This window comes from Suillus plorans, assembly GCF_016647745.1.
Source record: "Suillus plorans strain S12 chromosome Unknown HD556scaffold_67, whole genome shotgun sequence".
Lineage (NCBI taxonomy): Eukaryota > Fungi > Basidiomycota > Agaricomycetes > Boletales > Suillaceae > Suillus > Suillus plorans.
In genome coordinates this window covers 13,365-78,667 of record NW_024537451.1, presented here as the reverse complement: position 1 = coordinate 78,667, position 65,303 = coordinate 13,365, and the positions used below count along the sequence as shown (strand labels likewise).

At 46.9% G+C, this 65,303-nt stretch overlaps 18 protein-coding genes across 18 annotated transcripts; 10 read left to right on the top strand and 8 right to left on the bottom strand.

Moving 5' to 3' along the window:
• Positions 1-1,255: 1,255 nt before the first annotated feature.
• Positions 1,256-1,844, top strand: HD556DRAFT_1447751 (uncharacterized protein; the record flags this gene model as incomplete). Its single annotated transcript, XM_041307327.1, has 5 exons — positions 1,256-1,285; positions 1,354-1,398; positions 1,431-1,509; positions 1,559-1,762; positions 1,819-1,844. The coding sequence occupies 5 exons, from the start codon at positions 1,256-1,258 to the stop codon at positions 1,842-1,844; spliced, it is 384 nt and encodes a 127-aa protein (XP_041155742.1).
• Positions 1,845-2,320: 476 nt separating this feature from the next.
• HD556DRAFT_1402835 (uncharacterized protein) lies at positions 2,321-3,054 on the bottom strand. Its single transcript, XM_041303866.1, has 3 exons — positions 2,851-3,054; positions 2,578-2,798; positions 2,321-2,516 (listed from the first exon to the last, which is right to left on the bottom strand). The coding sequence occupies exons 1-2, from the start codon at positions 3,044-3,046 to the stop codon at positions 2,716-2,718; spliced, it is 279 nt and encodes a 92-aa protein (XP_041155741.1). The 5' UTR covers positions 3,047-3,054; the 3' UTR covers positions 2,321-2,516; positions 2,578-2,715.
• Positions 3,055-6,014: 2,960 nt separating this feature from the next.
• On the top strand, positions 6,015-7,481 carry HD556DRAFT_852960 (uncharacterized protein). The gene is made up of 8 exons (XM_041311837.1): positions 6,015-6,330; positions 6,380-6,412; positions 6,466-6,638; positions 6,685-6,767; positions 6,825-7,034; positions 7,092-7,227; positions 7,277-7,373; positions 7,442-7,481. Exons 1-8 carry the CDS (start codon positions 6,172-6,174, stop codon positions 7,445-7,447), a joined length of 897 nt encoding a protein of 298 aa, XP_041155740.1. The 5' UTR covers positions 6,015-6,171; the 3' UTR covers positions 7,448-7,481.
• Positions 7,482-11,175: 3,694 nt separating this feature from the next.
• On the top strand, positions 11,176-12,429 carry HD556DRAFT_1402793 (uncharacterized protein). Its single transcript, XM_041303865.1, is given in 7 exon segments — positions 11,176-11,273; positions 11,326-11,424; positions 11,485-11,497; positions 11,555-11,770; positions 11,817-11,876; positions 11,930-12,377; positions 12,390-12,429. The coding sequence occupies 6 exon segments, from the start codon at positions 11,263-11,265 to the stop codon at positions 12,188-12,190; spliced, it is 660 nt and encodes a 219-aa protein (XP_041155739.1). The 5' UTR covers positions 11,176-11,262; the 3' UTR covers positions 12,191-12,377; positions 12,390-12,429.
• Positions 12,430-15,282: 2,853 nt separating this feature from the next.
• HD556DRAFT_1447747 (uncharacterized protein) lies at positions 15,283-17,605 on the bottom strand (the record flags this gene model as incomplete). Its single annotated transcript, XM_041307326.1, has 9 exons — positions 15,283-15,955; positions 16,007-16,152; positions 16,202-16,336; positions 16,392-16,545; positions 16,603-16,817; positions 16,864-16,990; positions 17,043-17,222; positions 17,278-17,294; positions 17,354-17,605. 9 exons carry the CDS (start codon positions 17,603-17,605, stop codon positions 15,283-15,285), a joined length of 1,899 nt encoding a protein of 632 aa, XP_041155738.1.
• A 268-nt stretch (positions 17,606-17,873) lies between these two features.
• HD556DRAFT_1496842 (uncharacterized protein) lies at positions 17,874-18,599 on the bottom strand (the record flags this gene model as incomplete). Its single annotated transcript, XM_041308900.1, has 4 exons — positions 18,419-18,599; positions 18,278-18,366; positions 18,158-18,223; positions 17,874-18,099 (listed from the first exon to the last, which is right to left on the bottom strand). The coding sequence occupies exons 1-4, from the start codon at positions 18,566-18,568 to the stop codon at positions 17,874-17,876; spliced, it is 531 nt and encodes a 176-aa protein (XP_041155737.1). The 5' UTR covers positions 18,569-18,599.
• Positions 18,600-19,046: 447 nt separating this feature from the next.
• HD556DRAFT_1402766 (uncharacterized protein) lies at positions 19,047-19,539 on the top strand. The gene is made up of 3 exons (XM_041303864.1): positions 19,047-19,146; positions 19,205-19,268; positions 19,321-19,539. Exons 1-3 carry the CDS (start codon positions 19,133-19,135, stop codon positions 19,417-19,419), a joined length of 177 nt encoding a protein of 58 aa, XP_041155736.1. The 5' UTR covers positions 19,047-19,132; the 3' UTR covers positions 19,420-19,539.
• Positions 19,540-25,072: 5,533 nt separating this feature from the next.
• Positions 25,073-26,386, bottom strand: HD556DRAFT_1402761 (uncharacterized protein). The gene is made up of 8 exons (XM_041303863.1): positions 26,331-26,386; positions 26,197-26,262; positions 25,889-26,135; positions 25,734-25,838; positions 25,596-25,669; positions 25,475-25,535; positions 25,354-25,416; positions 25,073-25,301 (listed from the first exon to the last, which is right to left on the bottom strand). The coding sequence occupies exons 3-7, from the start codon at positions 26,024-26,026 to the stop codon at positions 25,354-25,356; spliced, it is 441 nt and encodes a 146-aa protein (XP_041155735.1). The 5' UTR covers positions 26,027-26,135; positions 26,197-26,262; positions 26,331-26,386; the 3' UTR covers positions 25,073-25,301.
• Positions 26,387-27,009: 623 nt separating this feature from the next.
• On the top strand, positions 27,010-28,923 carry HD556DRAFT_1496827 (uncharacterized protein; the record flags this gene model as incomplete). Its single annotated transcript, XM_041308899.1, has 13 exons — positions 27,010-27,024; positions 27,074-27,106; positions 27,170-27,266; positions 27,324-27,352; positions 27,409-27,439; positions 27,501-27,533; positions 27,586-27,649; positions 27,693-27,769; positions 27,822-27,920; positions 27,971-28,081; positions 28,139-28,182; positions 28,242-28,267; positions 28,318-28,923. The coding sequence occupies 13 exons, from the start codon at positions 27,010-27,012 to the stop codon at positions 28,463-28,465; spliced, it is 807 nt and encodes a 268-aa protein (XP_041155734.1). The 3' UTR covers positions 28,466-28,923.
• A 101-nt stretch (positions 28,924-29,024) lies between these two features.
• On the top strand, positions 29,025-31,962 carry HD556DRAFT_1496821 (alpha beta-hydrolase). Its single transcript, XM_041308898.1, has 13 exons — positions 29,025-29,697; positions 29,749-29,897; positions 29,951-30,015; positions 30,065-30,105; positions 30,163-30,237; positions 30,338-30,408; positions 30,457-30,526; positions 30,583-30,850; positions 30,908-31,013; positions 31,064-31,115; positions 31,172-31,422; positions 31,476-31,513; positions 31,567-31,962. Exons 1-13 carry the CDS (start codon positions 29,510-29,512, stop codon positions 31,819-31,821), a joined length of 1,629 nt encoding a protein of 542 aa, XP_041155733.1. The 5' UTR covers positions 29,025-29,509; the 3' UTR covers positions 31,822-31,962.
• A 998-nt stretch (positions 31,963-32,960) lies between these two features.
• On the top strand, positions 32,961-35,024 carry HD556DRAFT_851851 (WD40-repeat-containing domain protein). Its single transcript, XM_041311836.1, has 7 exons — positions 32,961-33,409; positions 33,466-33,932; positions 33,993-34,010; positions 34,066-34,092; positions 34,149-34,235; positions 34,292-34,501; positions 34,577-35,024. Exons 1-7 carry the CDS (start codon positions 33,229-33,231, stop codon positions 34,826-34,828), a joined length of 1,242 nt encoding a protein of 413 aa, XP_041155732.1. The 5' UTR covers positions 32,961-33,228; the 3' UTR covers positions 34,829-35,024.
• Positions 35,025-35,246: 222 nt separating this feature from the next.
• HD556DRAFT_1245040 (uncharacterized protein) lies at positions 35,247-36,301 on the bottom strand (the record flags this gene model as incomplete). Its single annotated transcript, XM_041298502.1, has 2 exons — positions 35,247-35,512; positions 35,581-36,301. 2 exons carry the CDS (start codon positions 36,299-36,301, stop codon positions 35,247-35,249), a joined length of 987 nt encoding a protein of 328 aa, XP_041155731.1.
• A 1,935-nt stretch (positions 36,302-38,236) lies between these two features.
• HD556DRAFT_1529889 (Zn-dependent exopeptidase) lies at positions 38,237-41,544 on the top strand. The gene is made up of 11 exons (XM_041309436.1): positions 38,237-38,626; positions 38,688-39,234; positions 39,288-39,654; positions 39,705-39,797; positions 39,848-39,984; positions 40,037-40,118; positions 40,172-40,431; positions 40,487-40,606; positions 40,658-40,767; positions 40,819-41,288; positions 41,337-41,544. The coding sequence occupies exons 1-11, from the start codon at positions 38,313-38,315 to the stop codon at positions 41,465-41,467; spliced, it is 2,631 nt and encodes an 876-aa protein (XP_041155730.1). The 5' UTR covers positions 38,237-38,312; the 3' UTR covers positions 41,468-41,544.
• A 1,251-nt stretch (positions 41,545-42,795) lies between these two features.
• On the bottom strand, positions 42,796-44,918 carry HD556DRAFT_1402707 (uncharacterized protein). Its single transcript, XM_041303862.1, has 15 exons — positions 44,434-44,918; positions 44,374-44,383; positions 44,301-44,320; positions 44,211-44,243; positions 44,066-44,162; positions 43,974-44,008; positions 43,901-43,928; positions 43,815-43,847; positions 43,693-43,766; positions 43,559-43,637; positions 43,426-43,503; positions 43,266-43,376; positions 43,170-43,210; positions 43,092-43,117; positions 42,796-43,034 (listed from the first exon to the last, which is right to left on the bottom strand). Exons 1-15 carry the CDS (start codon positions 44,485-44,487, stop codon positions 42,884-42,886), a joined length of 870 nt encoding a protein of 289 aa, XP_041155729.1. The 5' UTR covers positions 44,488-44,918; the 3' UTR covers positions 42,796-42,883.
• A 7,266-nt stretch (positions 44,919-52,184) lies between these two features.
• On the bottom strand, positions 52,185-53,712 carry HD556DRAFT_1496793 (uncharacterized protein; the record flags this gene model as incomplete). Its single annotated transcript, XM_041308897.1, has 10 exons — positions 52,185-52,325; positions 52,377-52,526; positions 52,584-52,645; positions 52,704-52,776; positions 52,823-52,887; positions 52,941-53,111; positions 53,275-53,328; positions 53,360-53,484; positions 53,583-53,633; positions 53,685-53,712. 10 exons carry the CDS (start codon positions 53,710-53,712, stop codon positions 52,193-52,195), a joined length of 912 nt encoding a protein of 303 aa, XP_041155728.1. The 3' UTR covers positions 52,185-52,192.
• A 3,694-nt stretch (positions 53,713-57,406) lies between these two features.
• Positions 57,407-58,132, top strand: HD556DRAFT_1311948 (uncharacterized protein; the record flags this gene model as incomplete). The annotated part of the gene is made up of 1 exon (XM_041300596.1): positions 57,407-58,132. The coding sequence occupies one exon, from the start codon at positions 57,407-57,409 to the stop codon at positions 58,130-58,132; it is 726 nt and encodes a 241-aa protein (XP_041155727.1).
• Positions 58,133-59,332: 1,200 nt separating this feature from the next.
• HD556DRAFT_1311947 (uncharacterized protein) lies at positions 59,333-59,862 on the top strand (the record flags this gene model as incomplete). Its single annotated transcript, XM_041300595.1, has 4 exons — positions 59,333-59,368; positions 59,421-59,456; positions 59,531-59,587; positions 59,647-59,862. 4 exons carry the CDS (start codon positions 59,333-59,335, stop codon positions 59,860-59,862), a joined length of 345 nt encoding a protein of 114 aa, XP_041155726.1.
• A 265-nt stretch (positions 59,863-60,127) lies between these two features.
• HD556DRAFT_1311946 (uncharacterized protein) lies at positions 60,128-62,311 on the bottom strand (the record flags this gene model as incomplete). Its single annotated transcript, XM_041300594.1, has 11 exons — positions 60,128-60,170; positions 60,219-60,406; positions 60,456-60,632; positions 60,682-60,861; positions 60,908-60,960; positions 61,013-61,664; positions 61,714-61,800; positions 61,850-61,954; positions 62,001-62,024; positions 62,076-62,156; positions 62,213-62,311. The coding sequence occupies 11 exons, from the start codon at positions 62,309-62,311 to the stop codon at positions 60,128-60,130; spliced, it is 1,689 nt and encodes a 562-aa protein (XP_041155725.1).
• Between the last annotated feature and the right edge of the window lie 2,992 nt (positions 62,312-65,303).

Here is a 65,303-nt window from a genome sequence, read left to right as displayed (position 1 = left end):
ACCAGTGAGGTATTGTGCCTGTTAAGCTTCATGAAGCTTCATGTTGGTGACTCCGAGACAAACTTACAAAATGTACTGTGTATAGTTAGACATGGTTAAGTATCACCCTGCCATGAACAGGTGCCTAGCTTGCGCTCGAGGGGGAGTGTCGAGATGCAAGAGTTCCGAGGTGTCGAAGGCCGATGAAACCGACGTATGAGGAACGAGCGCATGCCAAAGCGGAAACGGACGAGCGCGCATTGACAGTGGCTCGTGCCCTCCCTTATTTTTCCAGTCTCTGATTAATATATGATCCTACTCGTTTTACCTTATAGTTCGAGTCAGATAGATAGACGCATCTCAGTCTTGTCCCAAGTACTGAGATGTGAGTACCATTAGTTGCACGACACGACGAACACGTAGCTAACGTTTCTCGTAGCGTTTTCGTTATTAGGTACATATACCAAATATACAACGAGTCTTGTCCCAAGTACTGAGATCGTTTTCGTTATTAGCTCCCTCCGACTCGTCCGCTCGCCTCTAAGTTTTACATTCTCACCACTCGCGAAATACTTGATTGTGTTGGTTTTTCGAGACGGACCTTCCTTCGAATCTGCAAGCTCTATCGTGAAACGGGTGACGTCGTCAAGCTACGTAGTGAATACATCGGCCGGCCGAGGCAACAACTTGTCAACAAGTCAAATCAAGCCAAAATCGAGCTGAATTTTCTAAGTCCATTATCTTGATAAGTACTGAAATTCTCACACAGGGCTGCGCCATTACTTATGCAAACCGCTGTAATCACAATGTGTAGTTCGTTGAGTATCCCTTCTTGATAACTTATTTTCCATATTTACTCATCTTGGATACTCTCCTGTCCTGTGCAGAATGTGAGTCATTTGACCCTCATCATGTGAATTATTAAATAGATTAATCATTTTCACTCACTCTTTCACTCTATAGAATGTGAGTACTGTGTTTCAATCGTTAAGGATTCTAGCTACGCGATCCCCTGTATTCATCATGTGTTCGCAGAATGTGTGTTGATCATATCCTGTCTAATATGATGGTACTCCGCTCACAAATAATCTTGTTTAGCTTGTACGTCCATCGATGCCAAATCTTCACCATTACATAGTAGTAATGGTCATCTGGTTCCGACCCCTGACAGTTTGTAAGTTACCTCAACACAGCAGTCATTGTCTACAATCTAGTGGTTAATCACTTGCAACTGTAACGTCAACCAAATAGAAGGTGTGTCTCTGTTATTAATCAAATGTTAATTTGCCACCTTCATTCATCGTCTGTAGGAGGCAAGTACTTTGCTCTGTGGTGATGATTTTGATACCCACACCTTGTTGAACCTGTGGCTAGACCACAATCAAGCGAAGTGATATCATCCGCGTCCTTCAGCCTTTGGTAGGTTCCTTTTCATTCACATTGATCTTCAGCACTGTAAGAGTGCGCAACAGGCTGCGAAGTTTTCACTTTTCACTTCTGCTGCGAACAGAATTGTTCATACTGGCATCGGTTAGTTTCTCACTGCATGATCAGTTGTCGTCTTAATGACAACAAGCAGCTACTATTATTGTCCTCGAGTACTCTGCCTTTCTCCCGAACAACAAGAAGGACTTTGAGCGCATCGGGTCTGCCATGGACTACTACCTGAACTCTCCAACAGCTGTCGCAGTGGAGAAAGGAGCAGAAGAGATTTCTCGTCAAGGCTACAACAGAGAGGAATTGGGGGAGAAGATTTTGGAATTCATCCTTGACAATCGCTTGTGTACGTCCCTGACCTTGTCGTGAACTTGGAAGTCGAAGCTTACTGACAGCCTGCAGCAAAGGACTTGATAGAAAAGAAGTAGATGATGCCCGAGCCAAGTTTCCTGTTTTTAGATGCGTTTTTCCCATGCCGTGTCCGTCTTGTACGATACCAAACATGTCGGCTTCAATTGTGAGTACCCAGCGGTGTAGACCGTGATATTTCCTTGCTTCCGATGCTCTTTCCCATGCCATGTACTATACTCAGCACTCTAGTTTCAACTACTGGGCGCTGCAGATTGTGTAGGGTTTCAACACCCGTTTTTCAGATTTTATGATATCGCGTTCTGTTTTGTGCATGTAGTTGCGCCCGTCAATGATCGCTGTTCATTCTTATCTTCAACCATGAGAATTCGAGAACCGGTTCGGTATGTTTCAATGCTGAAGCGGACGGGCATGACAACTGACAACATTATCGATGCTGGTCAAGACAGTGAGCAACCGGGGGAAGTCATGCGCATGAAAATCTGGGACACCACGGTAGATTTAGAACAGACGAATCGTTCAGAAAGCAATCAAAGCATTGTATTATTGTCTCGTAGTTGAATATAACTTTATCGTCTGGACGAGGGGGAAGATATCGGACAGAAAGCCAAGATGACAGGAAATGAAGCAGACATATCGAGGTATTGACAGCATCGTGAAGCGTAGGTATGCTGTAGACACAACAGGGTAGCGTCTAAATAAAGTCAGATGGGAAAAGCAATCAATAGAGGCTAGATAATGCGAGCAAATGTGAATACCATATGAGAAACATTCTCGTGACAAGGGACGCACCATCAAGTATCATACTACGATCGGCGCAGTCCTTATCTAGTACATTTTTCCGTACGTCATAAGTGAGAGTGTTCCATGATATTTTTGTCTATCGAGGATGTTTTGAAATGGCTGGCAGTGTGCACTACGTTCAAACTATCACACCTGAGCATGAACCTGTCGAGTACTGGGTATGGCGTAATTTGAGGTAGGGGAAAGCCCATGTGCAGTGCATTGAAGATCTGATTTGGTAATAAGGTTACCACAATAAAAGAGTATGACTAGAGAGCATACCAATGACAGCAGGTATATCGCCTTGGGAATTCAAATCAAGCATTCGGGTCCAGCGAAGGAAGGTATGAGCCCAAGCGGGTTCAAGATCACGCACTATAGACATCAAATAACACAATTGGCACGCAGTCAAAACAACATTATTGGGGAAAACCAGCGATCTTCCACTCAACACGGCCAACCGCAGATCTGCAGGCATCCAATCAGTAAAAAAAGTCACGGGGAAGTGGCGATCGCACGTACTTGTGGTGATCAAAATCTGCTACTGCATCTGCAGACCATCTATAGAGGATCGTCGTCTTCTCCTTTGACGTTAGGTTCTTCCTCCGCAGGCTAGACTTGCCATATCCTAACATGTCCATCACGACTTCTAGTAGCTATAAGGTGATATGATAGCCTACCCGAAGGTACCGACGTGATCACAAATGATGTTGGAGCATCTCCATCGCCTGCCGGTGATAGGCCTGACTCAGCGGGCAACCCCGTCGGGTCTAAAGTGAGGAGAGTGGTAGGCTGATGAGAGGCAGACAATTGTATAATGTGTGATTCAGAGTGAGCGATACCACAAAAATACAGCGTGACAATACTTTGATGGCGCCAGATATCCCACAGCTAGCCGCGATGATTTCCCCTAAATATCTATCATATGCACCAGCACCACCCTCCATCTGCTTCTCGATTCCCTATTCCGGGCCATCCCTGGGTGGTGTGGTTTTGCGATTGTTGCAGGGATCGAGCGACCAGGGTTGGATTGAAAGCGCCCAAAGAGTTGCACTTGTTTGTGTTTGTGCCGCCAACGCCAGGGAGTACGAGGACAGCGATACAGATCGGAACGTTGAGACATCGACTTCTTTAGAGAGCTGCCATGTGGCTAGCGATGATTCTTGCAAGAACTCATAGACGCAAACGCGATTATCGGAAGAGACAGTTGCCTTGCAGAAGCTCTGATAAATCTGCAATTGGGACGAACGACTTGACGTACTAACTTCAACCCAAAATGATGAGAGGCGAATTCGACTACGCGGACAGCGCTACTCGCATCAACCAATACAGCCCTTTCCGCCCATCTTGAAGAACCAGATGAAGTAGCCTAAGGAGACCCGGAACCAGCACCATTTGTGTGAGAATCAGCTGTTGATGCAAAGCTAGTTTACTCCCTGATCTTGACCGTAGGGTGAGCCCAGCACTAATTGGTTGATAAGCCCAAATACGTTCCAACATGCTCGCTTTCCAGTCATTTCGACGTTCCAATTTTCATGACTCTCGTCTACTTGCTAAACTGATTATTCGACATCAGCGTACTAATTCGACTTGTAGAAATACGTGTATGGTAGCAAGGGAATAACGTACTTCTGATCAGGACTGCAAGTAGCCAAGCGAAGCCCATAAAAATCACAAGCTACATTTGTCAGAAGATGATCGGGCGCGCTCCGGATGAGAGCACTTTGTATCAATCTTTCTTCTAAGCTTGGTCGTAAAAACGGAGTGGGTCACACAATTTTGAATTGCGCGTTGAGGCAGTAGTGATTGTATATGGTCGTTCCTGTTCACTGTTTCAGCAGGAAGGTTTGCGCAAAGTCTTTAGAATTAAATAACAACAAACAAACGTAAGTTCACTTGTCAGTGTTAACTTGAAGGACCGATTGAAGATTCTTCTGTATACGAGCGATTAATTGTGCAAAGTCTCAGTGCAAATACCACGTCTCGATTCTGGAACATACTATGGTGTCCATCGTCATAGTAATTGTGAGGTGATGCAGCCTATAGCTAATCGGCAGAGGAACGTCATGGCATATTCAGCGTCTTATTCCTCTCCAGGTTCGACGTCCGAGTCATCGATATCTGGCAAATGACCATCTAGACATGCGTACGGTACTTATCTCTATTTCAATCCACCACTCACAATTTCTTCCTTTTAAGATGCTGCAGCGAAGTCACTGTCTACTGCTCGCAGAAGGCCATCATATACAGACACAACAGTTGATTCGCCCGGTTTATTGACCATGTCGGTGTATGTGATATAGGCCACCATGAGGATTTTTATGTCGCCCATACCATGCACCCAGCATTCAGCGCCATGTCCCCCGGTTCTGTTGACGTTTCCGAAATGGCTGGATCTAAGGCATACAGTCAATGTCTTGCAAACTATGTAGTGAGTCTTGGCATGCATTGCGAGTCCTCATCGTACTCACTGTATTCTTGCCAAAGCATGCTATTTTGTATGTTCCAGGCGCAGGGTCACGTATTTCATTACTTACACCACGACAGTTGACGCTATATATGATCTCAATGTGATCTCAATACCGTCGAAAGATGCCAGATAGCTTGCTATGAACCGAGAGAGAGCCAGCTTGAACAATATTACTAATCACAGTAGGCACCAGGGCGGGAAGAGTCGAACGAGGGCCCAGTCAGACGGTAGTGCACAGAACTGGATGCCACTGCGACTCTTGAGGCTACAAGAAGTTTGTCCATTCTGCTCATGAGTCAGTATTAAAGTATTCTTGGGGCGCATTTTGTCGTAATCCAGCAAGACACGCCAGCCCTCCGAATTCACGCGGATGTTGACCGGTACGTCTTCTTTGATACTTGACCATATATGCGTCAATTTATAAACTATGATGGACAGTCGGACTCATCCGCGGACGTGTACCAAACCTCCCCCAAGCTATCTATGAATATACAAGCTACACGGCTGGCCTTTCCTTCAGTTCCAACCATGGTGGTCGACGCTCGAGTTTCAGCCACCTACTGCTCCGTCGCCCCTTAGTTCGTACCACCATCTTCCGAGGGAACTCCAAACGTCCAGACCCTGTCGAGCACCACGGGATGTCACCCACTCCAGAGGGTGTCTTACATCCCGACATACTCTTGTTTGCTCTCAGACGTTGCAAGGATCAATCATCTGGAAGACCTCAGAAAATTGAGCTCACTTTCATCCACAGAGATGTCTGACATGACTGTTTTTCAACTAGAAGGGTAGGGAAGAGCAAAATTCTGTTATTTCCGTCGTATTCTGATTATTCGCTATAGCTCATATATCTATCAACGTTCACATTATCCGCCATTTGTTGTGCAATCCTTCTGCTTTATCGTACGAAAGATTGAACAGTTGCAACTTCTTGTCTGCGAGGGTATAATCAGTTGCTTGATGCACGGATAGAGGAGAGATAGATGCCGTGTGTAGTTGTTGTGTCGAAGCCATATATATAAGAGGTATTTGTGCGCTATCATATCTTGCCACGATCTCTTTCTGTACCACAGTACAGCTTTCACGATAAACCAAATCACCTCTACCCCCAGGACGCACATCAAGACTTTCCAATGGCGACCATCGATGCCCAGGAGATCAGAGAAAGCATCGGGCGCTTTCGGGTTCTGATCATAGGGAGAGCAAACGCAGGAAAAACAACCATTCTTCAGAAGGTCTGCAACACCACAAACGAACCAGAAATTTACGATGCCGAAGGAAACAAGGTGCAGGTGATGATCTATGCCATGCACGAGTCTATCGTTGATCAAGTGTGAGTAGACCGATGCTGCCGTCGTGACTGCCACGATCAAGGTGCGCGCATCATCTGCCATGCGGGCATAGTACATGCGCTGACGGATGCTCAGCGTGGGAATAATGACATCACGAACGAGATGGTGTTCAAGAGTAATCCCGGTTTCCTTTTTCACGACTCATGCGGTTTCGAAGCGGGTTCCGAAGAAGAATTTGAGGACATGAAGAAATTTATCTCACAGCGTGTGCACGCGACGAAATTGGAAGAGCGGATACATGCTATCTGGTAGGTAACTCCCTTTCGACGTTCTGCGCTTGTTGATTGCCATCAGGTATTGTATTCCAATGGACGAATCCTGTCGGACATTCCAGCGGTCGGAGGAGAAATTCTTCTTTGAGTGCGACACTGGGCACGGTGAGCTTGTCACTTCGTTGTCACCTGTCGTGCTAGGACTAAATGATCGATCTTCAGTTCCCGTGATTGCGGTGTTCACCAAGTTCGAAGCTCTGCGTCCAGTGGCGTATGGAGAAATCAAGAAGGAAATACAAGGTGTATCTGGAGAAGAACGCTCAAAAAGGATCGCCCAACGTGTCGAAGAACTGTTTACTAAGACAGGCGTCTGTGATCGGTTGTGCGACCCTGAAAATCGTACACGTCCCAAGTTTCATGTGCGCTTGGAGAGTAAGTGGTTTGGATTGAGTTATCTTTTGTCAAAGTTGATATTAATGACTGTACTAGATATGAACAAGCCGAATACAAACTGTGACACTCTACTGGAACGCACGACTTTCGCACTGGACAACGACGAGTTGCGGTTGTGCTTGGTGTCGACACAACAATCAAATCTGGACCTTTGTATCAAGTGTGCCGTCGCGTGAGCCGCAAATTTTCAAGTCACATATTTGTGTTCCAACATCATCTAGAACAATCGTTGATCGCGCACATCAGCAATCCGGGCTACGTCGGGTCGATCATGAAGTCTACCAGTATTACATTGCTAAGTGGTTTCCGCATCTCAAAGTAAGACGAAGATTCATTCTGTATGACAATACCCCTGCAATGGTGCTCATAAATGGTAAACATTGAAGTGCTGAAAATGAAGACATTCTGATATATGTTTCCTTGATTGTAATTGCCCGTCGATAACAGCTGGTAAGATTGTGGGTCACGAATATCGAACAGTATGGACAACGCTAATGCCTTATGGCCGCTCGCCTGTTGAAAGTTGGTAAGTGTCTTGATTGTTTCTAGTCCTCGACCCGTGCTGATGATCCCCAACCCTCGCTGCTGCTCCCCTGTTGACAGCGTGTAAGTGCTTTGATTGTTTCTAGTCCTCGACCTGTACTCATGATCCTCATCCCTCGCTGCTGCTCGCCTGTTGACAGTATGTAAGTGCCTTGATTGTTTCTAGTCCTCGACCTGTGCTCATGATCCCCATCTCTCGCTGCTGCTCGCCTGTGGACAGGATGTCAGTGGCTTGATTTTTTTCTTGTCCTCAACCCATGCTCATGATCCCCATCTTTCGCTGCTGCTCGCCTGTTGACAGTATGTAAGTGCCTTTATTTTTTCTAGTCCTCAACCGTGCTGATGATCCCCATCCCTCGCTGCTGCTCGCCTGTTGACAGTCTGTAAGTGCTTTGATTGTTTCTAGTCCTCGACCTGGGCTTATGATCCCCATCTCTCGCTGGTGCTCATCTGTTGACAGAATGTAAGTACCTTGATTATTTTTTCTAGTCCTCGACCTGCGCTGATGATCCCCATGCCTCGCTGGTGCTCGCCTGTTGACAGTGGGTAAGTGCCTTTATTGTTTCTAGTCCTCGACCCGTGCTGATGATCTCCATCTCTTGCTGCTGCTCGCCTGTTGACAGAATGTAAGTGCCTTGATTGTTTCTAGTCCTCGATCCGTGTTGATGATTTCCATCTCTCGTTGCTGCTCGCCTGTTGACAGTCTGTAAGCGCCTTGATTGTTTCTGGTCCCCTGCATATGCTCATGATTCCCATCTCCCGTTGCTGCTCGCCTGTTGACAGCGGGTAAGTGCCTTGATTGTTTCTAGTCCTTGACCCGTGCTCACGGTTCCCATTCCTCGCTGCTGCTCGCCTGTCGACAGGCGGTAAGTGCCTTGATTATCTCTAGTTCCTATTATCCTGATGCCTTGTTGCTGCCCATCTATTGACAGAAAGTATGTACCTTTCGTTGTCTGTCATCCTTAACCCGTGCTGACAATCAACTGTTGATAGGAGGTAAGTGCCGGATGGTTTTCTCCCTGCAACCCATGTGAACAGCTCTCACATCCTTCTGTTGTTTTTTGGCAGTTGGTAGGTGTCTTGATCATATCCTGTATTCAAATGATACTGAATAATATCATTATGGTGACTCGTTTTCATAGCCTGATGTAAGCATTTTGTATTCTAGTCAGATCATCATTACTCATATAATCCATAGTTTGTTGAGCATCCCTCCTTGATAATTTATTTGCCATGTTCGCTCATCCTGCATATTTTATTGCCCTGTGCAGAACGTGAGTTACCTGACTCTCATAATGTGAACCGTGTCAATCATTTCGACTGACCGTTTCACTCTATAGGATGTGAGTGTGTTTCAATCGCTAAGGATTCTAGCCACATCATTCCTCGTGTGTATTGTGTTCGCAGAATGTGTGTTAATCATATCCTTTCTGATATGATAGTACTCTGCTGATATGCAATCTTATTTAGCTCGTACGTCCATGCATGCCAGATCTTCACCATTACATAGTGACACTCATCTGGTTTCAACTCCTGACAGTTTGTAAGTTACCTGAACGCAGCAGTCATTGTCTACAATTTGGTGGTTAATGATTCGCAACCGTCACGTCAATCAAATAGAACGTGCGTCTTTGTATATTAATTTGGCACCTCATAATTCTGTCATTCCTTTCCTGTAGAAGGCACGTACTTTGCTCTGTGGAGTTGATGCATATACCGACACTTTCAACCTGTGGCTAGGCCGAAATCAGGCTACATGATATTCTCATCGTTCTTCAGCCTTTGGTAGGTTGGTTTTCCTTTGCATTGATTCTCGGCACTTAAGAGTGTGCCACAGGTCGCGAAGGGATCGATGTTCACTTCTGGTGCGAACATAATTGTCCAGACTGGCATCGGTTAGTTTCTCACTGCATGACCATTTGTGGTCTTAATGACAACGAGTAGCTACTATTATTGTCCTCGAGTACTCCGCCTTTCTCGCGAACGACTCGGAGGACTTGGAGTTCATAGAGTCTGCTGTGGACTACTACCTGAAATCTCCGACAGCTGTCGTAGTGGAGCAAGGAGCGAAAGAGATTTCTGGTCAAGGCTACGACGGAGAGGAACTAGAGAAGAAGATTCTTGACTTCATCCTTGAAAATCGCTTGTGTACGTCCCTCACCTTGCTGTGAACCTGAAATTCGAAGCTTACTGATGACCTGCAGCAAAGGACTTGATAGCAAAGGAGTGAGTAGATGATGCCCGAGCCAGCTGGGCACTGCAGAATACATCGGGTTTCAACACCCGTTTTCCGGAACTTATCATACCGCGTTCTGTTTTGTGCTATGTAGTCGCGCCCATCAAATGATCGCTATTCATTCTTATTTTCAATCTTGAGAGCTTGAGAATTCGAGACCTGGTTCGGTATGCTCCAATGCTGAAGGGGACGGACTGTCACGGACATGATGACTGACAACATCGTCGATGCTCGTCAGGACCGCACGCAGCCCGGGGGAGTAAGTCATGAACATAAAAATCTGCGAGAGCGTGGTAGATTTAGAACTGCTAAAAATCATCCAGAAGGCAATCAAAGCATTGTATTATTGTCTCGACGATATCGGACAAAAAACCAAGATGACGGAAAATGACATGGATGTATCGAGGTATGGACAGCATCGTGAAGCGTAGGTATAAGACATGATGTGGCGCCCGAGTGAGTAGGCAATAGAGGCTAGATTTGGGCTAGATACGAGCGATTGTCAATATGAGAAATATTGTCATGACAAGGGACGCACCATCAAGTATATGTACTACGACTGCTCTGCGCGGTTCTTATCGAATCCATTCTTCCGCACGTCACACATGATGAGAGTGTATAGACGCCCTCTACCCGTGACTATAGTGGGGCCATTGTTATCAATGTGAATGGCAAAGAGATGTTTATTCCAGCTCAGTGTGTCTTTACTTGCTGGATCCCATGCTAGCCCGTCGATCTCCGACCTTCTGCATAAACACCCGTGCTACACATTCTTCCTGTGGATCAGCACTCGACTGCAAGCACTCCTGCACTCTTCGTTAACGCGCCGGGCAAACCGTCAACCATGTGCATTTCCGCGTTATGACGAAGCTACTGGACGAAGCTAATACTGGACCAAGTTAATCAGGGACTCGTCCTGACACCCGAGAGTTGGCCTTTGCACCTTGCGACTGATACAGAATACGCTCAGCAACCAAGAAGGACATCCAAATATGGAATGTACGGAAGAGGGTCATTCATTCCGAACGAATCGCAAATTACCGGGGTGCACTTGTAATTTGTAAATCCCAGTAGCTGACACTACTGATCCGATCACGGACGCGACAAGGTCGTTCATCCATAACTTGCGTCCTTATAATAGCCTCGTAAGCCAATTGCAGTCAGCATCATCCGTTATCAGCGCTTCGACCTCAGACTGGTCTCGATATTTGCGACCATGTAACTATAAAAACGGGTCAGTCTTGCTGTCTTCATCCAGCTCATTCACTAACCATGTACATCCCTCCATTCGATACCACCTCCTACTCCACCATCACCCAATCACCCAATCCATTCTGGACGTACGGCCAGAAAGTCGACGCCACCCCTGCTGGAAAAGACTGGCTTGCAGGCGAATCTGCAGGGTGGAAAGTCTATAATACAGCAGAAATGGACAAGGCGTACGTACTCCTTCACCTGTTGATTAGACGCGATCGTGACCGCAATCCACAGCAATATTAGGAAGCTCTTGAATTCAGGCATCGCACCACGCCCCATGACAATTGTATCCACGATCAGCGAGGATGGCGTAGAGAACCTGGCATCGTTCAGGTAAGACACACTTTCATGATCTATTGCGTTCTGCACGCTTACCTGGCTTGCATCCACCAGTTGGTTCAACACAGTGAGTAATACCACAAACAACGCGTCCCTCTCATGGTTCAATGACCTCTTCCCATAGGTCACAGACTATCCGCCCGTCATCTCATTCGGAATCAACCGCAACGCTGCGGGCCACCTAAAAGATACGACCAGGAACTTGAAGAATGGCCAAGGATTCGCTGTGAACATCATCAGCGAGGCGTTTATCGAAAACGCAAATGCAGCTGCCGTAGACGCTCCTCCCGAAGTCGACGAGTGGACTCTCAGCGGCCTGACAAAGGAGAAATGCGTATGTGTGCACCTTCATGATACGATATATGCGCTAACAACGACATGTTCAGGTGAAAATAAGAGCCTCGCGCGTCAAGGAAAGCGCTTTTAGCATGGAATGCGAGGTAATTCCATCTCACGCCTAGCTCGCCCGCTCGCTAACAATGTCGCCTCCCAACAGCTCTACCAATCGATAGACATCACCCACCCGGTCACAGGCGAGCACGACAGCACGCGCATCCTCGCGCACGTCAAGTACTTCCACGTGCGCAAAGACATGCTCACAGGCAGAGGTGCCGTCGACCTCACAAAGTTCAAGCCCGTCGGACGTGTGGGCGATATATCATATGCCCGGGTTGGAGATACATATAGGATCCCTATTCCACTATGGGCGCAGGAGGAGGCGAAGATCCAGGAAGCATTGAAGATTCTCGCATCAACATGAAATAGAACGGAGAGTGGCTTACCATTTCTGGGGAACATATACCATAGATCATATAGATATCAGCGTCCAGGCGGGATCGAGTCCGTCGTTATTTCTTATCCTTAAGATAGACCTTTATAATTGACTAGCAAGCCCTACTTTTTACATCATGATGATCATGACTTACTTTCAACTTTTCAAACCTGATATTCTTTTGGACTCCTTCAGAATTATCGACAATCATTGTGAAAGCGCAGGCAGCTACATTCGCGACATGCATCACTGAACCGATGAACTTATTAAAGTGTCATGGTAGACTATATATTGTTAACCATCCCAACAATCTCCGTAAATGTGGCAGTGTGTATCGCATAGACATACTAGAGCTGCCTGACGCTGATGACGACACAGAGAGCGAGGAAGGTTATTGGTCCGCGCCCGAGTCTCCATTACAGATTTCGCCTCACGAGTTTCCTGAAGCAGATGAGTCGGTCGATCCGGAACTGAGTACTGAGTACTGAGCGATCGAGCCTTGCGATTGGTTGTTCACCTTTCAGTGCATTTTTGCTTGCGGATCAGCGCGGCGGAGAATGCAAGAGGATCGCGTCAGATCATGATATTATTGCACAAGTCATAGATCTTTCTTCCATTCCGGACATGATCAAGACACTAGAGATACTGTAGCGGCATGCATTCTGGGTGCTATCATATTTATATCAATGAAAAAATTCAAGAGTGTGAATCTGACATAAGTTGATGTATCTCACCCCCGTATGCTGGGATCCGACCCAGAGTCCCTGAAGAAAGCGAATGTTCACGTGAGAGAAGTGGGATGTGTATACACGAGGGCCCTTCAATCTTCTTCAACACGACACCTATCTTCAACACTGCGATATAGTGTATGCCTTCTCCGTGATCTTCGAATGTTCAGACGGGCGTGGTGCTTGTGATAAGGAGCCCCATTTTACTAGAAGCTGATGTGGGCTTGGTAGAGGAATCTAATACTGAATTGACTTGCCTCGTGTCTATAGACGTCCAGGACATGAGGCTGTTATCATAAGCGCCTTCTTGAAGATGACAGTGCAAGCGCCTGGACATATGTGTCCAACTCACGTCGCCACAGCTTTCCACATGTATTCAAAGAGTTCTTCCAACCTCTATAGCGAGGAATTTCATGCTTTAGGTGTTCATGTGGAGGAAGACGAAGATGGAAATGAATGCCAACTTACGTTAATTTCCACCTTATTGTCTCAAGCACCCTTCTGCAAACCGGCCATTCGCGAGATAAGATGACGAGGAGGTCGGAAGTCAGCGGCAAAGTACATACAGAAAAGGACCTTTGATAGCGGCACTTGTGAAGTACCCTCCAGCAGGGTGCCCTTTGGTAGAGGCCACTCGCTAAGACCATCTCATCAAAGCTCAAAAGCTCAGCTGAAGATATTACTTTCGTGGAGAATATTACACAAGTCGTCAAAATAGAGTGCGGGAAGATGGCGACGGTTCGCCGACCTGACAGCTGCTTCGTGAGACGTTGTGAGATGCAGAAGCGATCAGATGCCAGCAGCATAAACATATGGTGGCATGGATGACATCACCGACCTGCTGCCAAGTCAATGACTTCCACCGTGGTTCCTGTATGGTGGGATCATATTCACCTGGGGAGATGAATGGGATCCACGTATTACTGGGTGTCTAAGGAAACACCAGGCAAGTCAATGGGGTGAAGCAATATAGAAACGCATGATATACGCACCTCTGCAGCCTAAAGAAAGACACCCACAATCCCTCCAAAGTCTACCTTGACCGTGCTCCACATCGTCAGCATCCAGCAAGATGTCGAAGCTCGTTTCAAGCACCGCACCCTGTTGAGTTGTTAAAGATCATGAGAGCGGCGCAACCGCAGTCGCAGGTTTTCCCGATAGACAACGTACGATGACAAGACGCTTCGGATGTGTAACTTGAAGACAGTTGTTGTGTTGAAAAATATGAAGGGGCATCGCAGTGAGATGCGGCCATTAGCAGTGTGGCGATGGTGAGTGGATTCCGAGGCTGTACCACGAAATTTGGTTGCATCTTGTGCACACAAGGATCTTGGGAGTCTGTTGGATGGAGAAGTGATATTGCAGTAAGCTATATACATACGTTCGAAGGAGTAACGTGGTGACAAGCTGGAGTAGCTGCTAGATACGAAAAACAACGGTATTCATGCAAGATAGACAGTCAGATTCGAGCGCTGGAAAGCACGGACTGGTCGATTTGATGTAATGGGATACATTTTGGAAGCTGCGAAGACAAGAGTCGCACGCATGTATGCACTGCAGATGTGCATACTGTTGAGGACAGCGGGTATGACAATAGGGTGAGTGCATTACAGTGATGGAGGCGTGGGCACGAACAGCCTTAGATATCCTGGGCGTCTATTGAATGAGGCAAGCAGTGAGGCACCATGAAACGCACCATAATACACCCTCTGCAGCTTAGAGAATGACATAATCCCTCCAAAGTTTAGCGTCGTCCGTATTCCATACCATCAACATCCAGTAAAATGTGGAAGCTCATGAGGATCACCACTCCCCTACGATGGTTCAAAGGCTATAAAAATGACATAACTGCAGTCCATCACCAAAATTCCCCAAATCGGATCTGGGCTGCTAAGGGCTGGCCAGGATGCGGAAGGTCAGAAAAGGTGGACCAGGTGCATCAGCGTACGGAAGGCGGGTAAAGAAACATATAAGGTCTGGTTGATAAAAGCTTTTTCAGGCCAGATGACGGAAGTTGAGTAGGTAACTCGCACCTTAGCATAGTTTGTGACCTTAGAAGCATTGATATGTTGAAAGTTCTGATAAGTTCTGATCACTCGAGAAAATCTGATAAGACCATTTCATTGCAGTAATGTATTACAAGGACAGAGCAGGTTCTAAAAGTACATCTAAGTGCGCCCATGCGCCAAAGCGTCCCATGACAGAAGGACTCTAGAGGTAGGATGACATGCGAAAAGAGCAAAACATGCAACGACGAACAGCGACGTGGAGTGAGGCAGATGCGGTAGTATGAGACACACACTAGGTGAGAAAATCAGTGTCAATGACGAGACAATGGAAAATCATTACAGGTCATTTTCTTCCCTTCTTTTTCTTTGGTGCGCTAGCGGATGCGGCAGTCTTGCGGCCGGCCTTTGGTCGAGCTTGCCGAGGCAATCTTCGAACTGGAGTCTCAACCTCCTCATCCGACGGTTCGGATTCTGTAAGTGGGCTTTCTGGTGGGGCCACCTTTCCCTTTTTGCGGGGAAGTGGTGTGGATTCCTCGGATGGGGCTTTACGAACAGGACGTGCCTTGGGAACAGGACATGCCTTGGGAGTGGGTGGACTTGGAGCAGGTGAAGGTGAGCTCGGAGCTTGTGCCTCCACAGCAGGACGTTCCTTGGGGGTGGGTGGACTTGGTGCAGGTGACTTTGGAGCTTCCAGTCGCGCCTTCGCAATGGGACGTGGCTTAGGAATGGGACGTGGCTTGGGAGTGGGTGGAGCAGGTGAGGGTGGCTCTGGAGAAGGCGAAACAGGCGGGCTTGTGACCTTGGTCGAGCGCAGCCGTGGGGGAAGCATCTCAGAACTTGCTGGAACAGGAGGAGTTGAGACAGGTTTCGCTACACTCGAGGGATTCGCAGATCGAAGGGCAAACTGTTTGCGCATCAGCGCAATGTCGTCCTCGTCCTCGTCCGGCTCTCCGACATCAGAGGTTGCAGAGGTCGAGAGGGCAGCAGCACGTCCAGCCTTGTCTTTGAATAGTTTCCTTAAAAAGTAAAACAATCAGTGCATGTACTACTATAAAATTTTGACATACAGGTTATAATGTTGCAGAGTCGCCATAGCCCATGCTTTGTCCGGTGGATTGCGAATGACGTCGATAATTCTGTAATAGAATTTTCGATATGAGAAATTTCCATCGTCCGTGGACCACTTGTCACGAGAGGTAATTGCAGAGCGTGCCTATAGAAAATGAATGAATCAGTATATCGCCTTCAAGGGAATAACTCACCTGGACAGCTGAATAAGCGACGTTTTCAGCTTCCACAGCCATCATTCTGTGAAGTACCGCATTGCAAGAGTTTGAGACATGAAAGTCGTCTCCAGCGAGTGCAGATGAGGGGCCGGTGAGTATATGTTTCATTACCTTGAATAATGTGCCAGTGAGTTCCTGTCATGAATACCAGTATACGGAAACTCACACGTTCAATGAGGAATCCTTCGAAAAGGCCGTCCTGTACGTTTGTTATGTCGAAGTCCTCCCCAGCGACTCCAGTGGCTCCAGCCCTATACATCAGGGCAGGCCAAGCTCGTGCATCCATCTTGATAGTGCCAGCCTCAAGCTTGGCTTTTGTGCTGGTTAGGCGATGTTAGTTCATAGAAATACAGAAAAAAGTATAATGTAGTACGTACGCTGATGGGTCCGTTTGATACTCTGAAAGAAACTTTATGGGGCATAGCATGCGAGCGAGTTGAGGGTGGTTGAGACCCATCTGTGCACGCGATTCTTTGGTATCAGGGAAGACGGGCGGCACCAGACCTTTTCCATTAAACACTGCATAACGTGCAATGCTCCTTTTCAGATGAGCCGCATCTTCGGATCGCACCTGTCCAATCAAATATTGCATCTGTTTGATCATTAGTCAACTGAAAGGTGCATATATGCGCACATACCTCGTCAAGGATCTCCTGCAGTTCATCCGATTTTTTGCGACCACCTCTTATGAGTTCTTGAAGGTAAGGGGCACCTGTAATGATCTTCTTGAACGTCCGGAGCATCTGGTCCTGCGTATCTTTGGATCTAGTCACTGTTAGCAGTAATAAAGTCACGAAACGCAAAAAATATCACTTACATGTTAGCTAAGAGAGTATCGTGCATGTCATCTGCGTCGGAGTCATCATCCAAGTGAGCACGTGCATCCTCGATGATGGGTGCAATGCGAAAGATGTCCTTGAGGATGCAAAACATGTCGATCCCTCGAGGGATCCACCGAGCAAAGTGAAGACATTGGTCCCGTGGAGTTAAAGCACCCCTTCAGATGTTCGAGTCTTATCAGAATCAATGTCTCAAGTATTAAAGAAACTTACTTTTCCTTGCGATTATCCTTTCTATGGCTAATATGCGATATCAGTCAATATATGCGTGCATATAAGTGAAAAAAACTTGCAATCGTGGACGTTTAGATGCCTTAGCCTTGACATCGTGTATTTCGAGCTCTTCTCCACTATTTTCTGGAGCCTTGCGTTTCCGTTTGCTGGATTTCGATGGCTCTGATGTTGACTTGCGCTTCCCAATTTTGACAGGTTGGGGAGAAGAATCGAATGATGTTACTGAAGAACCACGCGCATAGATTGAATCTGAGTCAGGGGGGTCAGAGGAGCTCGACGCCACGCCAGGACGACGATGTGAAGACATGATGGTTAAGGGTTACAACGTTAAATGTTAACATTAAGCAATGAACGATCATTTAATCATTATTTGTACATGTTAACGTGAATCTGCCATTGTCAACAGTGATTATATGCGCAACAAGAAGTACAAAATTAATACTACAGTTACAACTCGAGTGATTTACGTTACTATTAGTCCATGAAAGTAAACACGACAGCGATGAAACACGATAACCTGCAATATTGTGCTGCGAAAGAGTGATACAGTGCACGAAGAAAAAAAATTAGTCTAACTAATCGAGCTTTAAGGCTTCTACAGCTGCGGGTAAGGTCATGAGTGCATCAATCTGAGTGATTCGCGTTGTGGTAGAGCTTTCCCTGAACCCACGGCAGGGAGGCCATGTATAGTCATGCTCGTCCTGGAATTTCTTCCGTATATGGACGATGCTGGGAGGATCCGTGGGGATGACATGCAGCACAACAGGCTTTGCGCTGATGCGCTGAGGCATGTTTGAGTCCCTGCAAGCACCATAAGAGCTGAGCCAATGTCACAATAATGGATCAAAAAAAACCTTACCTGGACGCCGGTGTTGGCTCACAGACCATCGTAGTGTCTGGATCCTCAGCGACAGGCTGTGATTCACTACAAAGTCAGAATATGTTAGTACATTCAAGTTAATAAGAAGCGAAAAAATACCTCTTGGCTTGTTCATCAGCTTCGTCATCGCTATCTTTATCTTCGATCATCCTGAACTCTACAGCATCCTTCAACCGTAGTATAATTTTCTATAGTATCAATGTCAGTACTAAGAAATTCAAATATATTGAAGACACATACCAATGGGCCCGGGTGTTCCGGTGTAAAATCGAGGGTATAAGTCGGCCATCCAGACAGCATATTGTCGATCTCCAACACGACGACATTGTCGTGGAAAAATGACGTCCTATTGGCCAGGTCGAGGTGATCTTCAGTATTAGTGATGAGCATTATACAGACGTGTCAAACGATTGAAATTAATGGTGTTGGTATAAGAGATAAGCGCTAAGCAAAGATCGACGCGTTATTCACGCTTTGTTTATTTCTGGAAAATGCCGACTGACTTTGAAAGTCACGTGACTTTCGAAACGGGAAGTCCGAACTTGTTTTGTACCATTGACTTATGCACTCATATCCTCATTCACAATTTTCACTTATGCGCCTGGGAGGTGCTGGCTGTGCTGGAGGTCGGCGCGCCAGCACCTATGATCTGGCGTATATTCTTGTCTTAGGCGCCCTCATGAGGGAGGTGACGCCTTGAAGGTGCATATTCCTAACCCTACCCTAGTCACAATGCGCTCACTACATTTACAGTTCTCCTTTAGCGCGACCTCGAGTCTAAATTGTCCGCAGACAACCCGATTTCATACAAGTGCCTTTCTCCTTCCCCTATACCGCATCACACCCTTGCCCTCACATCTTGCAAACTTTCAAGATTCAAAAGTCAAATAACCGCTCCAACATTGATCATCAACCTCGTCAAGATTCTGATGCAGACATCGAGCAACGGGGACAATGGTGGGCCGAAAGTCAGTCAATTATGTCCCGAGTTGTCCGCCATTCTTCTTAACCTTTAATGATCATCAGGCATTATTCCCTTGAAGTAGTACAACACCCTATGCATGCCCGTATGTGCGGTTTTGGTGATGAAGTGCGCGAGCCGTTGCGCCTTTGTCTCATAACCTTATAACATTTATTATCAGGATCGCAGGCCACGGCATACCCAGCCACTCTCAAGCTCGTACGCTACAAGCAAGAAGACCCTCTGCTTGAATCATGCTTGCTATTGGACCTGCTTTTGATCCTTATTTGAATATGACTATGGACGGTAATGATGTGATCTTCTAGTTGTATCTTGCCTCCCTGCACCGATTTACATCTCTATTATTTCTACGACACGCACATTTGTAGTAGACACAGCTAAATCATCAAATCATTATTTTCAACTACAGCGCACCGTATCCTGCCTGAGCAAGGACATCATCATCTAGCTCCTCGTCTGAGTCTGGAATGACTCTATCTGGATCTTCCTCGTCATCCTCCTCCTCGTCATCTGTTTCCCTGTCATCCTCATCTTTGTCAAACTCAACAAGCTCCTCTTCTAGATCTCCCTCGGCACCCTCTATATCAAGATCTTCATCGTCACTTGCGGCAGTGTCCTGTTGATCAGGTGCGCCATCACGCTGCAGGAACTCATCCCATTCTCGGGTAATTTTATGACCGATCCCGCCACCACGGAAGCGCATGAACATGTCACGGTCTACAAATCTATTTAATCGAGGTGAGATATTGTCCTGAGAATAAAACACCTGACTTACATGTTGACATAGAAATATCGCCAGTCGTCATCAGCCTCTTCTTCACGTCGAACAAAGGAAGGTCCCAGATACTGGTTTGTGCGTTTGTATGCATAGGCGGGAATCAAATGCACTCCGCGAATCACCTGATCAGGATCGACAAAGCCAAAGCAGCCAGAATCAACATCTGGATTGCTGGTGTCATTGGTAATAAAACCGATGCGATGCAGGCGTTTGTTTGAGAAACCAGCTGGAAAGGTCACGTCCCGTCCAAACCAGCGCACGAAAAGAACATCCATACGCCTCGAGGTCGAAGGTGTGTTATCACCACCATAGTACCAAACATTGACGTGAAATATGCGGATTAGTCGAGCATACCAGTAAGGATGCTTTTCCTCATCATTCTCGTGTGAGAGGACCATTAAATCAGCTCGAGTTCGAGGGTTAATACAATCCTGTTCCCTTCTTAGATCGTAGGTCGTGTAATTGATCTGTAAAATACTATGCTCGTGAATCTTGTTGTTTGCCAGGATAATGAGGTCTCGGTCTGAATTGGAAAAGTCGTGTTCATCGCCTGAATATTCAATACCTCGGAGACGAGCAAGGAGATGATCTTTGAGCCGGGGGATGAAGTTCTGAAGGGAGCATTGTCAATACATATACAAGCATGTATGCAAAAAATAGACCATTTTAGCAGGATCATCGTCTTCAAGATCACTCAACCAGCCAGTAAGGTCGTGTGATGCCCTGGGATATTTCGAGATGTGATAGTGATCGGAGGGGGATGTTCGTTGTCGTTGTCGTCTTGACTGCCCCAAGCGTACAGCAATGACCCTACCCACTTGAGTGTTGATCTTTGCAATTAGACGAGTTCGTGCCTCTTGAACCACCATATTCTTCAGCAGCGTCTTCTTGTTCTTTGGTGTCCTAGGATACCAGCGTTTAGCACGTCGGTGCTGCAGCTCACCCTAGGAGAACACCACTAAGCACTAATTCAAAAGTTAATTGTAGCACTCACCGGTTGTGTTGAATAGTTATCTGTTGTTCCCATGTGTCGGATCGTATTGGGATAGTCTCCGAGCGCATGGTACTTGTATGTCTGAAGGTTAAGGTTCTTGACCTTTGGGCCAGATGACTTTCCCTTCCCCTTTTGCTTCGAAAGTAGACCTTGCTTGGCACTCAGAGCAGCTTCGCGTCGTCCTCGTGTTGCGTACTCCTGGGGAAGTTCAGTAGTATGGTAGTGCATACATGTACTATTCTGAAAATTCCGGACTGTCTTTCCAAGAATAACTGTAGCATGGTCGAAGAGCGAAAGTGTATCATCAGTGTGCAAGCGGAGCTTGGCAAAAGCATGCCACACTGCTAAATCAAAAAGTAGGTCCAAGACCATTGAATTGTGAAGTCCTGGTAGGAGACCCTCGAAAACCGGAAGAGCACACTACATAATATCATAAGCACGACGCACAAACAATTCTATCGAATTACCTGGAGAAGATCTTCAAAATCTCGAGCTGCTAGTCGCTTCATAGCTGAAGCATTTGTATGGAATCGTCGAATAGTGCCACGGCCGAAAGTGGGGATCATTCGGTAGCTTCAATCACATGTTAGATTAGCAAAAGGCTATGAATGTAATTACTCACCGTTCGTTTAGATCCTGAATCACTGTACCACCTTGAGCATGGAGAATGCGCAATAAGTGAATAAAGATGGCCTTCCAAACGCCAAGTTCAAACTCGTGCAGTAGATCAATCACAAACATCATGAACACATTGAAGTCGAATGGTGCGAGCTGAACTGAAAATGCATTCTATGTTGGTTCATTGAGTATCAATGTGAGAATGCACGGAAAAGACAAACACTCACACGAACAGGAACATAAGATTCAGCATTGAGAAGCGCTTTGACACGAGCACCATCAACAGATGCACCTGTTTGAAAAATAAGTTTGCGAGCATCTTCTACACGACGTCGGCGCCGTTCATTATCCACCCGTTGCCTAGTCTCTCGGCATTTCATATCAAGCTTGGTGCCCATATCAGGGACATTAGCTTTCTTGACGAGGCAGCGTGGGCATAGACAGTTGCCTAAAAACTTGATGGTTGCAAGAAGAACCCTAGTAGTACAATAAGCTACTAAGCACAACAATTAAAGAAAAACTTAGACGCACTTCTCAGGATAATCTGCAGAATACGAAAAAAATCGAGGAAAAACGCGCCGTGTGATTCCATCACTACAATGAATGACTACACCATGCTCGTAGGCGTGCATAAAGTCACCATCAAGCAACAGCTTCCAGATCGCTTGGACGAGTTCACGCTTAAGGAATGTGTGGACCTGGTCTGTTGTGGCTTCGTCAAATATGTCAACATATATTTCTTGAAGATTGTTGGGGAGCTGTAATATATATAACTCAACTGCCATATAAACAGTAATGAAGATAAAACATACCGAGGGAATGTAGGCGAGGTGGTGACACGCAAAAGATGTTGGTTTTCCTCGGGTGTACTTAGATTGGTTGCCAAAGTACAGGTAGAATGGCCATAGCGAGGCGTCTCCGAAACTGGCAAGATGGGTCGCATCAGACCACATCATGAGAGGGGCCAGCACACGTTCGAGGTCGTCATCTGGCTCACGAGGAAAGGCATTGATCTCGGCATAGGCATCGAGCATGGCAGGTGAGGAGTACGCTTCGGAGAAAACTTGGACTGTTTTGGTGTCAGAGACCTTCCAGTACTCGGAATAGGGAGTCATGTGGAATGTCTTGGCAATGTCGTCCTCGAACGTTGAGCGGATGATTGACATTATCGAGCGGTGATAAATGCCTGGCACCTCAAGTTCTGGTGCATCCTTCTCAGATGGCCATGTCTGTCGTTCTTTCGGAAGGCGTATTCTGACTGTTGACTGACGCCAGCCAAATTCTTCTCGCAGTGGATTTGTCTTATCTTGTAGATATTTGTCCATCAGTTTGGACTCACGAGCGCAGTTGAAGCCAAGCAGGTCTTGCAATTTGAAGGCTGGGTGCTGATGGAAGTGAGATAGTCGGTTAACTTCAGCATCGGACTTGTCATTAGTTCCAGTGTAGCGCCAGGTCATCATCAACCCACACGTCGGATTGGTAAACGGATCGAAAATATGATCTATATCCACATCGGGTGGTGCAAATCCTGTAGATGCATGCACATCGGATGACTCTGCTCGTTCTCCATCTAGTGTTGGTGCATCTGTTCGATTAACTAGAGATGAGTCGTTCGGAGGAATGAATGTGGGGTGCGTAGGGTAGATTCGATATAAGCCCATGGAATCTGGCTCGGTCTCGAATGGTTTGGCCAATGGCTGCTCATCGAGAGAAGGCTCAGATGGAGGTCGTGGAGGAGATGGGTGATACTCGGGTTGTTGCCGTGGCATGTGTGCCAGGGGTATATCTGAGCCAGGAAGATAGTCGATGAACCGTCGAGGCATGCGGATAGCACGCCCCGAACGTTTTGAAGTAATGGGTGGAGGTGGGGTGGGCGGAAGTGCCTGAGCTGACGGTCCTGCAACAGGTGCATCCTAAAAGAAATTACTACGATACATGCATATAATCAGTCATGAACTTACTACATCATGTGGCTGACCTGAAGGCCCTGCAGCCTGAGGATCATCAAACGGAATGTTCTGATCAAGGTCGACGTAGTCGAGTTCTTGCTCAACAACGGGGGTAGGTAAACGAGACTTCTTGGCATTGCGGAGCTTGTCTCTGGCTTGCGACTTTCGTTTGTTCTCCCGCTTTGCAAGAACTGACTCCAGGGTGAATGCGCGGTTCTGCTGGCATTGCGAGGCATGCTTGGAGAGCTGTTTCTGTGTTTTGTAAGATTTCCCACAACCAATGCAAGTAGGAATGTCCATGGCGAAAGCCTGCAACGAAAACTTGAGAATATGAAGGGCAGGGAATCAACTCACAGGTTTGGAGTGCTGAGGTTCCAAGTCGGAGCTGATATTCAGCAGCCATAAGGTCACCATGCGGAGAGGAAAGGTCGGTTCCTTATGTAGAGACAGAACTTCAGAATATGAATAACGGAGAATCACTCACCTTGTCATTCCGAGTTGAATATGGCCATTGGTCACGCAATAAGCACAATAGATCCCCAAGTTTGTGGTGGCACTCAAACCGGAGGGTCTATTGAGCTGACCGCATGAGGGTAATGCGAGATGAAAGGGCAAGGTCACTGCACTAAGTAACCGCGAGTCCCGGGCCATGAAGAAGTGTCACAGCATGTGACATGTTGGCCAACTGGCCGATTGAGATCAGGACATATCTGGGGAGCATGAATAATATCTGAACTTACCAGAGGCACGTCAGACTGACGGGAACCTTAGGAACACACAAGTGTGCTGCTGTACGTCTGAGGGAGTGGTGTTCAACGTGCGAGCTCATTGCCATCACACGTCATCACACCGTCGGCTCTCACAAGTGTGTGGCGCGGGAAAATGTCCGCATAAGGCAAGTTCAGACTTGGGGAATTTTGGTGATGAAACGGCATATGATATCGCGGCTAGGCTAACATGGTCCCATTCGTGAGGGGCTTACTCAGGTTTAACCAAGTTAGATCGATTCGCGACGCTGGACTGCCGTGTCATGTACTGCTGTCTCTTGATATGCAATAAAACCTGTCCGAGTCCCCTGTGCATGATGAAGCTGAGGGGCTCCGCTTGCCTTATCACCGTGAGATCTTGACGTAAAATGTCGTTATAGCTATAGTTCAGCTACTGTTGCCGGATCTGATTATATTCCAGCGTCAGTCAGAAGGCACAGGATAATGAAACAGACCCCAACTAGGTTGTGCAGTGTCCATTACAGATTGAACGGGCCATCTCCGAGTCCAAATCATGTGCGCAGGGGGCTTAGTTTGATTGATTTTACCAGTAACAAGCAATGTGCATGATCATAGATTTACATAAGATGCAGTGCACTGAGTGCTTGGTGGGCTTATCTCAGTAGAGAAATCTGATGATGATCGTGATTGGGGATCCAAAAACACAACGAGGCGGGGGATGTTGATGCATCGATGATGAACGGAACGATAACACTATAGTTTGCATAGTACCTCTCATAGTCACGAGTTGCAAAAATGAAAATTCATTTTTGTTTATTTTCACTTATTCGTGACCTTCACGATTTGCCAACAGAAAGGGCGGCGTGACAGACAAGGACGAAAAAGCTGGCAATTTACAAACACGCGGCACAAAAATACCTAAAACGCAAATCGACACAATAAAGCTTCGATCATCGGGAAGTTCTTGATCTGGAACAACGAGGACGGGAGGAACCAAGGAATCAACAACAGAATGAGTGGGGAAGTAGTCATGGCACACAGGAGGATGCTGAAAACAGAGCAAAAGATACGGGACTAATAAGGTGTTGTCAGTCACTTTGAAAGCAAATACAGGCTACAGTTTCACTTAGGTGTCCGACAACGTCCAAAGCTGGCTGTTGTCACCGTCATCTGGGACAGCGAGCGTGATCTACCAAATACGAATCGTGGGTTACTCTGTCTGGCACATAATGAGCTTGAAGGCATACCGGGGTTGAATTCTCGCCGTTCTCAAGCACGCAAACCAATTCCCCTTCCTGGGCTTGGATCCTGTGCGGAGATAAGTAACTCGTACGAGGATGGGTTACAGTTATCAGCCGTATTACTCACATGTATTGCCCCATGTCATTCTGTTTGACCAACGTCCACTTCGTGGCGATGTGGCTGCCGAAGAGCTCTCGGCCCTGTAAATTCAAAGAAATGTACGTCACAGCAGTACATTATGGTAGCAAACATGAGATTTCTTACAAGAGTCTCTTGCTCAGCCCTCATATATATTCCGTTTCCGTTGTTGGTCAATTTGACAGTGATGTTATTGCCTTCTGCATCCATCTCGAGGACTTGCACGAACCACTACGCTGATTGTGAGCTTGCGCACTCTGAGTCAAAGAATGAACACTGACACGCTGGTGCTGGTTTGTGCCATTGGCATCGTAGGCATAGCCGGTAATAGGAGTGCCATCAGTGCTGCCGCCTTGTTGCAAGTCAATGACCTGGTTGGGATACATGACATTAAAGATCTTGCGAGTGCCGCTCAGCATAGTAGTAAGATGCGCTATGAGCTGAAGTATATGAGTAGCTTGAGGGTTGGCAGATGTTTCGATCGATGAAACTTAGGAAGTTAGCATCGAAGGCAACAAGCTTTATATGCTGGGGGATATCGATGATAGTCATGAGTTCAAGCTCAGTCAAAATCCACAATAGCACATACACAAACTTCTTCTGAAAATGACCTGGCATGTGTAGTATCGATTAGGCTGGTTTTCACCCTTTCTTTCTCCATAGGTGCAAGTTACTTAACGTGGCGTTCTCCTTCTTCATATTCAAGTAAAGAAAACTACTTACGAGTCGGGGGAGCTAGTACGGACTCGGAGTGTAGAGTAGACGACCAAAAATAGGAGCACAAAGTACTTCATCTCTCTATTTTGACTTGTTTGCCGCTACACTCCATTACTTCTTTCGGTCTCTTACTACTACTACCGCACATCATATTCCTCCGGACTTGGCACAAGTTGCCTATCAAGCGTTCTCGCAGATGCTCACCGGTGCACCCATCGCGTGTCAGCATCTCTCGATGAAGAAGCGGCTTTATTAGCAATCTACTTTGGTAGATCAGACTGACCAGTACTCTTGGAAGTTGCAATGCAGTGCTTGATGATCATATTGACGTTCAACATTTAGTAATCTTGTTAACCCCACTGCAATTCGAAGGGAGTACTATCTATGGCCCCATCTTGATGGGTTCATAGTTCATGCTCATAAGAGATAAGAAGGTTCATGAGGTGTGCACGAAATCCCTTTTTTACTTCTCGAACGAATGCAGACGGACTCTTACTATTCAGCTGACGATATCGCAACGGCGAAGGGTCAGCAATTCTTAGCAGTAGGTCATTTTCTTGCTGATGTGAGGAGGGTAATGCAACAACAGACATTATCACGATATGCTGCCAGTACTACATATTCGGTGCGTACTACTGTCTGAACTCTTCTTGGATTGCTGTTCTAACTTGACAGTTCAGTGTCGATGGCTACACTCTGGGTAGGGTTTCCCAAACTATTCCCATCCGCTGCTAGACTTCCTTATCCAGATCTATGATTATGCTTGTTCATTTCACGAAGAGGTAATGCACTAGTTCGTGCACGTTTCGAATTCTATACTGATCATAATATGCTTGAACTCAAAGTTGACGTTCCTGTTTCGATCGCGCTGGACCAAGGTTAAAGGCCTTTATGTTATTGCACGATATGTCCCCTTTCTCATCCTCATCACGCACCAGTATTGTACGTTCAACTCTAGTATACATCTCACCGATTATGAGTTGACATACTGCGTTTCAGTGTATCTCACCCCGAATGAACATACCAATGTATGTGAACGTGCAGTGAACTTGCCTCAGCGATGAATGCTTACTGTCTTTTACAGAAATGCGGGATGGTGAAGAGCATCTACTTCGGTACGTGCGCAGTACACGCTGCATGCACATTCTTACCGAACGCTTCTCTGTCCTCTCACAGGTTTAAGTGTCATATCAATCGCTTGTTCTGAATGTATGTCTCCTTTCCCTGAGATATACACGTGCTCCTTATCCGATTCATCCAGTCTTGTATTTGCTCAGAACATATGTGCTCTGGAACAAGAATGGAATCGTACTCACAGCCATGTTGTCCGTCTTTTTTGTGAGTCCCTTCAGTCTCACCGCACTCCAGGCTGGTTGTAGATGCAGTGCAGGTTGTGACAGTTGCAGCGATCGCTGTTGACGTTGTCACTGTTGACGTCTCACATGGTTTGCGCCTACCTCTTACCACTATTTGCGCATATTCACTGCACTTTCGCAGTTGCGATCAACATGATGCAGGGCACCCAAGGCTGCTACCGGACCTTATCTGGTGTCCAAATTTCCATAACGTTTGTTCTCTTGTTTGGGTTTCAACTAGGTTTGTCACCGGAAACCGGAAGCATGCGCGCTGATTGATGTTCTCCTTAGGACTCGCCCTCCTCACATTCATACGTGCCGTACAGAGGTGGCGGGCGGTGAATTGCCCTCTGTACGACGTCCTGGTGAAGCATAACATATTTTACTATACATGCGGTCTGCGTAAGTTAGGACACATATGTTTTCGTGCTCACCGAATGATGGTTCTTGTTCTGATAGTCCTCTCAGCCATTAACGTCCTAACGCAGACGTTGTTGTCAAAAGTGTGTGAAGCCCAATTACCCTTCAACATGATTGAGTTAATGATTTTCTGCACACCCAGACTGCATACCCCCTTGTCTGCGAAGAGTATGTACCTGCTCGAGAATTCCTAATGACAACACCAACCACGCCTACAGTTTCCAATTCTACTTCCTCGCGATCTTGGCCACGCGCATGCACCTCTTTCTCTGGCAGGCCGACCAGCAGACGCATGGCTCTGACACTCTCGTACATATTCCTATGTCCGACGTGTCACCTGCAGACTCTGCAGTTACTACAGTGTGATGTCTCATCGCATGGTTTATTCGGCGTCGTTCGTGGAGTGAGGCTTGGACTGAACGAGATGGTCGTGGGGTGGTTTTGTCAGGTCGAGATGCGCTTAAGTTATAGGACTGCATTTTTTGTCGTACACAGGCGGGAGGTACATTTGGATGGACTGGTCTATTTATCATCCATGGGTACTGCGAGCAGATAACAATCAGAATTTAGGATTCAAACGTGGAGCCAGAAGCACGGCATGATGGCAATGTTCAGTAGTGAAAATGACTTTAGCACATCAAGATCCTAAAACCTCACCGGGACCCTTTTTTTCCGAACCGAAAGCGTCTTCGTGCACTGGTCATATATTCCAACGTGACGAAATCCTTTTGAGTCCCTGGTGCCGCGGTGTGAAATTCAGAATGTGGTAAGCAGCACTGTAATACTGTGTGCGAGTTTTATTGGTCTAATGATAGCTCCAGAAGGTTCAGAACACGTGTATTTTTTTTATCGCAAGTTGTTTTCACTTGCTTTTTGAGGAAAACTCAAGGTTTGCAAGCAGGTGGTGTGGCGGTGCCGTGTTTGAGCCGCGCTGATCGTTACCACGGAATCTTGGCGCAAATCTTTCGTTTGCACAATCCTTCCAGCACGAAGATGCCAAATTGCCAATGTTGCTGGTACAGCTAGTTTTTCGGCAGAATTGGAGCGGGGCTAGCGTGATGCCAATGCCAATATATGGGACATTTGCATACGGGATCACAACATCGCCGAGTCTTGCCCAATCCTGTCAATCAACCCCATGGCCAGTTATGTAAGTACAAGTTTGACTCTCAGCTGGTCTCCCTCCTAGCTTTCGTCATATTGATGCAGGACACCACACGATTAGCCCTAACCTAGCCATGGGCGCTGGTGTCATTGTACGTAGAACCTTTTTATCCACGTGTTAAAACCCTTCAGACTTTGTCGGGAACGAGTTACTTCCAGCCCGATTCCACGAGCGCTTGGTATGTACCCGTGATGAGATAAATACTCATCCATTCCATTCTTTCTTGGTCATTTCTTCTGCACATCATGAATTGTCTCTTGTTGGCTACGTTTTTGGCCGTTCTCGTGCTGCCCAGTTTAGTTCGTTGCACGACACAGCAGGCCTTTCAACATCTTCCATCTGTGCCAATCGTGAAGTTAGATGATGCGTTATTCACCGGCACGTTCATTGGCGATGCGGCGCAATTCTTAGGCATTCCCTTCGCTAAACCCCCGTCAGTATGACCATCACGATCAAATATTTATTGACTCAATGTCTGTGGCAGTATCGGGAGCCTTCGCTTCCAGGTCCCTCAACCAGTGCCTTCTTATGAGGGTTCACATACTGCAGTAGCCCATGGTCCCGCCTGCCCCCAACAGAAGTTACCAATACGAAGAGGGATAGGCCGAGTCATCACTGAATCAAGCGAAGATTGTGAGTGTTTAAAGTCCAGCTTCATGCCATTTATGTGAACTATTTGCTCTCAGGTCTTACGCTCAATGTATTCACGCCTACCGTCATACTCCCTGGATCAAAATTGCCGGTAGTCGTGGTCAGTCTTGGTAGCATCTTGTTTCAATGTGGCTGAGACGCAACTGCAGTATATATTCGGTGGTGGTTTTGAAACCGGGAGTAGTCAATCGTGAGTTATCAAACATATTTGTGCATCAAGATGATGAATTACAATCCATGCATACAGAGAGTTCGGTAATATCACAGTCCACAAGTCATTGAAAATGCACGAACCAGTTATCTACGTTAGCATGAACTATCGGTGATGGTTGTTCTGTTATCTCACATACTTGTTCTGACAGCGATGTGTCGCAGGTTGAGCGGTAGGTTACCTCATAGATATTGAACTTTACTTACATCAGTGTAGCTTGGGGATTCCTAGCGAGCAAAGAAGTCAAGCAGGCTGGGACCGGAAACTTAGGCCTCCGAGATCGTGAGGTCCGATTTCCTTTGACTTTATTTGAACTAATAATTCCACCAGAGCGACTTGCACTTCACTGGGTCCAAAAATACATTAGCTCGTTTGGTGGAGATCCAGCAAAGGTGACTATGTGAGCGTCCTTTTAATGGTGTATGTATGACTTTGATGAACCTCGACACCACAAAGATGGGGCGAAAGTGCCGGAGCGATATCTGTTGCTCTCCAGATGCTCGCTTATGATGGTAACAATGACGGTCTCTTCCGCGCGGCATTTATGCAGTCAGGGTCCCCGACACCTATGGGTGATATCACCAATGGTCAACGGTATTATGACTTTCTTGTTGATACAACAGGTTGCAATGAGGCAATCGATACATTGGAATGCTTGCGAGCAGTACCTCAGGAAATTCTGCAAGCCGCTGTGGATAAAACACCGTCTATGTTTTCTTACCAGGTTCTTAACTAGGTTTCAGCATCAATATTTTGACATTGACAAACATCATTATGGCAGTCACTTGATTTGGTTTGGATGCCAAGGGCAGATGGAATATTTTTGACGGACAACTTCCAGCGCCTCGTCCAACAGGGGAAAATTGCAAATGTACCTTTTATCACAGGTATGGGCGTTTTGTCGCTTTGAGTGGCATGTGGCTAATTTGGGATATAGGTGACTGCGATGATGAGGGGACAGCTTTCGCATTCAGTACTACTAACATCACGTACTGAAACCTACTTTTTCCTGGTCGAGGGCCCTGATTTACCTCACTTATTTTAGGACAAGTGAGGAATTTCATGAATATTTGAAAGCGTATTGGGCACGCAATGCAACAGACGAGGAGATCGATAGAATCCTGCTCATGTATCCTCAAGATCCAACAGCAGGATCTCCGTTTGGAACTGGAACTCGTGACCAGCTGACCCCGCAGTTCAAGCGCATAGCTGCTTTTCAGGGAGATGCCGTCTTCCAAGCTCCGAGGCGGTTCCTTATATATGAGCGGTCGGGGAAACAAAAGATATGGACCTATCGTGCGTGGAAGTTCTTTACCCGTTCAAACAAGCATAGCCACCCCTTTAAACAGTCAGCAAGGGTCTCAAGGTAGTTCCGTTTCTAGGCGCGGTACGTGGATATTCAGTCAAGACGTGATGGAGGTGTTACTCAATTTGTCCTAGTATCACAGCTCCGACTTCGTTTACGAGAAGTGGGGTATGCAAGGGAGCTTGTTGCATCTCTTGATCCATTTTGCAGCACACCTCGACCCTAATTGGATTCCTAATAGTGTTTTCTGGCCGGAATACACTGTTGAATCGAAGGATATGTTGATGTTGGGGGAATGGCCTTGGTCTGCACCCACTATTATTCAGGACACGTACAGAAAGGAGTCGATGGAGTACTTGATAAATTTTACTCTGACTTACCCTCTGTAGTACTCGTATGTTTGACAGTGCCTCACGTGTACAGTATCATATGTGTAGTCCTATGTGACTAGCACTATCATCAAGGTGCAGGTTGCACATTTCTCATGGCGACTTGTATGATGTGTGTGGGGTCGAAGCTATTGAAGACACCTGAGTCTTTCATGCTGTCCTGCACGAGAAGATTCTGCTATATGCTTGCTGCATGGAGGAGCAAAGTCAACCATGCGGCAGCATGATAATTTGTGTCGGTGCGCTGATACTGATGTAATAGACACAGGAAGTTGAACCGATTAGGCGAATTGCAACACTCTGAACTCACCATGCTTATCCCGAACGGTATCGTTTTGATAAACGGCGATCGAGGATTGCGTCGCCAACCAATTTCCAGTCACCGGTACCACCAGGGTGAAAAGTCGCAGGGCCAGTTGTCGCTCGTGAAACTTCAAGTTCGTCACCCGCTTCGATATGCGGAAGTCATGGGACTAGGGAGGATTCAAAACACAGCATTGAAATTGGGAGAAAGATGAGCCTACCGGTCGAGTACACGCAAGGAGCTTCAGCTTCAAGCTCAAGTTGCAACGTAGACATATCGAAGGGTTGAAGACCTCGGGTTCGAATGAAGAAAATGTGGAAGCGAGGATCTCGTAAGTTGGCAAATAGGTCTTAGCCGAGCGCCTGTACATCATTTTGTCACAGCACTTGATCTGTGCATCAAACACGAGGATAACTTTGTATACACGCTGAGTACACCCTCAGATCAAATTTTGATTTGATTTGACACTTCCGAGTCTTAACAGCTCCCACCGTCTCAGCGTCAACCACTCACATTGGTGCTTGGAGTGTGCTTTCCGTGTAAGTTGGTTTCAATTCGTGAGTGCTCTTCTGTTAAACAAAGTTTGGCCACTCACTTCATCGCAAAGATCATCAGAAAACTTTGAAAGACGCCACCTTCCGCATACTTAGCTGTCCTGCATCGAAGAGAGTCGAGGACAGGCCTCCCCTGGGCCAGCAAGCTTTTCCCTCAGTGCAAGATCGCCCGTTCTAATTCGAAATCACGGCAGGCGCTCTCACATACATTGTCCACGATCTGTTTGTAGTGGAGGCGCCGGACGCTGAAAATGACCTCCGCAATCAGTAAGAAGCAACAGACGCCGGCTGTCGCTCCCCGCCATAAGATGCGAGGCCATACCCACGGCATACGAGGTGTCGCGTATCTGCGTTGTGGGCAACGGATCATCACATGTTCTGGTGATGGCTCACTCCGACTATGGGACCTGCAGAGTGGCACACAAATAGGTCATGATTGGCGAGATGGTGAGGATGAGGACGATGAGATCGGAGTGACTGCCATAGCATTGTCTCCGAATGGTGATACTGTTGGGAGCGGATACCTTGATGGGAAAGTGAGATTATGGGATGTCGAAACGGGGAAGGTCACTGCTAAGTGGACAGGACATACTCAATTCGTGCTGGCAGTGTGCTGGAGTCCAGATGGTACGCGAGTGGCGAGTGGATATCATGATGGGACGGCAAGGATGTGGGCCCTTGAGACCGGCGACTCGGAAACTATCCTTGGCCCGATCAAGACTGGGCATCAGTGGGTGTGGGCTATAATATACTCACCGGACTCAACCAAAATTGCGACGTCGACAGGCGGATTCAACGAGAGTACAATCAAAATCTGGGAGGCCAAGACAGGCGAGCTGCTCGCCATACTCGACCACGACCCATTGGCAGTCCACAGCTTTGCCTGGACATCAGATGAAAAGAAACTTATCTCCGGGTCATTCGATGGTTCAATTAGGATCTTCGAAACCGCCACATGGCAGCAAATCGCAATCCTCCAAGGGCACAACAGTGTTGTCTACGCCATGTCCGTGTCTCAGAACAACTGCCTACTTGCAAGTGTATCATGTGATGAAACGGCGCGTCTGTGGAATCTCGACACCAACTTACCAGTTGGTCATCCCCTCCCACACAATAATCGTGTAGAATGTGCGGCCTTTTCCGCTAATGGGAAGCTGCTAGTCACTGGTTGCTGGGACCAAAGTGCGTATGTATGGGACACCTACGCAATTCTCGAAGAAGCGGGCCTTCAAGACCTTTTGTCTCATTCCGATGTGAGTGCAAACAATCATCCACCTTATCTTCCTGTTGATATTTGCTCTTAGGAATTGCAGGGTGGACACGAAAAAAAGGTTCATAGCGTCCCATCATTCTTTGGTAAAGACCGCGCTAATATCCTGCTCGCAGGTCGCGGTTGGGAAGTCGTTGATAGATGTATGTGACACGTTTTCAACTTTCCTCGTAGATATTAATGCAAGTCCCAAATCCAGTCCGATGCTCGGCGGCGTCCAGACCAGCTCAAAAATACTCTTCAAATACCACGAGATTGTTTTGATGACGTTCGAGATGGTGTTCATGTGCGCCTGTCAGCATTTCAATTGATTGGTTCTTATTCTCACCTCCGTTTTCTCAGTCGCCTGTGATACGTGACACCTATGCTCGTTTCCCTGGTCACCGCACTCTCACACTTTCGGAGAGTCCACATGCACTCCTTGATGGCATTTCGTCGCCATTCAATCGCTCTCAGCCAAACAAAATCGAAATCCAGCACCACCAACAGCCATCTACTACTCCTCGCTATGATTCTAATGTCAATGAGGTTGCTGTAGTCACAGCCAAACAGGTATGTACTTCTTAAGTCGTGTTTCCCAACACCGAAGTCGAATTATCTCTGAAGGCATTTTTTGCTGCTCCACAGCCGGAACTACATTGGGACAATACGAAACAAGCACAGCAGCCAGGCTCATCTCAAAATCAACCCCCGGCGTTACCATCACGCTCTCAGTCTGCCGCCACCTCCATACTTCCTCCTTCTGCTAGTACTTTCACGTTAGGTGCAACAGGTGCACGTTCAGAAACCGCTCTTATCATCAGAAAGCCCACATGGTGGACTCGTTTCTTGTTCTCTGTCTGCTGTGTATCTACTGAACTCATTGATGGTCATCAATGAAGACACAGTACATGGACGAGTAGTTTATGTTCATACCTCGTTCTTTCTATTGCTATGTTGTAATTTTTATCGCTGGCATGTCAATACCCATCCTCACTTTCTAATCTTGTATTTGGACGACTTCCTTACCCTGCGTTCATTCAAAGGGAGTATTTAACCATGTGTGTGCGCTTGATATTAGTCCCACCTCAAGACATGAATCGACTACTACGAATTTTTCGAGATTCACGCCGGGTACAGAGAATCAAGCGGCAATAACGGCAGGCATAGTTATATATCATCAACCAGACAGTCATCGTAGGCAGCAAGGTACTTTCATTCCTTAATTCACCCCCTTTGATTTATGTCACGGAATGTACATCACGAGTAGCGACTGCAGACACAATTTGGAAGCGCGTACAATAATCACCGAGTGGGCTTAACCAAGCACCTTGCCAATGAATGAAGCACTTGCCTCTTCCGTGAGGTTAAAGAGAAGTCTCGTCTTGTTTTGAGAGTATCTCAAAGCGTCCTTCCACTCTGCCGTTTTAAAAGGTCTGGCTTCCCCACAGCGAATTGAATCGAGACGTCGCTGAAACCAGAACTCGCACGAAGTATTCCAGTAGCCCGTCCACATGCTGCATTTATCGAATACATTGGGCCGTGGCCACCAGGACAGCGTTTTCCACTGCTTTCGTCTACCGCCTTCCACTAAAAGGTCGTCGAGAAGTCAGAATAAGTTTTGAGTTCTCACATGGAATTTTAAGGTTTACCTGCAACATAATATACACCGCAGATCAGGTCCACTTCATCATCGGTAAGAGTATCATCCCATGCTGTCCAGGTTACTCCATCGCTGGTGGACGAGGGAAATCGTTTAGCTTCTCCGAAAAGCCTTACATCTGAGGACGGCCCATTGACGAGGCCTAGACGTTCCTCAAAAGACGCTTTGCATAACCGCCACAGGATGCCTCCTCTGAGAAGCGCAGCACGTGCGTGGGGGTGCTTCAGGAAATCCTCGCGTCGTAATTCGTAGGTTTTGTAGGTGTATGCGTTGGGCTGAAATGAGAATGGTCGACTGAGATATTCGAATACAGTCTCAGGACGGGTCAGTTTGTGAGGAGGATTAGGGGATAGCGCTAGCGTGAAGAATGGGATCCCTAAACTGACGAATTTTCCGATAAGGTCTTCCAATGAAGATCCCCACTTGTTCCTAACAACTTGAACGACTGTCGTAGCGTGCGGGACGACGAGAGTCCATGACCGGATGTGACGTTTGTCTGAAGGGATGATGGAGTAGACAGGCGGAGTGAATTTGGCTTCATAGACAAATCTGAAGGTAGTATCCGCCGAGGCTTCCTTCAAAGAATCATTGGAGTCATGTAGGTCCCATAGTGCAGGGGGTAGGGGGGTGCCCTCCTTCACATGCAAGAAGATATGCCGAATGGATGCAACATTGTTTTCATCTTGTAATTGGGCATCTGTCTCTGCCATATACCTGCGCACCTCAGAGATGGCAGGTGTTTCATCATGCATACCCTCATAGCTCGGGAGAGGCTCCAAAATCCGCTGTGGACAAGGCTTTATGCCGTACCTTTCTCTCAAGATGGTCTCCAGATATTGTTGGGGTAACTTTTGGCCCCCGTCAATGTCATGGTCCTCCTCGGAACTGTCAGGTGTAGCAACGCTCTGTATTTCTGGAATCGCAGGGCCTGGATCTACAGTACGATCTGTTGCCAATTCTACGTGCCCTCGTGGAACGCTCTTAGATGGCACGGTCTGCACATCCTCCAAGAACTCATCGAAGGTGGAGTACGAGCAGGGTTGAACCGTGCGGGAGGATTCACTGCCCATCGAGTGCTGTGGTTGTGGAGTTAGGGTCATCTTTAGTTGAGGTCGAGTTGGAGTGAGTAATTATGGCTGTGTAATAAGTTAACTACAGAGTGCACAGCGATAATGATAGTGAGTTCGTACCTAGGCAATAAGTTTGGCCGACGGCAGATCGTTAGTGGTCAAATAATAAGGTTGGATTGTTCCTCTATGAATGGAATGAGATCGACTAGACTGCACGGTGAAACTTTTCAACTCGGTGTAAGCGACAGAATGCTTGGGAATGACTGGACTGCATCGACCAGAGATGGATTTATATACGTCGAACTACGGTCAAAGGGCACAGCGTGAAGTGTTAAGCGAGTGGCAAGCATTTAGAACATCAAAGGAAGGGAGTGACAGAAACAATGTACTTGTTGCTGTTTGTGTCAAAAAGTTGTCTGCTGAATGGAACACAAGGTGTTGTACAATGTATGGGACGCACCTAAGTCGACAACTTGTACAAATAGACGCATACTATGCCTTCCTCGACTCTCAAAATCAAGTATCCATTGGCATGACTTGCGGTCGGTGGCTTTCACTGGTGTTTAGAGTGCTGAGTTCGTCTGAACAATGCTAATCGTGAGTGACAACGTCCTGTGAGTCACGATCTCTAAAGTGAAAGAAAATAAGCACGTCGGCTCACGTGGATTAACCTGTTTAAGTGGTCCGGAAATCATACGTGGTCCACCATCTTCCTGAGTTTGGACCCCGACTATGCAACAGACAGAGGTGACGCCCTACTAGTACCAGACGATGTATGGCCGTACTGACCGGGTACGATGTGCTGTAAGTACACCTGCTTGTTGGAAGGCGCACCATTTCATATTCTTGGGGCAGCTCACTACAAGTATGAGACTTTGGGAGCAACGGACAGATAGGCGATGACTGGATGAATGAGAGGGACAAGACTGCCCAGTGATGACCATGACATTGGGCAACCATTCACTTTGCGAGCGGAAGTGATGATAGGACAGTAGGCTGTGGGCCGTGAGACGGGGAAGGTTATCATGGAATAGATAGAACACACTCGGCATGGGGGGTCACTGTGCTGGAATGCTGACGATGACTCATGAGCGAGTGTTGAGTATATCCTGATTCCTTGAACCGAGCAGTAAAAATGCAGATATCCAGGTCGGTGAATGCGTCCTTGCTCCAATCAAGACTGGCAAAGAACACGTCTGTGTTCGCAGCGATGTACTCGCCCGGCTCAAAAAAGAGTCTGCGACAGACGAATACAACGAGAACACAGCGAGATCTGGGATGCAAAGACAGGTAAAAACTGCTCTTCACAGTCAAACACGGCAACAAATCAGATGCCTCCACGTCGCATGGCTTAGATATTCGACACCGCTAGTACTTGGTACCAGTAGATGAGGGTCACAAGTCAGAATGCCTCCTTCCGGAATCCGAGCGCATCGGACGGTGGAACAGCGCGACTGCGGAATCTCGACAAGCGCATCAAATTTTGTCGACAATGATCGTGCTGCATGGAGATGTATTAATTACATAAGCTGCACAAACAACCCTTACTAATCGGCATTAGTCAGGCTCGGAGGCCTCAGCTCAACTCGAAGGCCTCATGATCAAAACGCTACTATGCGAATCGGCGTAGCCCGCATATATATACTAACATATGATCTCAGATTCTGAGTCCGAGTCTCACGTCCTTTCATCCATCTCCAGGATGAACACAGAGAAGAGTAAGAAGGGAGGTTTCTATCAACCTTCCACTAGTAAGGAGCTGCTTCCGCACCCTCCAGGTCTAGTTCAAGCCCGGAGGTATTCAACGGGGCACATCTTCCGCAAGTTCCTGGTTCTTGGAAGCTTTTCCCTTATCTTTTTCCTACTCTACAATACTCACTCTATCTCCTTCCTTGGTTTGAAGAAAGACAAGAAGTACTCTGAATCGTATGACAGTTACATAAAGCGTATCGAGGAGGGCTATCTGTGAGTACGAACTTCATGCTGCGCGCTGCGCATCCGGGTCTTAATTCATTGTGGTCTGTAGTGCCGTTCCATCCGCAGAGTCTGCGCTTGCAGCCTCGCGTGACTACGCCACACACCCACATTTAGCTGGCGCGGTGGAAGACTTCCAGGACGCAAAGGACATTCTTGCGCTCTTCCAGTCCGAGTTTGGTATCTCTACGCCTACTACCGAGCCCATATACCCGGCAGGCTCCCCTGAGTCCCGCGAGGCAACTCTTAGCACAACCTCTAAGCTTAGCAAACCGGCCGCATGGGTCGATATCTATTACCCAGTCATGAACACAGGGAATGCGGATGGCATGGTTGTGGAACTGCTCAGTGAGAGTGACCAGCCCATATGGAAAGCCGACCTGCTTGAGGATGGTGACCCTCGTGACGAGACTGCTGCCAAGTATAAGCATTCCGTTCCACCCTTCCACGGTTTCAGCGCTGCTGGAGAGGCTATCGGCCAACTGGTGTATGCGAACTATGGTACCCATGACGACTATGACAAGCTCATTGGTGCTGGAGTCGACCTCAAAGGCAAGATCATCCTAGCTCGCTACGGTGCTAATTTCCGTGGTCTTAAGGTGAGCCGTGTGGTATATAATGACACAACAGATTGCTAATCTCAGACGAAAAGGTACAAGGCGCGGCAGAGCATGGCGCAGTCGGTGTCCTAATTTACTCTGACCCTCGAGACGATGGGAGTGTCACCGTTGAGAACGGATATGAGCCATATCCCGCTGGTCCTGCTAGAAATCCCACATCAATTCAACGTGGCTCAGTTATGTACCTCTCTATCTACGCTGGCGATCCCACTACGCCAGGCTATCCTGCATATGAGAATGCAACTCGTGTTGAGCCAACTAACATTCCGAATATTCCAAGTTTGCCACTTTCCTGGGCCAACGCCAAACTTCTTTTTGAAGAGGAACTCGGCGGTGTCCCTGAGGGTACCAAGCTGAACGGGAGAGTTGGAAGCAGAAAAGTCAGGATGGTTAACGATGGTATGCGATTGCGATTACTAGTCGGATTGTCACTAAGCATAGTCGTGCAGTGGATGCCAAGGTCACGCCTATCTGGAATACCATGGTTGCAATTCCTGGTCACATTAAAGATGAAGTCGTCCTCCTTGGGTGTCACCGTGATGGTCAGTTGTTCAATCTGCCTGTGTAGTATGCACCTCATACTTCGACGTAGCTTGGGTTATGGGTGCTGCGGATCCCACATCTGGCACTGTCTCTCTTCACGAAGTTGTTCGCGGACTTGGGGCTCTTTACAAACGTGGATGGAAACCACTGCGTACCATTGTCATTGCCAGCTGGGATGCCGAGGAGGTCAGTGTGATCAGTTATCATCAGCAGCTCTCCTTATCCATAGATGTCACAGTACGGTCTCGTTGGAAGTACTGAGTGGGGCGAGGATTTTGCCGACTGGATCCAAGAGCATGTAGTCTCCTACGTCAATGTCGGTATGTTCTTCGTCCGTTTTGTGTATGTGCTCTCTGCTTAAAGTTGACGATAGACGTATCGGTTTCTGGTTCTCGCTGGTCTACTTCTGCTTCCCCTTCTCTCGCCCACCTTATCCAGCGTTCCGCCCGAGACGTCCCTCACCCTACTGATGCCCAAAAGACCCTGTGGGATGCTCATTTTGATATTGGTCCTTACGAAGGCCCTGTAGATGCCGAGTTTGCTCGCATGTGGGACAAAATGACCTCCGATGAACCACGAATTGGCCCACTGGGATCAGGAAGTGATTACACAGTCTTCCTGCAGAGACTCGGTGTTCGTCTCTTATCTTATACCCCTTCCGGGCACTCCACTCATTGTGCCATTGTAGGTTGCCAGCTCCGACCAGGGCTTCGGTAATACTCCGACAGACGCGCCTTACCACTACCACTCTATCTATGACTCGCAGATGTGGCAAGAGGTGTACGCAGATCCTGGTTTCTACAAGCATGTTTGTTGTCATACATTTATCCTCATGATCCCCGATCTTACCTGTGACTAGGTTGCTGTCGCGCAGAATCTGGGTCTGTTGACATTGCGTCTTACGGATTCCTTAATCCTCCCTTTAAACACCACCCAGTATGCACTTGAGCTTGACTCCTACGTAGACACGTGAGTGTTAGCAAATGAAGTCACATTATATATCTTGCTAATCCTTTCCAGTGTCATCAAGTCTACTTACCGTGAAGAGATTCTGCCAGACCTTTTCCCTCTTAGAAGGGCCATTGCAAAGCTGCAGGACGCAAGCTTCAAGCTTGACGAGGAGAAAGCTGCTGCCGAGAAGGCTTTCCATAAGGCTTTGAAGAAAATCAGCCGTGCTCGCAATCCCCGTGCTATTCGGCGGATTATTCAATGGATCAAGGAGCATCTCGGTATTAGTGCACCGGAGGTTCAGGACTTGAGGTTTGGCGCATTCAAATGGATGTCGTCTATGACAGAGTCGAGTTTCTCGGAAGCGCATATCTGCAAGTCGCGTGGCAAAGGCCCGCTATCTGATTTCATACGGGCAGCTAAGAGAGTCAGAGCCGCCAATCAGAAACTCATGGCGTTTGAACGTGGATTTATCTCTGAGGATGGCATTAAGGATAGGGAATGGTACAGACATCTGGGCGTTGCTCCCGGGAAACACCTTGGTAAGCCTCTGTGGCACTGCTGTGCAGTCTAGCTAACGATTCAAACAGGGTATGCACCAACTACACTGCCAGGCCTGACGGAAGCTATTGTTTATGACGAGGATCGCGAACTTGCCGAGCATGAGGCTGCTCGACTGACCGCACTCATTGAAAACCTCGCGGAGTTCCTTAAAGTTTAAAGCACAGAGTATTCTACCACTTGTAGGCTTCCAGGCCAACAAACAAGAAGTTCAGTATGAACCTGCTTTCTTAGACACTGTTCAGCGTCGGTCTAGAGAATTCGAGTGAATTGCCAGCGGCAACCGAAGGTGCATACACGTTTCTCAGCCTTGTCAATTCAGGATAATTTCAGACAATGGAGCAACACGCACAAATCGTACTCGCCAAGGCATTCGCCGCATTGTTTGAGGTTTTAATGACGGGCCTTCAGAAAAATGATCATAGAGCGTGAGCTGGCATCTGTTTATTCAATGATGCATGTACAAATTGGCTGCCCTACACTACCTGTGTATGAAGCCAACCTCGTTTTGGACTTGGAGAGCGCCATCGCTCACTCACCACCATGATCATATCTATCACAGCGATGACTAGCGTAGCTCTCGCATCTGACGGTCTGGTCATGACTTCACCCAGAGGCCTACCCTGCGGCAACCCCAGTAAGCACTTTTGGGATCTACTCCTTAGACTGTGCGTGTTTACAATTAGTATTTGCAGATACCGAGCAGTGCTCAAAGGGCATCGGACTCTAACGACGATGATGATTTCAGTTATGTGTGGACCTGATAGCACAATTACTGACTACCAGGCATGTTCGTGTGAAGATTGCTGTTGCGTGAATGGGCCCGGGAAGCGATTGCTAAACCCAAGTGAGCCTGTCGTTTCCCGCTGCCTTTGGAGTCCGAGTATTGATATGCTCGCTTAGCATGATGTGCGAAGGAGTGGTGCGATGTCACGGTAATATGGCGTTTGATGGTGTTTGCAAATCCGTTCAACTGTGATACACGAGACCATGCTACCTCAACACGGAATCGTCGTGGATACATGTGAACACAAGTCGTGGCCAAGACATACCAGGGTGCAGGTTTTTCTTGATACAGAAGTGCCTATGGTGCGAAGTTCCGTATCTCACCTTAAAGTCGTCTTCAAGTCCTCGTCCCTTCTCTATCTATTATTCCCCGTCGAACTTCTATTTGCCTAAAGTTCTTCTTGTGCAATCACAATTAGATTTGCAACCGGGCGCAACTCAACGCTTCCCGAAACCGTCCAACACATGTCATAGGTCTGATCAGTGCTTTTGAAATGCCGTTAATAATGGTTCCGAGTAGACAAGCAGACATCGTAGTTCGTAGGTACAATTAGTATGTGACATGGGATACATACGCAGTAGGCATTGCATACATAAAGTTGATTTTAAAAAAATTAAATTAAATTCCAGTTTCTGTCCTATGGAGAGTCGTACTCTATGAAGGACAATTCAATCTAGTCTAAGGGACCCCCAGTGTCCCAGCGCATCTCTAGATTCGCGAATGCCCTAGTGTGAGGCGCACCCCCACTAGTCCGCCGTTCCCGCCGGCCGTTTTAGACGATAAAGTTGATTAAACACCATGTGCCACCGTTGAAAATTGGCCTTCTCCAAACTGCAACTCAGATATATCCGTCAGTGTATGAATATGCGATTGTCCTTCACTCGCTCGTAGGTTGAAAAGAATCCGAGAGGCTAGAACACTGTGGATGACAATTTGCGGACTGGTGACGTGATACACAATCAGTTGGTGATGCAGTTGTTCAAGTTGATGTACTCACGAGTCTGTGATCGCAACCCATGTGACCTGTATTCAACAATAAGCGCATGGATAGCTGGCCAGGTATACTGCAACGCACCGGAGGAGCCATGGTCAAAATTATGTTAAACGATGATACGACTTGATAGCAGGATGTCAGCACACGGGCCAGTTTGGGCGAACAGAACCATCTTACTCATCAAGCAGATCATATATCTCGCCGAGTCGTTGAAGAACGTTCTTTGGAGTAGTCCGACGACATTGCCGTACTTGCTGAATCTGATGTACAACATCAAGCAAAAGAGGACTAATTATGCATGAGTCCAAGAATATTCTTGAAAGACGAGACGCCTGACCCAGTTCGTACAGTAACAGAACAGCGTACTCATAAACGTTATTTCTGCCGCCCACGAAAAGACAGTCGCCCGGATTCGCTGTCCACCTTGCATGAGTATGATTGTCACGAAAATCAAAGATTGTATCACAAACGTATATCAAGTGAGGTCGTGTTTTCGGAATTGAAGATCAAGGGAGTGTCCGATATGATATAAGAGACCGCAGAACACATCTGGCAGTGGTTCAGCACCAAGCCTTTTATGGTGAAAGGTGAACGAAAAACATACGATGGGAAAAACAATAAGGAATGCCAGTAGACGCTTACTCCTCCAGGAAGCGTAAATCCTCGTTATGAGCAAGCCTAGAGGTAAAATGTCAATATCGGGAGCTCATTTAGGACATGACATACCTTCTGCGGCTAGAATGCAGATGATATGCAACACTGCGTAAGGGTTGGATGAGAAAAGTAATGTAACGTAGACTGTGCACGCTAACCGGTGGACGCTTGTCCAAATCTAACACACTACACGAATGTTATAAATATTAGGGCATTGAAATAATCACTTACACTTTCACCAGGATAGTACTGTGTTCGAAGCGCGCCTATCCATCAGCCGTGAGGGTTGTCACAAAAAGCGAGTTAGAACATGTGTAGCTCACCTGTGAATGTCATCCCAATGGCGAAAAATGGCAAGTATCGTGATACGGTGAACACAAATCGCACGAAATTCCATCTGCGGTGCCAGACCCACTGTGACTTTGGGACAGTCATCAAATAATTCAATAATCAGCGCACTACACGCACCTCTGTCTCCAGGGTAATGAAATAATCAAAAATCTAAGTAAGGACATCAGCGTCACATATCTCCGAGTTCAAGTCAGCTAATGCGCTCACTAAAATAGCAAACATTCCAACTGGGTATTCAGTCAGCCACAATATCTGTAAAAACATCAGATATGATCCGTACCATTGAAGTACTGGGCGTAAGGGTTAATCAGAGTTATTAAGAGCTCGACTCGTTGCGCACCTTAGATGCCTGGATGCCAGCGTCGACAAACAAAGCAGTAGGCTGATCCATCATGCGTCAAGTTTGTGTAAAGCAAATAAACACTCTCGTTGTTCGTTACGCGCAAATTTACTATTTAAGCACACACAACTGACAGCTGTGTTACAATGTTTACACATTGGCAGTTTCATGCTAAGATACGCCAAGTGTTGCAACACGGATCAACGCCCATTTCGATAAGCAGAGGGATCAAGGGACGATTGTGATACGAGTGACAAGGCTGTGGAACTCACGGATCAACTAATCATCATTCATGACGATGCGCTACCAACACCGCCGTACTGCCTTCAGTAGCTTACCTGCAACTTGTGGGAAAGCAAGGTAGACCTAGTCTTCACCGTATTCTGTGGGAATGTAGTGGGAGTACATGCCCACTACTTCATATAAGAGGGTTTTTACCTGGCTTCCTGCAAACAAGTAACAATGCAGCATGACGGTGTGCTACCATAATGGGGTTTGTTTAGCGCAACGGGAGTATTTTACGTAAACTTCGTTGATGTCATTTTAAATATAACACTAGAAAGGGCCGAGCTTCGCCGGCAGCAACCTTGTTCTACATGGCTTCAAACGTTCAAGCTTCAAGCTTCAAGCTTAAGCTTAAGCTTAAGTTGTGTATTTATAATTTTTTTAGCCTAGGAACAAATGGAATGCATGTGGTTATGATTCCTTAATTGTTGTGGAACACCACAGCCACAATTGTCAGTTGAGAGTGACCTTGTATGAACAAGGTGACTATGCATAAGTGTCGCTAGTTGTTTCAAAGTTCGAACTAGTCAACCTCACTGCTTCTTGTTGCTGTGAGCTTGGTTGCCGGCATAAATGGGATTAGCCTACTCACCTCTAAATTGCATGGCAATTTGGTGTGTGATGTGCACACTTTGAGTGTCCCTGTATGATAGATGCTTTTATAGTGAGTTGAGGTGAGTGCTGTAGAGACTCGCGCCTCTCAATGCCGGATATGCGGCCTTCTTACCCATTTAATTCCCTACCTGTATCAGCTCACATCCTAAGGACCAGTCATTCGCGCTCTCGCGCGCACACCCTACGTACGCGCCTCACTCGCACATCGCACACGCACGCGCGCTCCATAGGCCTTTGCGCTCCTACCGTCCGTCCCTCTGTCCTTTGTCCTTGCTGATTTACTGGTGCGTTATTTTTATCTCTCTCATTGAATTAACGAACCTTCGGTCCGACCTCCGCGCTTACATACAGAGAGTCTATTTTGACTTAGAATATAATTAGAAGTTGATATGGTTACTCGGTTCGGGAGTGCGCTCGGAAGCGCGCCGCATAGCGTAATCTCCCTTCTTAAATAAAGGGAGGATTCCTTCGGTTCTGGTACTTACTTTCCCCTTATCTTGATATACTGCAAAGTGTATAGTTCTCCCTCCAATACTAGAAATCTGATTATACTCCTCCACTGTTTGACACCTGTGCCCTTGCTACTCTCTTAAGGACTCCTCTCCTTCATCGTTCAAGCGCGCGCCCGCTTACGCGCGTACCCTCCACATCTCTCGCTCACGCGCGCATCTCGCGCGCCTTCGCATCGCCTACGCGCGCCTTCACGCGCGTTACTTTCCCGCGTCTACCAGTGCCCGTCTAGTTGACAGAGTTTCCCTCCACCTTATTCGCGAGGAACTTCTCTCAGTAGCTGTCCTTTGGGTCGAGTTGTATTCTCGTATCCAGGTCTTGCTGTAGAGCCCCCTTTCTTTTAGTGTTTTCACCCACAGTCAAGATTCCTCACCTTCAGCGGCTTTTGCTTTACCAGTCATCTTGATGATGTGTTTTGCTTGAGCTGCAAGAGCTTCATTGAGCTGCATGGCAGGCAGTGGTTGGGTGATGAAAATTTGCAAGGCTGGAGTCATCATGCTGGTAATGTATTATAGCAGCATATATTTGATTGTTTAAAGTCTGACTGTTTGTAACTGTACAGTACTGCTGTTTGTAGTTAGGTTGATATGATATTATTTGTTGCAAGGCACTCTGTTTCGATCGAAACCCGGTGCAAGGGTACAGGTATGGGTATGGGTATTGCAATACCAAACCTGTACCCGTACCCCAGAGGTACCCACACCCCACACCTGCACAGGTATACCCATACCTGTGCAGTTCCCTATGTGTACATCGGTAGCTACCTAGAAGAGAATGTATTCTAATAGTAATGTTAGCTTGTGTACGAAGGAATGAAAACATAAGGCTCACATCTCAGTCTTGGTAAAAGGACTGAGATGTTTCTATGATGCAAACATTCTTTTAACATAAGGTAAAATAGTAAAAATCAGAGAGAGGAGATATCATTCTGAAACATACAGAGATGTGAGCCTTGGCAGATGTCATACCTAGGTACATCGAATATGCTTGTACCTCTCATTCCTAGTCCAATGCTCCCGATTCTCCTGATTGCAACACTCCCCCTCGAGTGGATTTGTCTAGGGCCATGAGAAGCCGAAGCTTCTGGTGACGAGGGTGAGTCAATGGCTTTGTGAATATGTCCACAAGGTTGTCTTCCATAGGACAGTACTGTGGGGCGAAGGTGCCATTCTTGACGTGGGTGCAAACGAAATGATAGTGCAAGTCGATATGCTTAATGTGCGATTGGAACTTGTTGTTCGAAGCTAACGTGATTGCCACTTGGTTGTCGCATTGGATGGGAGTGGGGAGGTCAACGATCTGGTAGAGTTCATCAAGTAACAGCTGTAAGTACAAGACTTCTCGAGCAATGGAGGTGAGTGCAATGTACTCTGCCTCAGTCGTTGACAAGGCGATGATGGGCTGTTTCCAAGTGCTCCAGGCCACAGGTCTGCCATTTAGCATTATGACGTAGCCTGACATTGAGTGGTGGGGCTGCAAGGCCCAATCAGCATCCACATAGGCTCCTAGCCTTTCATCCATATTACTGAAGGTGAGTGCCATGTCCATTGTACCTTTGAGGTAGTGAATGACACATTTGGCAGCGTCCCAGTGTGCTTGTCCCAGATTTCGCATGAACTGTGAGAGGGTGGCTACGGCAAAGGCAACGTCGGGACGGGTGCTCGTTGCAGTGTACATGAGGGAGCCTATGGCCTTCTGATATGGTATGTCTTGCATGTCTTCAAGTTGTGCATGTGTAGCTGGGCACTGGGTGTCTGAGAGTAGGGTAGGAGTTTCTATGGGCATCTGACAGGTCTTGGCATCTTGCATTCAAAAACACTCTAACACAGTGTCAACATAGGCATGTTAGGAGAGGGTAAGAGTTTGTGCAACTCAGTCACAGTCGACTTTGAGTCTGAGCAGCTAGTTCAAGTTGTCCAAGTCTGTAATATCGAAGTACTTGGTGAGTTGGCTCTTGAACTCGGTGATGTGGCATAAGTGCCGTGATGTGACAGCCATGTTGTCTATGGACACAGTGATGACCATCTGCTCATCGTCTGAGTGACGGTAAAAGACTGCCTGGTCGACCTGTGAGCGTGAATATCCCAACTTCCCAAAAACTGATACCAGTTCCTCAGACCACTCATACATTGACAAACACACTCAATGGCAGGTCCAATGCTTTCAATTGTGTGCACTTGACCACGGGCAGACATAACTCCCCACTGCGAATGTCGCTTTTTCAAGAGGCTCAGTCTGATAATTCAAACGTCAGAAGCTCTGTTTGAAGGTATGTTTAAGTAGCTATGACTCATGATATATTGAACTTGCTAGTCTCCTGGTGTGTCCAAAGATGAGAGATGATCTCTTGATTGCTGTAACCATTGGCAACATACTGCTCTACAAGCAGTCTTAAAATTGCATCTGGAGCTGCAAAGTAATTAGCGCCAGTGTGATTGAGTTAACTGAACCCAGTTTCAAATGCACTTACGACTAACAACACCTCTCCCATTTTTGCCTTGCAGGTTGGGCATTAGAGCAAGCCTTGAAGCACCAGCCTGCATCAGTGGTTCAATGAGAAGATATATTGATACAATGAACCATGGATTCACAACTTACAACCCCCTCTGGACCACTGAGGAATTTAGATTGAAATTTAGATTGCCATTCTGTACAAAATCGCTCTAGTAGAATATAACTAGGGATATACACGAAGAAACAATATTACTGAAACCAAACAGCAATCAGACATTGAAAATCTGTCTGGCATCTCAGGAAGTCGAACTGTAACCAAACATCCACCATATAAAGCTTTGTAAAATTATTATAACTGTCGCTAAATTAGTGCGCGCAAGTGAGATATGGTGGGGTATGAAGGGCTGCACTGGACAAAAATACGAAAATTGGTTTTCACAAAACTTGTGACAGATTCTGAGTTTCTCTTGTTTCAAAATAACAAATCAAACAAATTTAGTTGTTGATTTTCTGATTTCGAAGTCTCTTGTTTACATTTGGCTGCATTTGGAAACAGATGACTGTGGTGCGCACACATGTACAACTTAACCGCTGTTAGGCATGGATGAACATGAACCTGAAGTCCTAGAGCAAATTCCACCACCTCTCGAGACCATATGGCAAGGTTATGATGGGCTTGGTCACCACACTCACATTGTTCTTTAATGCCACCAAGCGGGAGTGTTGTTTATTAGCATAGTAGAACAGGTGCCATCACATCAGGAAATCAACCCTAAGTTGATATGACCAGATATGATTAGTAATCAAACAACATTATTACATCTTATGTTTTAGCCTTAAATATTATTACCATAGTGTCCCACACATCCAACATATGATATATCTGTGCCATAAAATTATCGCTTTGATGCGTGTCTTGGAAGTGTACAACAGCATGATGCCGGCTTTATAAATCATTGTCGTGGTCTCCCACACATCCAACATATGATATGTCTGTGCCAGAAAATTATCGCTTTGATGCGTGTCTTGGAAGTATACAACAGCGTGATGCCAGCTTTATAAATCATTGTCGTGGTCTCCCACACATCCAACATATGATATGGCTGTGCCAGAAAATTATCGCTTTGATGCGTGTCTTGGAAGTATACAACAGCGTGATGCCAGCTTTATAAATCATTGTCGTGGTCTCCCACACATCCAACATATGATATGGCTGTGCCAGAAAATTATCGCTTTGATGCGTGTCTTGGAAGCAGTCAACAGTGTGATAATTAACCCACCCATGTATTGTAATTGAATGGTTGCAGATCATCACATTTTCAGTTGACTTATATTGCATCATGGCATTTTTTAAATAATGAGATATATCCTGTCTGAATTGTATAGAAGCTGCTAAAACTATGGTTGTGACTGGTTGCTTGCACCTGCCTGTCTGGCCATCACCAGCATGCCTAGCATCTACAAATATTGATAAGCATGGACTACTTTGGACTAAGTGTGCCAATACACCAATGGTGCTAAGTGATTACAGAACAGTACCATACTACTGGTGTCGCATATAAGCCAAGCGGGCCATATCTTACTCAGGGGTATATGGTGCTCTATATTTCAGTGACAGCCTAATAAGGAACAAGCAGTTGAGCACTACTATCATGACCATCGTATAAACGAGATAAATAATTTAAGAGTGAGTTTTACGTGCTTCGCACCAAGATTTGTGCAAATCCGGAAGGGAAGACATGATAGTGAGCGACAGGTTATGGCAGTCTATAATTTACAACCACAAGGATGCTGGATACAATTGTGTCAAATTCCATACGAGTCAAACAAGGCCATACAAAAAACAAGGTCGGAGCAAATGAGTAGGAAACAAGCTAATGTGAAGGATGATAAGAGGGGCGGAGGAGGGGTAACCTTAGAGCAAGTGAGTAAGCGTGACTCGAATATATATTTGCGTCGGATGTGCTACCTGTCCAAAGCGCGGTAGTATAGTAAATGTTAATTGATAAATAAAGTTGATGGAAAGGGCAGCAAGAATAACACAAACCAAGGGCAACGTACAACAACAAAAACACCTACACAGAAGTGAAAATTATTAACAAACTTTGACTTTGGAAGGGAAACACCTACCTGTACAAATGGTGCTACAACAACGCGAGTGTCACAGAAGTCCAGAGGCACTGGAAGATAAAGATGAGGTCGAGTGCCAGTCATCAAACCAATCATCGACATGATCAGGTGGACGTGATTCCAATGTCGTAGCACTTCCAGCAGACGTGCCTTCTGCGAGCCAACAGTTACATTAGTTGAGAAAACTGGAAGCAGAAATTTCATCAGGCCCACCAACAGCAATGCGTGCTATGGCTTCAGCAAACATATCGACTTCAGCCTGTGCGCGCTGCTTCTTTAAGTACATGATACGGAACTCCGACTTGAGCTTGTCCAACATTTTGGACTCTGCTTTGAAGCTGCCGCAATTGTCGGTGTGTACCAAAGACTTGTTGGTTTCTGCAACAGATGCACTCACGTATGCACGATACGCCACATCATCAACGAAACCCTTCAAATAACTCGGTAGATAAAGAAATTGATCACCGGGCTGAATAATGTCAGAACACCGTGTCCTTCTTAGTGTCAGACGCACTCACCTGGAAGAGGTTTTCATGTAGATTTATATGTTGTGGGGAATCATGCGGTGTTCGGCGGGCATTGTTACTAACTTCTTTAGTGTCGTGCAAATGTGATGACGCCAGAAGCGACGCCTTGCGACATGCGGAGAGCCACGCCATGCATTTGTATCGAGTAGCCGGGAAGCAGTCGAAATTGGACGGGCTGAGTTCCTGGAATGATCCAACAGCATCCACGGACAGCGTCTTTGGAGTAAGACACGATGTAGCTAGGAATAAATTTGATTTTTTTTATCGTGCAGCGGCCTTTAAACAGAATGACTTATGTGATTTGGTTGCATGAGTTGTAGTGTTCAGCTTTTCGCACAAGTTGGCCATAGCTTTACTGAACAACGAAACCTCCATTTGTGCTCTATACATCCTCTCCTCCATCAAGCATCGCCCTCTTTGCACTGGGAGTACCGTCATATTCTGTTCTTCTTGCTGAAGTTGTGCTTGCGTGGCGATCTCCATGAGGCTCATGTCAAGGAGCGATATAAGGTCATGCGGGTCGACCGATCCAAACAGCACGGAAGCTGTGGTAAGTAGGAAGTCTGGAAGCTGAATATAAGGTTATGAGAGGCCAATACTTAAAACTGTGTAAACACTAACATTTTCGGTCCCTTGTTTCTGGAGCCAAGTTCTTAGGGCGATCTCAGTGTATCCGATTTCAAGCAGGTGGGTATTCAAAGGTGACTGGAAAAAAAGAAAAGTTGAAGTGATATTTGACATGTTGAAAGTTTGTAAGGGAGCAAAAGGCTCGAGGGATATTCACACGATCGTTGAATACTTATACATACTATAATACGGCGCGATAGTGCACTTCGACCTTGTCCTAGTTTGGACACGATGGCACACTATGATGCCGTGCCATGTCAGGGCGATCAACCGAAGAATGAAATTACATAATCACCTATTTGAAAATCGACAGGTCGGAGAAATCCTTGACTATATCGAAAGCGCATCAGAAAAATAGTGGGCAGTGCAATAAAAACATACTTTGTTTTGATATTGCGAAAGCAGTCGTACACCTCATTCGGCGAAGTGTAAATAGGCCTTAGGTGTACAATCACACCCACCGGCAAGAGCTCATGGTCACGGTAATGACTTTCAGCATTTGGGACATCCGCAACTGCTGGTTATCAAAGGGGATAAATATCACACACACCCGGCATGAAAAACAACCTACTGCATACTAACTAATGCGTCATCTGCGATGAGCCAGACGGCTACGCATGGCTTGTAAGTACTGTCTTGACGCCAAGTCCCATGGCACTGAGTTGGTCAGAATTCACAGGATAGCATTTGATGGTCTTCGTCCAAGCCAAAAAGCCAGTGTCTAGTAAGTCAACATAAAAGCCGCTGATAAAGCGCATGAGCAACAAATTCTGCACGACAAATAACTCAACTCACTCGACTTCATCAATGGGTTGGTATAGATGCTCAAGAAAAGCAGGTGGGTTGTTGATGGAAATAGTCCTCGCGAAGGGGCTCTGCCATTCCAGAGCATCAGTTTTGGCGCTTGCTCGCATCTTCATGAGAACAGCGGACTTCACGATTGCCCTGTGAAAAAAAAAATTAAATGAATCGACGTGATGCATGTCTGATTAAAGCACGTACTGCTCAGCACTAGTCCTTATTCCTGGTTGTGGGCTAAGTGATTGTTCCATCCGGAGGAGCCACTGCGTCATGTCTGAGGAAGCCCATCAGAAATGTACGCATCAACAGCGTGATACGTACAGCCTTGTTGCTCTCCTCCAAGCATCGCTTTGGACGCTTAGTAGCACATTCCACCGCTACCTTTGTTAGCTTGCTATCAATGATAGCAGGCAAGAACTCTTCTTCAAGAGTGCAGATACATCAAAGCGCGGCGTGAGCCAAGACTAGAGTTCCTCTCGCGTTTGCTTGGGCCAGTGTTCGATCCCTATGATGAAGCCATTAGATGTAAATATGATGGTATAGAGCAGGAAGAATAACACGCAACAGTCCAGTCAATATATCAGCCGCAGCCGCCTGCTTGAACTTATCCGCATCGATCATCAATGACTCGACAATTGGAAGAATTGAATGCATGTGATCGCCGTTGAACAACTTCGCTGCAGCAGGGTCAGCAACGAATTCATGGATGGAAAAGTGAACGACGAGGACCTAGATTAATCATAAAAATCACATTCTCTGCGTGAAGGATCAACGTGCATGCGCACTCGTTAATAGGTATACAATCAGGCTGATGATCATCGAACTCAGAGACTGATACAACCTACGTCAAGACCTAAATTTGCGCGAGATTTTTCCAGGTTGCGATATTTACCAATGCCGCTATATCAAAGTTTTCAGGCGATCTGCAAATCTGGTTGATGAGTGCCTGTTATGAGAAACCAAATATAAAAACATACAAAATGGCGAGGTTCAAGCACCTCAGGTACTACAGGGAAATTTTCCTTCAGCCGAAGAAGTGCTTCGCGCGCTGTAGTAGGGCATCCTGTGAATGGAGCCGAATTTGGATGCGGGAGGGCTTCCACTGAATTTGTTGGAGATCTGCGAATTCATCATAACAAGCACCATCACCTCAGAAAGAAGGGAACACGTATCTGATGTGCTCAGCTCTGGGTTTCGTACTTACGATGGCAGACTGCATTTCCTCCACTTGAGTCATCCGGGAACAAAGTCCTGACATCAAGTGAGTGCTAGCTAATAGTGAGATAAGCAGCATGAACTTACCAGACTCCGAGTTAGACGTGAGTAACATCAAAATGAACTGAAGTATTAACGAAACCTCTCATAGCGCCTTTGTACGATCTAACAAGCCTCTGACGCGAGTCTCTTAGCCTCTATCTTCCGATCAAAGACTTGCGGAGGAACGATAACACGAGGTGATGAGGAGAATTTGATGACATCCAGGTAGGGAACATCGATTTCTGTGGCGAGGGAGCGAACGGTGGAGCAGCGGGTGGTATTGGGCGGTACCACGAAGAGCCTCTATGCGAGAGTCAGAACAACAATAGTTGTTACAATAACATGTAACCGAGAACCCCTCCTACGGAGGTCATCATGACCTTAGCCCCTATCCCACCATATGCACCGTCTTGGAAGACTTACCGACTCAACGGAGACTCGTAGAGACGCCTAGAACGGCCTGGATGCCGTTAGATGACCTAGACCAGCCTAGGCTACATCTGATCGGACCTAGATGGTCCTCAACCCGGATCATGAGGAAGCTCTGCCTCATGGTCAGAAGAAGAAGCATGCGCAGTTAGAAGCTCTGCCTAATGGTCAGAAGAAGCCGCATGTGAACAGATAAGAGAGGCATGGTAAGCCTCATGTATAGATAAGCAACCGCATGGCATCAGATAAGATGCCCTTATATAGACATACTAACATCTACCTACCAAACGTAGTATTGGTCTGTGCACACGGATGACAGTATATAGAGCAGACAGAATCATGTATATTCCCTACTTGATTCTACTAGGTTTTAACCAGAACTTCCTCTGAAAGACAGTCCCAGTCCTTCAGTCTAAGCCGCACCTTAAGGAAAGCCGACGCTACCTTAAGTGGAACCCCCGAACCTCTCATTCGAGAGAAGATCCCCGTCTCTCCAATAGCGAGCCCGCTATCAGATTAGGCAATCCGCCTAAGGAGAGCTCGAACTATCCTAGTCCGTAACAAAAGAATCAAGTCTCACATTCCCGGCCCTGCTCATCACGCACCGCCGTTGAATCGATACCGACCGCACCGCTGAGACAAGCGTAGACCTCTACTCTCGTGACCAAATCGCCGAGACCGGCGTAAAGCTATCCACAAATTGTCAAGACAGACGTACGAAGCTTTGAATCCTTAAGCCCATCACTGTCCCTTCGTACTACTCCCTCTACCATGAACGCACCGACACAGATCATGATGATCAGAAGAAATACCGACGCCGCCGCCAACCTTTCAGGAATGGAGACAAGACACCACCTGAAGCAACGACGATGCTTTTCTTGCCATCACGTTGGACACAAAGCCAACGACCACAAGTGCCCGATGAGGAGAAAGATTATCGAAGAAGAAACAGTCCGCAAGACAGCGGCTGGTAAGGAGAAGACTGGACCGCTGCTAATAATTAACAAGAAAAGCGTATCCAAGAAGAAGGAACTACGGGTTGCCGCCACCCTCATGTCCACCACTAAGCCGCCCATTACGACCACCATGGTCATAGACTCGGGCGCATGCGACTCATTTATAAGCAGAGAACTCTGCAAGAGATATCGCATCAGAACGCACCTCCTTCAGACACCAAAAAGGGTAATGAACGGAGACGGAACGAGAGGAGGCGACGTCAAAAGATTTTGCCGACTCATCATAAAGATCGACGACCGAGTAATGCACGGACGATTCCTCGTAATGCCGCGCTTAGACGACATCTTACTCGGATTCACATGGCTGGCCGCTGTGAAACCCTCCATAGATTGGAAGAAAGGCACGGTAACTATCCCTGCCACTGACAAGTCAAAAGGACTTGAGAGAATGATTGAGAGAGGTAGGAAGAGGAACGGGAAGAAGCCGCTCTTCCGTAGAGAAAAGAAGACGCGCAACACGCATCAAAGAAGGGAGGTAGGCACCCTGACGAAGAAGAAAGAAGAACTCCGAGATGAGTATAAACTAGATCTGACAGAAGCACCTGTCACGCAGAACCTCCGAAATGAGGCTAAACTACCAGAACCGGCTGATTCGCCGATGGAAGATCTCCGAAACGAGTCGAAACTAACTTCGGGAAGACGGAGATTCACTCCGACATTAAACCCGATCGAGGAACTCCACGAAATCCTCGAGTACGCACCGGCTACCAAGCCGTTGGAACCCCACGCCTCGACATCCCAGAACGTCGAGAAGAAGTCCACAAGACAGTCGGACTTAGTTGCCACCTCACCACCCGCAGATAAATATAGATTCTCTGCAGTACCTGCCCAAATCTTAGGAAAAGGCAGAGCCACTTTCGACGAGGAACCCCCTCGTGCAAAGATCCCTAGACCGGCCCCTGAACCGGAGAAAACTCAGAAGTACGTCTTTTCAGCAAAACCTGCTTCGGTTCTTGGAAAAGGTAGATCGGTAGTCACGGCAGAAGCGCCGTCACCGAAGAAACTCCGCCAAGAGTATAAACTAGTAGAAGAAGAACCGGCCGCTAATCAATGGATCAACCGGGCCGAGCCGATCGTATCCTTCCCAGAACGATCGAGAACCGCACCAGTCACGCCCTCGTTCCTGAAGCCAGACCTGGCCGATATAGCAATGATGGAAGAAACTGACGATGAAGATAACGACGAGATAGTCGTTAATACCACCTCCGCGGCCCCTGCCATAGCAGAAGAACCCGCGACGACTCCGATGGAAGTAGATCGGATTAAACAACAGAACTACTTCCAGCGAACGATAAAACGTATCGCAAACCATTGTCCCAACCAGGACGACCCTGTGGATGTTAGATTATTCCAGGGAAAGATCGCACCAGTCACGGATCAGCCTGACCCTGACTGCGGAAACCTTGATTTAGACTTCTAGATTTGATCGGTGATCAAACGGCCTACTTGGGGGGTGAAATTCTCATTTAAACTCATTTTACTCTTAAATTCCCCTCATCCTGGCCGCACCCTTATCTATAAATATCGACAATCGCCACGAGTCCGGCATGACTATAAACTGTGCATGAGTCCGGCATGACTATAAACTGTGCATGAGTCCGGCATGACTATAAACTGTGCATGAGTCCGGCATGACTATAAACTGTGCATGAGTCCGGCATGACTATAAACTGTACCTGAGTCCGGCACGACTATAAACTGCGCAGAAGTCCGAAATGACTTGAAACTATCCGCGGTCCGGAAAGACCTTAAACTATCCCCTGTCCATCACGACTCTAAAACTGAGAAAAGAAGGACGAACCCGGAGATACGGACCCCTTCACCTCGAAGACAAAGACTAATCCACCGAGAAACTCCTGCAAGCCCCGGATGCCTTACCTTCGCCACTGTCCGGAAAGACGCTAAACTATCACGAGACGAACTCCACGGAAACTCCTGCAAGCCCATGGAACCCTCTAGAACGCCGATCAAGAGATTCAACAAAAAGAACATCTCGAAACGACATACCCCAGATCTTGACAGAATTCGACTAAAACGAAAAGATCAAGACACGCACGTCCGCAATGACGCAAAACTTCCGCTTCTAATAGTCCGGAATGACTCGAAACTATCACAGAACCGCATTGGCATGGTGACTTCCCCCTCTGCCAAGAGAACCATGAGGCACTCCACGCCTTCATGATTGAACCTTGATAAAGAGATTGAACCTTGATAAAGAGATTAAAAGATAAGTTAAACTGATCAAGCGGAGCTTAGAACACTCTTGGAGGACCATATAAACCCTCTACAACGATATACTCGCCAGAAACTCTCGCAACAATCATGCCTAACAACATCGAAGCCTCTGCCATCGTTCCCCTAAAGAACTCGGGATTTTCCAAAATCCTCGACCACCTCGAGAAAGGCGTCGTCGCCGAAACGGCCATTCTCTCCCCTGACCACTTCCTAGAGATCAGCGACATCCTAGGACAGTCAGATGTCAACATCGCCGCATCCGCATCACTGGTGATAGACATCATCCGCACCACGCGACACCTAGAATTATCGGTGAACCGTGAAGACTTAGACCCAGCAACTAGAGCCCTCATAGTGCTGGAAGACCAGAAGAAGATCCGCGCCATGGCGCTCCACTTACTCCCCGACAACTTTAGCGACATCGTAGACATCGCGAAGAAACGCGTTGGAGAAAAGTTAAGACCCTCGCGCCCTACCAAGAAAACGCGAGTAGACCGCACCTGCATCTGTCGACGATGCGGAGGATACGGACACAACTTTAGAAAGTGTCCAGACGCTGTATGTTGCGTCTGCAACGAAATCGGACCCGACCACCTGTCGGCCCATTGCCCTCAACTCGGAGAAATATCATGCCTCCCAGAGTTTCGAGACGACGAAGAGTACTACGAACTCCTCGTAGATTGGGAGAAGAACCACGTCGCGCTAGAAGAGTTAATCAAGCACCACCCCGCGCCGCGCTCGCCCACTCCCATTGATACCCGCAGTAATACTGCCACTCCAGACGAAGAAACCCGGGAAAGAGTTTTGTCGTAGTCGGCGACTTCGACCCAGAAACGGAGGTAATGTTACAATAACATGTAACCGAGAACCCCTCCTACGGAGGTCATCATGACCTTAGCCCCTATCCCACCATATGCACCGTCTTGGAAGACTTACCGACTCAACGGAGACTCGTAGAGACGCCTAGAACGGCCTGGATGCCGTTAGATGACCTAGACCAGCCTAGGCTACATCTGATCGGACCTAGATGGTCCTCAACCCGGATCATGAGGAAGCTCTGCCTCATGGTCAGAAGAAGAAGCATGCGCAGTTAGAAGCTCTGCCTAATGGTCAGAAGAAGCCGCATGTGAACAGATAAGAGAGGCATGGTAAGCCTCATGTATAGATAAGCAACCGCATGGCATCAGATAAGATGCCCTTATATAGACATACTAACATCTACCTACCAAACGTAGTATTGGTCTGTGCACACGGATGACAGTATATAGAGCAGACAGAATCATGTATATTCCCTACTTGATTCTACTAGGTTTTAACCAGAACTTCCTCTGAAAGACAGTCCCAGTCCTTCAGTCTAAGCCGCACCTTAAGGAAAGCCGACGCTACCTTAAGTGGAACCCCCGAACCTCTCATTCGAGAGAAGATCCCCGTCTCTCCAATAGCGAGCCCGCTATCAGATTAGGCAATCCGCCTAAGGAGAGCTCGAACTATCCTAGTCCGTAACAATAGTAAGATGACTATACCAAGCCTAGCACTCACAGAGAAAGTAGCGTAGCAAAGGGTGATGTGCCTCGTGCACCTCGTTGTAGACACGGAATGACAACTATGCACTTGCTGTCCAACCTTGGGACGAAGTCTTCCTGCCGTGTAACTCATTTACATGCGCATTGTACTCAGCGAGAGCATGCTGGTATATCCAGCGTTGGATACTGTCGAGCATCTTCGGGATTGTGGTGGAGTGCCCTTTAGACACCTACATTCGCGCTGTGGGGGTTACAACTCATTAGAATCTCGTAGAAAATAGTGTATACTAGGATAGTGTACTCACTATACTCAACTCTGCTGCACATCTATTCCATTTGTTCCCATAGGGTTGATTAAAACGCTGAAGTCCAGAGTGAGTTCACAATCGTATTATGTAAGCTTGAATTTAAATGTAGTAGTACTACTAGTACAAGTTTAAATCAGCTCTACTTCGTCGATCGAATACATCTACATCTCCTTTGACACTCAATGGATCAAGTCCGAGATAACGCGAGCACAAACACGGTAAGTTGTTCGTGACGTTTGACTCGTAGGGACTGACAAAATCGTTTGACAGATTCAGCAAGTTTTCGATGAAAATGTAGTTAATAATGTATGTGCTGGACTCGGACGTACCTTATAGCATAGTCCATCCGATACGTGGGAGCTGACAATCCCGTGCGACAGGTGCAGCAGCAGGATGGAGCTCTACCGCCTGGGTTCACGATCACGACATCCGCGATGGTAAGTCTTGGATTATCGTCAGTTATTGCGTATCGTTAACCACACGCTGTACTTACTAGGCTCTCTGGGACTATGCGCAGACAATCGTGCAGGATGAACAAGAGCGCGCGCAGAACCGTCACCATGTAGCGCGTCCTCCCCACCCTCCCATCCCAATGTCGCGTCGCAACAGATGCATCCTGACACTCATCCTTGAGGAAAAGCGAGACAATTTGAAGCAGCTGTGGAAAGAATTAAACGAGATCGAGCTCTTCTTGGGTTTGGAGTTTGTTTGAAGACTGTCATTGAAGTCTCCGGGTTAGAGCATATGAAGAAGAATGTTCTACATGTCGTTTGGCGTTCCCTGGATTTAAAGTGTCTAGTTTGCGTTTGAGTGTTTCAGACTTACTTGTAACTCATGTGCTTGACGGACAAGCACACAAAACGATGGCGAGTCTTAATCTTAGACTATCTCAAATATGTTTCAACAGATACCGATGCATTGCAAAATAAGACTGATGTAAACAACATACAGATAGGACATTGTGTGTAAGGATTAACTTAACTGTTACTCGCTCGGCCAAGTCGATAGACGTCATCAGCACTGTGTTCGCATTAATCAATAGTGCGGAAATCAGATTGATAAACTTACTTAATGCTGCATAAATCGGACAAGCTGGCCATGAGTGTTGGATGACCCTCGTCGTTGTGCTCCGCAATGAGGTCAACAGCCGTCTCGCAAAGCTGGTTGTACACAAGAATCGGGGTTGGATACTGTAGAAGTAACTCGACAGGTATGTTGGTTAAGGTCGAGTATTTCTCCAGAAGGGCGCTGTAACACTGAAATAAATTCAAATGGATGAAAAACACGCAGTGAAAAGAGACCTACACAAGACCCCAACAGAGACATAGTTGGGCAGGGAGGGTGAGGGGCGTTCCTGAAATCTGCCGGATTCAGATCGGCCAACACGAGTGGAATACCGTGTGTTGTACTGGTACGGAAAACAATGTGCCACATAATTTCTTTGGCAATTTGCTGGCACAGGAACCAAGCAAAACCGTTAAGCTGCGGGGTGAAATAAGAGTGGCAGCTGAAGGAAGTGCGGAACACTTACTCTGATCGGCAAGGCATTTGATTTTGGTCTGATGAATTGCTGGAGCAGACCATGGATCACATCGATCAACAAAATACCCGCGCCTAAGTCATCGAGATTGAAACCTCCGTGAGAGTGGCCGAGCGAGCCAAACGCTAAGCGTCTGGCATCGTACATAAACTCTGACAGCAAAGGGTTGGCCTATTCTGGGATGAGATATGTAGATGAAAGTAAGAATCCTACGTACGAGTGCCAACACGTCTTCATGAGACATAACAGTCTTACTGTCAAGTGACTTGACTAAAAAAGAGTCAGCACGTCTAGCAAGTATCGAAGGAGTTAAGCTCCTAACCTTCTTCCAATTCGTGAACACTGACGTTAGCCCGAAGGAGAGCCTGGGGCCAGGCATTGTGAATAGCATCCCCCCTCCGTTGGGAATTGAGTACGAAGGGATTGTCAATTTCGCCGAGGCAGACTGCTACTCGTAACAGGACCCGGAGGTAGGCGAGAGCAACTTTCCAGTTCTCGGCTTTTTCGATAACCGCTTTGAGGCCCCCTTCGGGTTTAGCTTTTGCCTTCTCCTTCTCCTTTCCCTTTTCCTTTTTTTTCGCCTTTCGGCGGGCGGAAGCGTTGCGAGTTGATTTGCGGTCTGTCTGGGATTTAGGGGCGCTGGTGGTAGCGTTGTCCATCACGTTAGCCGAGTATGTAATCCAGGAATAGAAGGTCGACGGGGATGACACGGCTGTTTGAGACATATGGATGCTGGTTAGACCTCCATTTATCAAATGCTGGTCATCGTGTGCATCTGTCATGAAGGCCTCATTTGAACTATGAGCCTGGGTTATGTCGCTCGACACCATAGTGGAGGAAGAAGGGATGATCGCAGAACTACCACTGGCATGTGCATCGTGCGTGGCCGCAAAGGTCGTGAAGTCGGACCAAGGGTAATAGCCAATGGGATGACGCGCAAGATGAACGATAGTGGTGGAGTTGAAAGCACCAATCTATGGTATACTGTCACGCGAGGGAGACAAAAATGAAAAGTAGACTTACTAAGTCATATACAACGTAGAACCGGTTATCGGGGCCTATCCTGGTAGACTTGGGAGGGAGATTCAAGTGTTCAATCACAGGTTGAAGCTATAAAGTTGCTTAGTGGAAGGCCAGACACGGTAGAGATTCGACTTACGAAATTAACATACACAGGAACTTCCTTACTTTGTTCGGTTTCGAAGGCTGAACGATGAACGATTGATGTCGACACGTAACCATACAGAGAGATCTCTGTTCTCAGCTAGGAAGGAGTGAGTATGTAGCTCCCCACAAAATCAACCACGTACATTGTCATGCAGCATCATGCGACACTAGGTCCAGAATAAATAACACGTAAATGCTTTGGAAATATAAGTACTTACATATAGAGGGTACAACGTCGGCCCCAGTCCCAAAGCCAGATACCCGATGAAGTCGATATCATCCGCGTCAACGAAGCTGCCCTGAAAAAACCGAATAAGTTGGGTGGACTGAGCTTGAAAGGTTACAAAAAACCGACCGACAAGGGCATGAGGCCGATAGCATCATATATGAAGGAGTCGAACAGTGCTGGTTCGTCCATAAGATAATTGTGAGCAACGTTGGAAGAGGAAGCCATTGTGATTGTTGACAAGGCAAAGAATTATCAACAGCTTTTAAACAGTCTTTGATCAGATCGCCGTCGAGCTATTTCATGGACGCACCTTTTCAAAACTCTGATTTGGACACTAGATTAAGCGAAATACATTGACACCGTCGCAAAGCGGATCCTGGCACCTATAGGTATCGCACCATCAAATTATTTCAGGTAAATACCTCTTTAAAATCTGGGCTCTCGATTAACCGAGAGACTTCGGCGCCATCAGATGCCCAGAATGGCCTTTGACGCAGCGTGGAACGCCATCGGATGCCTAGAATAGTATTTAATGCAGCATTGGACGCCATCGGATGCCTAGAGCAGTCATAGGTGAAACATTATTACGTGCCTAAATGTAATGTGATCTAGTTCTCGTAATCTAATTCTACTTCGCTTTCGTACATTTCTTCAAATTGTTCTACTAGCGATTCCTGACTACTGCCATACCACTGTTCAGCAGGATCTATCATCTGAGTATCGTCTTCGTCTTCATTATCTTGCGAACTTTCACCTTCGTCCCAAAATGTAGTGCCATCTTCATCAGCTTCTCCGGCATGATACTGCACAGCAGTACCATCTTGCTGAAGTATAGCCTGCTCAGCGCGATGGTGAGAGTAGACATGCCCAACACCAAGCCCAAAGTGGAAGCGCATAAGCATGTCGCGGTCCACGAACCTGACATGAAGCACTTGATATTACTGATAAATAATACAATAAGACTGACTTACCGATTAACAAAGTACTCGGACCAATCATCTTTGTCCCCTGCACTCGCCGATATACCCAATCCATCAACATGTTTCTTGTGGCAGGAGAAGCGAGGTATGATATGGCAACCCCTTAGAACATCCGTAGGATCAAGAAAATCGAATGAATGCTCATGCGCCAGGGGCGGAAAAGTAAGTCGGTCCAGGGTGGAGGCCTTCCAGGTGGGGCACTGATCTATGGGCTCATACCAGCGTATCCATAAATACTCCATTCGAAGGGGAGTGTAGTCGATCATACCGGTCCTGATAAAGATCACATTCACGTGATATATACCTAGTACCTTCGCATATATATATCTGTGTCCCTTGTTCTGTATGTCGGTGTCGGAGCGGAGAACCATGACGTTACAATGGGAGGTCCTTGGGTTAATTACATCTTGAGCTCTGTGAACATCGTAGGTTGTGTAGTTGAATCTTGCGATGTTATGCTGATACATCCGATCATCCTTGATGATGATCGTATTGATATTGTGTTCGTTGATGGAACCCAGAGAATCTCCCAACGTATTGATGCGAGACAATAAATGACTCTTCAGTTTCGGAACAAAATTCTGTAAGAGCATGTTAAAATTTTCTCAACAGAGCATGTTTGAACTCACTATAATAGCAGGATCACCTTGGTGACTACGCAAGTACGATCCTATGTGTAGATGGTACTTTTGGGTCAGGCCAATATGGTGGTGAGCTTCAGGACGTGTCGCTAACTCGGAAATTTCGATATGAGGGCGATGAACAGTTCTGTCCCCGATACGGCGAATGCGAGCTTGACGGCGTTCAATTCGAGTAAGCTGCTTCACAAACGATTTACGATCGGTGCGGCAATATCTGGATTTGGGAGAACGATGTTCGAGCTCTCCCTGAAGAAGTCAATCAGTTAAGCAGTTAAGCACATGACTAAAAGGGTTGAGACATACCAGTTCAGTACTATACGAATCGGACGTGCCATACCGACGTATCGTAGACACGTAGTCTCCTAATGCGTGAAACTTATACGTTTGAAAATTAAAAGTCTTCGTGCGCTGTATATTCTGAACTAATCTCCCCGACTCCTCCTCCTGCCCTTGTGCTGCGATGGTAGAACTTTGCTTGCCCTTTCCTTTATGCACTGTTGTCTGCTTCCCCATCTTCTTCGCAAGGCGTCGGGAGCGAGCTTCAACCTCCTTGCGCAATTCTCGGGTCTGGTAAGTGGCGCAAACCGTAGCCTTGAATTCACAAAATTGTTGCCCGAGCGCCGATGTCACTTCGTCCATGACCTCGAGGGTCAAATCAGAATGCATCCGAAGCTTTGCTAGCCCATGCCAATGAGCCATAGTGAATAGTAACTTCAGCACAGTTCCATTGTGTGGTTCGGGGAGAAGGCCATCAAACACAGGGATAGAACACTGTACGCATCATCAATGGCCTATCTGACATCAATACGCGCTAAGCCCATACCTGCAGGAGATCCTCAAAGTTTCGAGCAGCCATACGCGACATTTTGGAAGCATTGGCCGAAAACTTTCGAATGGTAGCTGCACCGAACGTCGGGGTTTGCCTATATCTGAAAGTTGAGGTCAGCTGAATGCAGCAAGCAACGCGGAATCTGACATCATACCTCTTGTCCAATTGATCAATTAAACCCTTGTCCTGTGCCGAAAGAATTCGCAACAGGTGAATAAACAGCATCTTCCATACGCCGATCTCAAACTCGTGGAGAAGATCTACTACCAGAGCACGAAAAATATTAAACCCCATTCCACTGAGTCTATCTATGAAGGCATTCTGAGGGATGATAAGCACTTATCAGTAATTTAGGATCAAGTCTCACCGAAGTGGGTACCCAGGACTGTGCCTTCAAAATGTTTCCCACCACTGCGCTACCAACCGCATAGTTCTTCTCGTAAATCAACTTGCGTGCAGTGCTGATCAAAGTTCCTCTACTTTGAGCATCGCGTTCCAGGGTCTCGCGTTGTCGCCTATCCTGAGGCCTTCCCATGTTGTGCATCTGATCCTTTTGGATGAGACAGCGAGGGCATGGGCACCCTCCTAAATTTCTAACTGTAGCTATAAGTACTCTAGTGGAGTTGGAATCAATACTATTGAACCAGGGATGAATTACGCACTTCTCAGGATAATCAGCAGAGTACGTCAGAATTCGAGGATAAAATCTGCGCAGGATGCCATCACAACAGCGAATGACAATTCCGTGCGCATATGCTTCTACAAAC

Coding starts and splice junctions, on each gene's coding strand:
- HD556DRAFT_1402835 (XM_041303866.1), bottom strand. CDS start 3,046: ATGCCTGCAGATCTGCGGTTGGCCGTGTTGAGTGGAAGATCGCTGGTT. Junction 2,799..2,850: donor CGATATACCTGCTGTCATTG/GTATGCTCTCTA, acceptor TTACCAAATCAG/ATCTTCAATGCACTGCACAT.
- HD556DRAFT_1529889 (XM_041309436.1), top strand. CDS start 38,313: ATGATCTCAGATTCTGAGTCCGAGTCTCACGTCCTTTCATCCATCTCC. Junction 39,798..39,847: donor CCTTGGGTGTCACCGTGATG/GTCAGTTGTTCA, acceptor ACTTCGACGTAG/CTTGGGTTATGGGTGCTGCG. Junction 40,607..40,657: donor ATCCTGGTTTCTACAAGCAT/GTTTGTTGTCAT, acceptor ACCTGTGACTAG/GTTGCTGTCGCGCAGAATCT.
- HD556DRAFT_1402707 (XM_041303862.1), bottom strand. CDS start 44,487: ATGATGGATCAGCCTACTGCTTTGTTTGTCGACGCTGGCATCCAGGCA. Junction 44,009..44,065: donor CATTGGGATGACATTCACAG/GTGAGCTACACA, acceptor GCTGATGGATAG/GCGCGCTTCGAACACAGTAC. Junction 43,118..43,169: donor TTTTGACCATGGCTCCTCCG/GTGCGTTGCAGT, acceptor TGTTGAATACAG/GTCACATGGGTTGCGATCAC.
- HD556DRAFT_852960 (XM_041311837.1), top strand. CDS start 6,172: ATGGCGACCATCGATGCCCAGGAGATCAGAGAAAGCATCGGGCGCTTT. Junction 6,413..6,465: donor TCGTGACTGCCACGATCAAG/GTGCGCGCATCA, acceptor ACGGATGCTCAG/CGTGGGAATAATGACATCAC. Junction 6,639..6,684: donor GAGCGGATACATGCTATCTG/GTAGGTAACTCC, acceptor GATTGCCATCAG/GTATTGTATTCCAATGGACG.
- HD556DRAFT_1402761 (XM_041303863.1), bottom strand. CDS start 26,026: ATGCTGAGCGGCACTCGCAAGATCTTTAATGTCATGTATCCCAACCAG. Junction 25,839..25,888: donor GCACAAACCAGCACCAGCGT/GTCAGTGTTCAT, acceptor CAATCAGCGTAG/TGGTTCGTGCAAGTCCTCGA. Junction 25,536..25,595: donor AATGACATGGGGCAATACAT/GTGAGTAATACG, acceptor ATCTCCGCACAG/GATCCAAGCCCAGGAAGGGG.
- HD556DRAFT_1496821 (XM_041308898.1), top strand. CDS start 29,510: ATGAATTGTCTCTTGTTGGCTACGTTTTTGGCCGTTCTCGTGCTGCCC. Junction 30,527..30,582: donor GATCCAGCAAAGGTGACTAT/GTGAGCGTCCTT, acceptor GACACCACAAAG/ATGGGGCGAAAGTGCCGGAG. Junction 30,851..30,907: donor CGTCTATGTTTTCTTACCAG/GTTCTTAACTAG, acceptor TCATTATGGCAG/TCACTTGATTTGGTTTGGAT.
- HD556DRAFT_851851 (XM_041311836.1), top strand. CDS start 33,229: ATGTCGAAACGGGGAAGGTCACTGCTAAGTGGACAGGACATACTCAAT. Junction 34,093..34,148: donor TTGGGAAGTCGTTGATAGAT/GTATGTGACACG, acceptor TCCCAAATCCAG/TCCGATGCTCGGCGGCGTCC. Junction 34,502..34,576: donor CTGTAGTCACAGCCAAACAG/GTATGTACTTCT, acceptor GCTGCTCCACAG/CCGGAACTACATTGGGACAA.
- HD556DRAFT_1402766 (XM_041303864.1), top strand. Junction 19,269..19,320: donor TGTGCGGTTTTGGTGATGAA/GTGCGCGAGCCG, acceptor ATTTATTATCAG/GATCGCAGGCCACGGCATAC.
- HD556DRAFT_1402793 (XM_041303865.1), top strand. Junction 11,771..11,816: donor CAAAGGAGAAATGCGTATGT/GTGCACCTTCAT, acceptor CGACATGTTCAG/GTGAAAATAAGAGCCTCGCG. Junction 11,877..11,929: donor GCATGGAATGCGAGGTAATT/CCATCTCACGCC, acceptor TCCCAACAGCTC/TACCAATCGATAGACATCAC.